General features: G+C 30.8%; 2 protein-coding genes and 1 long non-coding RNA gene across 3 annotated transcripts; 2 read left to right on the forward strand and 1 right to left on the reverse strand.

Annotated features, from left to right (window-relative positions):
• Nucleotides 1-17,936: 17,936 nt before the first annotated feature.
• Nucleotides 17,937-21,433, reverse strand: LOC132754955 (uncharacterized). The gene is made up of 3 exons (XR_009629150.1): nucleotides 21,367-21,433; nucleotides 20,530-20,608; nucleotides 17,937-18,646 (listed from the first exon to the last, which is right to left on the reverse strand). It is a non-coding gene; the product is annotated as an uncharacterized LOC132754955 (long non-coding RNA).
• A 3,674-nt stretch (nucleotides 21,434-25,107) lies between these two features.
• On the forward strand, nucleotides 25,108-37,214 carry LOC132754953 (bone morphogenetic protein 10-like). Its single transcript, XM_060745709.1, has 3 exons — nucleotides 25,108-26,019; nucleotides 29,491-30,197; nucleotides 35,060-37,214. The coding sequence occupies exons 1-3, from the start codon at nucleotides 25,638-25,640 to the stop codon at nucleotides 35,291-35,293; spliced, it is 1,323 nt and encodes a 440-aa protein (XP_060601692.1). The 5' UTR covers nucleotides 25,108-25,637; the 3' UTR covers nucleotides 35,294-37,214.
• Nucleotides 37,215-44,197: 6,983 nt separating this feature from the next.
• Nucleotides 44,198-46,529, forward strand: LOC132754956 (zinc finger MYM-type protein 1-like). The gene is made up of 3 exons (XM_060745712.1): nucleotides 44,198-44,288; nucleotides 44,573-44,768; nucleotides 45,272-46,529. The coding sequence occupies exons 1-3, from the start codon at nucleotides 44,198-44,200 to the stop codon at nucleotides 46,527-46,529; spliced, it is 1,545 nt and encodes a 514-aa protein (XP_060601695.1).
• Nucleotides 46,530-72,089: the final 25,560 nt, after the last annotated feature.

Consider the following 72,089-nt stretch of genomic DNA (forward strand, 5'->3'; position numbering starts at 1 on the left):
AGATCTAATTATCAGAGTAGAGGACTACACTAAGAATTACACCGTAGATATTTGTTTACACAAGAACACATGTCAATGTTTGTTGTTAAACCTATTGTTATCTAAATGTATGTTATCTAAATAAGTCAGAGTAAGGATCCATCAATTACGTATATCAATATTCAATAAGTACACTCGTTATATTATACAAAATGAAATTTCGTAGACTCTCAAGTTAAAATACTACTTTTTGTAACCCATATCCTTGTCTGACACATGAAACAAAATAGGACACACGATAAGTTCTCAATCTCAAAGGCGGGAATACTATTTATATCAACAACTTAGAAATGTCAGAAGAGGGCAAAAAATTATGATTACGAACAAATGCAAAAAGTTTAATTTCTTTCCCGAAAATTGTCTTTTTTTTTCAGCACGTTTATACACTTCTTCACAATAGGAAAATTTATGAATGACTTGATAACAATGGCCTTGATTCCGGCAGAAAAAGAACTTCAAGGTTGTAACGTATTTTAGGATGATGTTTTTGGATTTCTTAAAGCAATGTTAGTCCTCAAATGCTACAGATAGGAAAAAAAAACAATAATCAATATATTACAGTTTAATACTTTGGGCATTTACAATGTCTAAGATATCTTGTGATGATTTTTGTTTACTTTTGCGATTTCTTACTTTTGAATCTAATGAAAATGAAATCGTAAGTTCAGATAATTATGTGAAATATACAAATATGTATAGCTGGACATTAGAAAATTGAATAGTTCTATGTTTTACAATAATTTTTGAAATATTAACTTAATCATCATTCAAGTACAACAACATGAAATTTATTCTGACACCTTATTTGTCAAAAGCAATAATAAAAAAGATAAACCCCTAGCTTACATAAACAACTTTACAAGTATCAATACATTTTTTAAACTTGTTGTTTTAAGTCATTCTCTTTTCCAGTGTCAAAGAAATTGATTTCTTTCATTGAAGATTTTTTGCAAATACAACACGTTTTCATTTTGATAACTTTTTTGACATTTTTTTTTGATGTTCCATACGATATTTATACCTGTGTCATAACACACTTTTAAAAATACATGGTTAGTTTCTTGTTTTCTGATAAATATTAAGTTTGACATATCTCGTACAATTATGTAAAGTGTATCTGTATCACTGTAGTTCATCATATGTATCAGGTTTAGTTAACAGATAGGAGAAAACAAACATGTTGATAATTCATTCGATTAAGATTACACCTATCTCTATCCTGCCAACATCTTCATTCAAATCCATAAGTTTTTCAGAGGAGTTTTTTTTAACGTTTACAAAATATACAACTTACAGAATATAAAAAGGCCATTTCAAAAGTGTAGGTTTTAATTGTACAGCACTAAATAAAGATACGATGTAAATTTTCGAATGCAAATACAACACTTGCATCTATATTATATAAATCATCATGTTTCATTCTATGACATTTTCCTCCAAACGGATCCCTTGCAGAATTAAAATAATATTTTTACTCTAATATGTGTTAATGTTACATGATTGTTGGAATTGATAAATTAAGGCGATTGCTTAATTGGTATACAATAGGTTTTGCTATCGATAGCAACAAAGGTGAATTAAGAAAATTATCATGTACTTCTAGAATAAATGAAATTACTGAGCATGTTATGTATTCTAGAGTGTTAGAGTGATGATTTTTTTTGTTTTCATGAGAAATGATCCCAGCAAGGAAACATTTTGATGTTACTATTTTTATAACACGATGTTTTTGTGTTGTTTCATTCGTTATAAAAATAGACTTGATATTAAGACAAAACTAGGAGCAGTAATTTGAGTGCTACTTCAGTGTCAGGATTGATTAATTTTACAAAAGTAGTTACATTAAATTTAGAGACACCCAGGCACTCAGATATCTTTGAAACAAAATGTAAATGTTTAAAAATTTGATTTCATCATGCGAGGCACATAACTCATATAAAATCCACTTATTTATAATTTATTGTTTTACGTCGTCGTTTGCCCTCTGTGACTTTCGGGTTTTTTTGTTTGATATCACTTATTAAATTATCTCAAATAACTTATCATTGTTCATAAAAAAAGACTGGTTGCTTGACAAACTGCACGTATTTCAATTTCTTAACAGCTAACAGTTATTGGCAATATGTTTGAGCAGGAAATATGGAAACGTATAATAAAAGATTTTACTAGAAAAACATGCAGGCTTTCATGAAAAACAGTTTACAAAACTACTAAATTCTGTAATTATGAATAGTCGGTCATGATTGTAAATAAACAGATAGCCAATGTGTGTAGTTTCTAAGTGAGCTATGGAAAGATATTGAACATTTGTGAACTTCTATTATCAGTATTTATTTTTTAATGAACAGAGAGAAACAATTTTTTGATGTCGTGAAAAATTTTCTTTCGCTTAAAAAGAAGAATGAAATAAAACAATAAGAGCTTAACATGGAAAAAAATGTTACAATGCTTCATAACTCGTAACTTAACATGACATATTTTTGATATAACGAAGTCATCTTATTATATCATTCCAAAAACTCAGCTACTTTATGACAAGGTCGCTGCTAGAAATAAATAAGTCATTTCATATGTTTGTAAGTTCATTAAACATGCATGTTTAAGCAAAGTTTAGTTTAAACATATTTTATTCCTTTCAATTTTTTACAAGATGTAAAATGCAAAAATATAGAGAAAAAATATAAAAATACATTGTTTATGCAAAAAATAGTGTTTAAAGACCTTACTAGTCCTTTGCTGTAATTGTAATAAAGTATATCACACACGATAAATGCCTGATTTTTAAAAACAATATTTTATTCAATACCTAAAAAATAGAGAATGTAATGTTTGTTAAACGAAATTTGAGCGGAAGTTACATTACTTCTTAGTGTTTCCTTAAATTTTCATCATACAATTTGGCACGAATCGTTTATTACGTCACAACCTAAGACTTATGTTACTACTTTATCATGTTAAGGAGTTGCATTGTAATCTAAAATAGTTTTATGCACGAGTTTCAGGTGCGTCATAACAAGAAAAATATAAAGATTCTATCAAAATTACTATAACCATCAAACCAACTGACGATAATTCACTTTGCATTATAGATACGAAGACAATAAAACCGTATATTGTTTCATATTTTGTTCCGATAAGAATGATTCGAAACGTGCTGTATATTGTTTGTAACATACTATTATTTCAGGTGAGTTTAGTTCAATTACACTATTTAGTGAAATAAAGTTACAACAACATTTGTCAGACAGAAAAACTTAAAATAACAGGTATCAGAGCTTTACTTTGATTACATATACCTTTTTTCTGAAGTATAATTATTAAAGTATATCATAACATGTTGTTGTTGTTGCTTGATTGTACCAAGTTAAGGTAGTCTTACTGTATTGATCTCCCGCCAAAAACAAATTTTAACATCGGTCAATATCGTAATAAATCGGTCATTTCCGGAACGTTATTTTTCACAATCTTCGGTATCCGTTTATAACCAGAATTTAGTACATATATAGCGGTAAAGGATGAGTTTAATAATCCGGAAATAACCGATTTGCTACGATATTGAACGATGGCAGATTTTTTGAGCGAAAGCATTAAAGTAAGACTACCTTAATATTCCAAAATTAACGATACATTGATGGAAATCTATTATCTGTTCTGTATCTGATTGTTTTCTTTAACCGTATAGTTAATCATTATTTGATGTTATATTGTGTTAGTTTAATAATTATTTCATGCAGAGTACAAAAATCAATTTTAGTTTATGAAATATTATATCCGTGTTTGCTTTCTCAACGCATCGAACTTTAAATCATGGCACGTTAGTTTGACACGTGTATGGATGAAGTCTTTCTCCGCCTATTTAGGCACAAAATGCAGCTTTTGCGGTCAAGAACGGAACCCGGAAATGTCTGCGCTTAAAAGTAATGTTGAAGGACAAAGTGGTGATGATTTAATTCCGTGCAATTTCCACGGAGTATTAGCTAAATATATAAATTTTGAGCCAAAAATAGGTCATTGTACAGCAGTCAATGAGAACCTAAATGCACGGGGCTGCAACACGGCACAATTTTTGTTTTATTTGATAGAAAGATACTGCCAAATCATAAATTTCAACAAATCGTGTATTCAGACACAAAACTTGACTATAATGAAACAGGAACCAACATCTAAGAAGTGCAAGTAGTTTTTATTGTAAACAACGTGACACATGCCAATTATAAACATTTGAAAAAACAAGCATAAAATGCAATGTCACTGCATGGATCTAAGAAGCCATTATTGACTAAATATTTGTTTACATCAAATATTTTATTTATCTCAATATGTTGAAATGATGCAGTCAAATTATAAAATTAGATATAATACTTACTTTACAAAGAAGACAAGACTTTGCACATAAATCCTTTATATGAGCCGCGCCATGACAAAACCAACATAATGGGTTTGCGACCAGCATGGATCCAGAACAGCCTGCGCATCCGCGCAGTCTGATCAGGATCCATGCTGTTCGCTGTCAGTTTCTCTACTTGTTATAGGGTTTGTAAGCGAACAGCATTGATCCTGATCAGACTGCGCGGATACGTAGGCTGGTCTGGATTCATGCTGGTCGCGAACCCATTATGTTGGTTTTGTCATGGCGCGGTTCATATTTTCTTTTAACAGTAAAAAGGTGGACTTCGCGCGATGATATTTATTCATTTCATGCTGTCTTCCTCCATTCATATACGTACATATTTTGCGTTATTTGGAGAATGTTTTAAATGCTCAAATGCGGCCCGATGCATATTAAATGGTGCTCCTTAATAAAGTGGCTGACATAATACCATATCGGCAAGTTTAAATATATACTAGTACTTAACCAAATCCAGTGAATAACAATAAGTTATTGTAAAACTACTTTAATCGTTTTGTTCAACTCTTATAAAATTTTTCAAGAACGAATCTCACACGGCACTGTTTCAGATTTTAGATGTTTTGTTTAATTCATCTTAAAGGTTGCGAATAAAGTAAGTGATATTTGTTGACTAAAATGTTTCTTGCTTCTTGTAAATTGCACTTAGATAGTAATTAACTGATATTTATCAAAAAGAAACTAGAAATATAATTAGAATATGCAATAGTATCATATAAAAAAGACAACAAAACAACATAACCTATAATGTATCAGTCAAATAACTTGTAGGCGGTTTGTCTTTATTTTAAATGTTCTAATGTTTATGAGAGTGACCAAAATTAATGGCGGTACAAGATATATTTTAAGAGCATAATGCATAATGCAGAAAATTGCATTTTAATTCAAAATCGCTGTCAGAAAGTTTTAAAGAAATGAAATTGAGTGAAAATCTATAAAACGAAAATAAAATGTCCACGGGAATGAAAGCATTCTTGACATAGGAATAATAAAATAAAAACATTTCGCCCTAGTGTTAATATCTTGTAGTAAAAGCACAACTCGGGGACCTTAAGCACTGAAACAATAACTTATTTGTATGTACATACAATCTTACACTTTTCTCACGCTGAAATATTTATTTTAATACCTTGGAATGTCGTTAAATATGCTGTAATTTAAAATAGAACATATATATGTTACAAAAGTGAGGAACTTATAAATCGTTTTTTCCCAATTTTTCAAAATGAACTCTGACATTCTTAGACAAATGAAGAATGTCACTACAATTTACAACTACAATTTTATGACTTTAACTTTGCTTTGCACTATTTATTCATACAAATATATTCATATTAAAACAAGGACGTGGTAAACTAGTACAGTTTAAAGTCAAGAACATTCGTAATATCAAAATTGATTATCTTAAATGTATAAATTCATGTTGAATATTACTGTAAATATAAACTCTTTAAAAGAGCATTTAATATAATAAAATGATAAACTGTAATGCTGAAAGCATATATTCAATAGCTGGGAAAATAATTTAGACATTAGATTAAACAAAAACTTGTTTTACGTTGCCGGTATACGTAACAGTGTATTTTGAATGGCGTTTTTCCTTGTTGATCTTTGTTCTTACATTTCTTATGCCAATAGGTTAAATCAATATGACGTATTAGCTTACAATTGCTAAAAGATAACAAATACCTCTGGCTTCTTATTGCGTCATAATCTTTTGAAATGTTATAATAGTATAATTATTTCCTTATCATATAGACTCATTTTTTATGATATCTAACATTCACACTGATCTTTTATAATGAAAACTGTTTGATATAAATCAACAGAAAAAGAATACAATAAATACTTAAATATGTTATGCCTATCGAACAAAAAGTCTTAAACAAACTTGTGAACTAAAGATGTTATCAAAACCCTTTAGAAACAGTAGACAATAAAGATAATCTAAATAATAAAAACTCTATTGTTCTTACCTTAGTCACCTATTTTTTCTACTAAGCTACCAAGATCAGGCTATCGGTATAATTGTCATAAAACAAGTTTAATGTTATGTTTTTGAAACTTCTATCCAAGAGAAAAAGATGAGGATGTGTGGTGAAAATGTGAAAGAGTGTATTGTTCCTTTATTCTCTTGTTCAAGCGCATATTCATTTTAAGAAGTAAGACGTTGAAACTTGAAATGTCATGATTCTAGCCAGAGGTTTAACGCTTCCTGCAAATCCTTATTGTAACATTAGATACTATCTTGTATAATAACATTCATATATATTGACATCATATAACACATATAAAATTGGGATGGTACAACATATTATACAATTATTGGCTAGTGTGCCATTAAATATGATGTGGTATTCACCTACAGATGTCATATTGACCGAGGCGATATCATATTCAATGGCTCAGATGTTAATAATTGTTTTATTATATGAGTACGCGAATTTTTAGGATGTGAAGCCATCATATGACAGATAAGCTGTTTAAAGACAAAGGTTTTGTAAGTTGCATCTCTGCAATGCCCACAACGAGGCACACTCATTGCTTACATTAACTCGTTAAAGTGTTCTTCTGTAATAGTTTGCTTGTTTGTTTGTTTCATTTTAAGCATTTTCCCAACAGTATTTCAGTCATATAGGCGGGTAGTTTCCTAACCATCGTTCCTGGAGAGTTACACCAGTACTAGACTACCTTCCTCCGCGCTAAACTACCAAAGCATCTCCCGGGGATCGAACCCACGCAAGAGAAGTAACTGGATTAGAAGTCGACTCTAACAACTCGACCACGAAGGCGGTCTCTCTTCTGTAATAGAAATGTATTATGTAAAGGCAGAATTAGTCACACACTGCATACATTTTAAAACTACTGTATACTACTCTGTCGCGCTCCGAGAGTGAAAGCAGCGTTCAAAACAATGACAAGAAAAAAGATCTGGTATATAACGATATGAGGAGGCTTCTGGAAATGAGCTTAATTTCCTTTTTCTAAGAAATCATGAAAGATTAAACACTTAAATGCTTTTAATTTAGAGTTTTATATTCCACCATTTTGTTATCACAATAATTTAGGCAAACAAACGACAGTTTATTTTTGTATATTAAATGAGTCATTAATAGTGACGCACGTACTTGAAATTCATTCAATTTCCCTAGATTTCATCAAATTTATAAAGGAATTATTTTCATTGCACTTGTGACCTATCATGACTGCTTCTGTTTTACAGTTTGATGATATCTTGGATTTGGCTATAAACAAAAATTAAATACATTTGCATCTAAATTTATAACAGGTTTAAGCACGATCATGAAATGATATCGGCTAAATCAAACTTTCCCGAAGCTTGAAGAAATGAAATCTGCTTGCACACGACATTGCGTGCAAATTAGTTATCATAAATGTAATGAGGTGTCATATTGTTGCAATGCAGATGAATAAGCGTAATCCGAATTATTCGAATTGTTAACGAACTATTAATATACTATTTGTAGTTGACCACGTTTAATAAAAAGTCAGAGTAAGGATCCATCAATTATGTATATCTATATTCAATAAGTACACTCGTTATATTATACGTAGACTCTCAAGTTGAAACACTATTTTTTGTAACCCATATCCTTGCCTGACACAAGAAACAAAATAGGACACACGATAAGTACTCAGTCTCAACCAAAGGCGGGAATACTATTTATATCAACAACTTAGAATCTGACAATGTCAAATGTCAGAAGTGAAGACAAGAGGGCAAAAAGTTATGATTACGAACAAATGCAAAAAGCTGAATTTCTTTCCCGAAATGTGTCTTTTTTCACGCACGTTTTGTACACTTCTTCACATTAGGAAAATGTATGAATGGATAACATTGGCAGAAAAAGAACTTCAAGGTTGTAAGGTATTTTAGGATAATGTTTTTGGATTTCTTAAAGCAGCGTTAGTCCTCAAATGCTACATATAGAAAAAAAAACAATAATTAATATATTACAGTTTGATACTTTGGGCATTTACAATGTCGAAGATATCTTGTGATATTTGTTGTTTACTTTTGCGATTTCTTACTTTTGAATCTAATGAAAATGGAATCGTAATTTCAGATATGTGAAATATACAAACATGTATAGTTGGACATAAAAAAAATTGAATAGTTCTATTTTTTGAAATATTAACTTAATCATCATTCAAGTACAACAACATGAAATTTATTCTGACACCTTATTTGTCAAAAACAATACATTTTATAAACTTGTTGTGTTTAAGTCATTCTCTTTTCCAGTGTTAAAGAAATTGATTTCTTTCATTGAAGATATTTTTCCATATACAACACGTTGTCATTTTGATAACGTTTTTGACATTTTTTTGTTGTTGCATACGATATTTATACGTGTGTCATAACACACTTTTAAAAATACATGGTTAGTTTCTTGTTTTCAGATAAATATTAAGCTTGACATATCTCGTACATTTATGTAAAGTGTATCTGTATCACTGTAGTTCATCATATGTATCAGGTTTAGTCAACAAATAGGAGAAAACAAACATGTTGATATTTCTTTCGATTAAGATTACACCAATCTCTATCCTGCCAACATCGTAATTCAAATCCATAGGTATTTCAGAGGATTTTTTAAGTTTACAATATCAAAAGGCCTTTTCAAAATTACGGAATGTTTTTATTGTACAATACTAAATAAAGATACCATGTACATTTTCGAATGCAAATACAACACTTGCATCTATATTATATAAATCATCATGCTTCCTTCCAAGATATTTTCCTCCAAACGGATCCCTTGCAGAATTAAAACAATATACTTACTGTACTATTTGTTAATATTACATGATTGTTGGAATTGATAAATTAAGTAGATTGCTTAATTGGTAGACAATAGGTTTGGCTATTGATAGCAACGAAGATGAATCAAGAAAATTATCATGTACTTCTGGAATAAATGAAATAACTGCGCCTGTTATGTATTCTTGTCTTACAGGGGTGACTTTTTGTTTTCATGAGAAATGATCCCAGCAAGGATACTATGTTTATAGCACGATGTTTTTTTGTTGTTTCATTCGTTATAAAAATAGACTTGATATTAAGACAAAACTAGGAGCAGTAATTTGTGTGCCACTTCAGTGTCAGGATTGATTAATTCTACAAAAGTAGTTACATTAAATTTAGAGACACCCAGGCACTCAGATATCTTTGAAACATAATGTAAATGTTTAAAAATTTGATTTCATCATGCGAGGCACATAACTCATATAAAATCCACTTATTTATAATTTATTGTTTTACGTCGTCGTTTGCCCTCTGTGACTTTTGGGTGTTTTTGTTTGATATCACTTATTAAATTATCTCAAATAACTTATCATTGTTCATAAAAAAGACTGGTTGCTTGACAAACTGCACGTATTTTAATTTCTTAACAGCTAGTCATTGGCAATATGTTTGAGCAGGAAATATGGAAACGTATAATAATAGATTTTACTAGAAAAACATGCAGGCTTTCATGAAAAACAGTTTACAAAACTACTAAATTCTATATTATGAATAGTCGGTCATGATTGTAAATAAACAGATAGTCAATGTGTGTAGTTTCTAAGTGAGCTATGGAAAGATATTGAACATTTGTGAACTTCTATTATCAGTATTTATTTGTTAATGAACAGAGAGAAACATTTTTTTGATGTCGTGAACAATTTTCTTTCGCTTAAAAAGTACGATGAAATAAAACAATAAGAGCTTAACATGGAAAAAATGTTACAATGCTTCATAACTCGTAACTGAACATGACACATTTTTAATATAACGAAGTCATCTTATTATATCATTCCAAAAACTCAGCTACTCTATGACAAGGTCGCTGCTAGAAATAAATAAGTCATTTCATATGTTTGTAAGTTCATTAAACATGCATGTTTAAGCAAAGTTTAGTTTAAACATATTTTATTCCTTTCAATTTTTTACAAGATGTAAAATGCAAAAATATAGAGAAAAAATATAAAAATACATTGTTTATGCAAAAAATAGTGTTTAAAGACCTTACTAGTCCTTTGCTGTAATTGTAATAAAGTATATCACACACGATAAATGCCTGATTTTTAAAACAATATTTTATTCAATACCTTAAAAAATAGAGAATGTAATGTTTGTTAAACGAAATTTGAGCGGAAGTTACATTACTTCTTAGTGTTTCCTTAAATTTTCATCATACAATTTGGCACGAATCGTTTATTACGTCACAACCTAAGACTTATGTTACTACTTTATCATGTTAAGGAGTTGCATTGTAATCTAAAATAGTTTTATGCACGAGTTTCAGGTGCGTCATAACAAGAAAAATATAAAGATTCTATCAAAATTACTATAACCATCAAACCAACTGACGATAATTCACTTTGCATTATAGATACGAACAATAAAACCGTATATTGTTTCATATTTTATGCCGATAAGAATGATTCGAAACGTGCTGTATATTGTTTGTAACATACTCTTATTTCAGGTGAGTTTAGTTCAATTACCCTATTTAGTGAAATAAAGTTACAACAACATTTGTGAAACAGGAAAGCGTAAAAAACAGGTATCAGAGGTTTACTTTGATTACATATACTTTTTTTCTGAAGTATTATTAAAGTATATAATAACATGTTGTTGTTGTTGCTTGATTGTACCAAGTTAAGGTAGTCTTACTGTATTGATCTTCCGCCAAAAACAAATTTTAACATCGGTCAATATCGTAATAAATCGGTCATTTCCGGAACGTTATTTTTCACAATCTTCGGTATCCGTTTATAACCAGAATTAAGTACATATATAGCGATAAAGGATAAGTTTAATAATCCGGAAATAACCGATTTGCTACGATATTGACCGATGGCAGATTTTTTTGCGCAAAAGTATTAAAGTAAGACTACCTTAATATTCCAAAATTAACGATACATTGATGGAAATCTATTATCTGTTCTGTCTTTAACCGTATAGTTAATCATTATTTGATGTAATATTGTGTTGTTTTAATAATTATTTCATGCAAAGTACAAAGATCAGTTTTAGTTTATGAAATATTATATCCGTGTTTGCTTTCTCAACGCATCGATCTTTAAATCATGGCACATTTATTTGACACTTGTATGCCGCCTATTTAGGCACAAATGAAGCTTTTTCTCTCAAGTACGGAACCCGGATATGTCTTCGCTTAAAAGTAACGTTGAAAAAACAAAGTGGTGATGATTTAATTTCATGCAATTTCCAAGGAGTATTAGCTAAATATATAAATTTTGAGCCAAAAATAGGTCATTGTACAGCAGTCAATGAGAACCTAAATGCACGGGACAACTTTTTACAGCTGCCACACGGCACAATTTTTGTTTTATTTGATAGAAAGATACTGCCAAATCATAAATTTCATCAAGTTCGTGTATTCAGATGCGAATAGCTGACAAAAAAACTTTACTATAATGAAACAAGAACCAATATCTGAGAAGTGCAAGTAGTTTTTATTGTAAACAACGTGACACATGCCAATTATAAACAATTGAAAAAACAAGCATAAAATGTAATCTCACTGCATGGATCTAAGAAGCCATTATTGACTAAATATTTGTTTACATCAAATATTTATCTCATTCTTGATCAATATGTTGAAATGCTGCAGTCAAATTATAAAAAAAATGTAATATTTAATTGAAAAAAAAAAACAACAACAAAACTTTGCATATAAATCCTCTAGATTATCTTTTAACCGCCATGATATTTATTCAATTCAAGCTTTCTTCCTCCATCCATATCTGTACATATTTTGTTATATTTGATGAATGTAGCGACCTGATAAATTTTAAATGGTGCTCCTTATTTAGGTGATTGACATAATGTCATTTCGGCACGTTTGAAAATATACTAAGTAAAATACAAGAATGTAAATTATAAAAAGTGAATGTTATAAAATACATTGATCTATATGTTTGCCTCTTACGGAGTTTACTTAAACGGTTCTCACACGACGACGCTTGAACAGATTATATATGCCTTGTTAAATATATCTTCAAAGTTGCGATTTGTTGACTAAAATAATGTATCTGTGTGTCTAGCTACATGTAGATTGCAGTTTGATAGATACAAACTAAGATTTATCAAAAAGAAGATATACGCAAGGGTATCAGATAAAAAAACCGAACTTATTATGTAGCAGTCACAGAGGGTAGAATTTTAAGGATTTTTGTCTTTATTTTAAATGTTGTAATGTTTATGACAATGAGCAAAATTAATGGCGGTACAAGATATCAAGATATATTTCAATAGCAAAATGCAGAAAATTGAATTTTTACCATCAAAATCCCTGTCAGAATTTGTAAAGAAATGAGATTAAGTGAAAATCTATAAAACGAAAATAAAATGTCCACGGGAATGAAAGCATTCTTGACATTTGAATAATAAAATAAAAAACAATTCGCCCCAGTGTTAATATTTGCTAGTAAAAGCACAACTGGGGGACTTTAAGCACTCGAACAATAACTTATTTGTATGTACATACAGTCTTACACTTTTCTCACGCTGAAATATTTATTTTAACACCCTGGATGTCGTTGAATATTTTGTAATTTTTAAAAAGTAACATATCTATGGTACAAAAGTGAAGAACTTATAAATCGTTTTTTCCCAATTTTTCAAAATGAACACTGACATTCGTAGACAAATGAAAAATGTCACCACAATTTACAACTACACTGTGAGGGCTTTGACTTTGCTTTGCAATATTTATTCATACAAATATATTCATATTAAAACAAGGATGTGGTTAACTAGTAGAGTATAAAGTCAAGAACATCCGTAATATCAAAATATCAAAATTGAGTATCATAAATGTATAAATTCATGTTGAATATTACCGTAAATATAAACTCATTAACAGAGCATTTAATAAAATAAAATGATAAAATGTAATGCTGAAAGCATATATTCAATAGCTGGGGAAATAATTTAGACATTAGATTAAACAAAAACTTGTTGTACGTTGCCGGTATACGTAACAGTGTATTTTGAATGCCGTTTTTCCTTGTTGATCTTTGTTCTTATATTTCTTATGCCAATAGGTTAAATCAATATGACGTATAAGCTTACAATTGCTGAAAGATAACAAATACCTCTGGCTTCTTATTGCGTCATAATCTTTTGAAATGTTATAATAGTATAATTATTTCCTTATCATTTACACTCATTTTGTATGATATCTAACATTCACACTGATCTTTTATAATGAAAACTGTTTGATAAGAATCAACAGAAAAAGAATACAATAAATACTTAAATATGTTATGCCTATCGAACAAAACGTCTTAAACAAGCTTGTGAACTAAAGATGTTATAAAAACCCTTTAGAAACAGTAGACAATAAAGATAATGTAAATAATAAAAAATCTATTGTTCATACCTAGCTTATTCACCTATTTTTTCTGCTAAGCTACCAAGATCAGGCTATCGGTATAATTGTTATAAAACAAGTTTAATGTTATGTTTTTGAAACTTCTATCTAAGAGAAAAAGATCAGGATGTGTGGTGAAAATGTGAGAGAGTGTATTGTTCCTTTATTCTCTTGTTCAAGCGCATACTCAAGACGCTGAAACTTGAAATGTCATGATTCGAGCAAGAGGTTTAACGCTTCCTGCAAATCCTTATTGTTACATTAGATACTATCTTTTTAATAAACATTCATCACTTATTTAACCGCCGCCATGCCACCTTCATTAATATATTTTGACATCATATAACACATAAAGAATTGGTATTATACAATTATTGGCCAGTGTGCCATTAAATATGATGTGATATTCACCTGCAGATGACATATTGACCGAGGCGATATCATATTCAATGGCTCAGTAGTCAATAATTGTTTTATTATATGAGTACGCGAATTTATAGGATGCGAAGCCTTCATATGACAGATAAGCTGTTTAAAGACAAAGGTTTTGTAAGTTGCATCTCTGCAATGCCCATCACGAGGCACACCAACTCGTTAAAGTGTTCTTCTGTAATAGAAATGTATTCTGTAAAGGCAGAATAAGTCACACACTGCATACATTTTAAAACTATACTACTCTGTCGAGCTCCGAGAGTGAACGCAACGTTCAAAACAATGACAAGGAAAAAGGTCTGGTATATAACGATATAAGGGTGTTTCTGGAAATAAGCTTAATTTTCTTTTTCTAAGAAATCATGACACATTAAACACTTAAATGCTTGTAATTTAGAGTTTTATATTCCACCATTTTGTTATCACAATAATTTAGGCAAACAAACGACAGTTTATTTTTGTATATTAAATGAGTCATTATAAATAGTGACGCACGTACTTGAAATTCATTCAATTTCCCTAGATTTCATCAAATTTATAAAAGAATTATTTTCAGTGCACTTGTGACCTATCATGACTGCGTCTGTTTTACTGTTTGATGATATCTTGGATTTGGCTATAAACAAAAATTAAATACATTTGCATCTAAATTTATAACAGGTTTAAGCACGATCATGAAATGATATCGGCTAAATCAAACTTTTCCCGAAGCTTGAAGAAATGAAATCTGCTTGCACATGACTTTGCGTGCAAATTAATTATCATAAATGTAATGGGGTATCATATTGTTGCATTGAGTAAGCGTTATCCTAATAATTCGAATTCGTAACGAACTGATATACTATTTGTAGTTGACCACGTTTAATAAAACCGTATTTGTGTGTTAATATAAAATACAGTATGCTTACGAAAGTATCAGGGACATGTCAAAGAACAAAAAATAAAAAAATACAGCAAGAAAATACCAGCAGATTTTGTTTTGCAATACAGCTTGCCGGATATCAAACATCAATAATTAGAAAAATGCGAAAAAATATCAATTCGACGAAAAACCTAAAACAATTTAATATAATGTATGAACATTGGGAATTCTAAGAACATCGTCATTCATTTTTACAACTTTTTAAATTTTGCGGGATAATTTAACATCAAATTCGTTTCTTTTAAATCAAACAGGTCCTTCGGGGCCGTTTATTCAAATTATTTTAACGCTAAGGGTTAAATACATATTAAGACGGTGCGGGAGGAGGGAGTTGCACTTTTTAATCATCTCTAATGAATAGACTCAGTCAGAACCTGGCAACCTGCAAATGTTTCATTGCTTTGGAAAGGATCCCAATTTTCTAGAATGTTTAATTCTTGCTATAAATGCTGCTTTAGAATTTCTTACAAATGACAAGCCTCTTTTATATTTAGTTATAAAATAATTACAGTGAATTCATTTCTGTGGCATTTAATATGAGTTTGATAAATTAAATGATGCAATACAAATGTAATTAAAAAAGAAAACCGTTAAGATATTAACGATATGTAAATTTTGACTTTTTTCTACAAGCATATTTAAAGAATATTTTAATATACATATTCCGCACTAACAGAATGTCTTATAAAATAGAGAAAAACGGAATCCCTAAAGAACGCTCTTAACGACAAAATTGAAAATGTTACTTAAATTTCAAAAAATGTGTGAAAGTAATTTATGAATTAAACTGATGTATCCGTTTTACTGTTGCGCATAGACCATTATTATTCTACTGCAATTAAAAGAAACAAGGCGCAACATAAAAATATTTTCAATATTTTTTCTATTCCTGCTTGTATTCGCTGACCTTGTCTGGCTGGACTTTATTGGGGACTGTGTTCCTTGAACGGCGTACTCACTTGTTGATTTTTTCTCATATTTTCTGATGTCCATGCGACAAAAACTGAGCAGGTTTATAAAAACTTTAGACATGGTCGGTGAATAATTGCTAGATTTCCGGTTATGGTTACAAAACTACAGGGTAGGACAACAAACGATGGCCATGAGCAATGCTGCATGTGACCTGTAGCGATAAAACTAGGAAAAAAAACTTTTAACAAATTTTCTGTAAATTTATACTTAACTCTATTTGATTTTCAAAAAAAACCAACAAAAAACTGATTGTTGAAATACATCAGTAAACTCAATGTTTCGCCGTTTTTATTTAAAATTTTTTAAAATCCTTTTTAAATTTGGAGCAGGCGAAATTTTTTATCGTAGAGAATTTCATCCCTTGATTATAGTTATATCTAGTACCTTAGAGCTTTTAGTTTTTGATGGTTTGTAGTTATATAATGTTATTTCTAGAAAAAATATATAAAGCTAACTTAGTCACAATAGATAACAACTGTCATGAAAGTAATGCTATAAACTGATTCTACTAAAATAGAGAAAAACAGAATCCCTAAAGAAAGCCCAACACGGCAAAATTGAAAATGTTGCAGACTCCGTTTGATTGAGCCTGCTCATGCACGGTACTGGAAAGTGCAAGTTATCGTCCCGGCTTAAGCAGAATTCAACATTTAAACACGAAAATGGTGAAATTTTGAATTTAAAAACATCCGCAGATGTATTCATACGGCGGTAATAGACATTATGTTGCAACCTGCTTTAATAACCACAAGTATTCTACAAGAATCGTTTGAAAACGTAACATTCAAGCTAGCAAAAATCAGTGCACAGGCTTTTAAAAAGGATTGCTTATTTAACTTATCTGACACAATTTGGCTTTAGCAAGATATTACATAATAAGACATCATTAATGTAAAGTTTATCAATTACAGGGGTGCTTAGGATATTTTATATTTGCGTAATTCAAAATTACTGTTTTCCTATCATATCACCTAAATGATTATTTTCTTTGCTATATAGGTATGAAAACAATAAACCATATATTGTTCACGTTTTTGACAAGAAAGAATTTCTACATTTAACATAGACATTTTATTCCTACATGTGATTCACATTATTTACCTGAAATGTTTTATTTTGCCATAACTATGATTGACTTAAAAACAACAGTTACTGAGAGAGTATCAGTCAATATACAATTACTCAGATTTTTAAAATTATTTAATTTAATTATGATTTGCATATAGTTTCAATACTTACAAACTGATTTGTAGAACTGCGACTTTCTATTTGTTTTGTATTCAAATATGTTTCTACGACATAAACAAATTCTTTATCAAACATTTTTGAAGACGTGTCACTCTTTTAGACACAGAAGTTTACAACATTTCCCATACTGTTATATTTTCAATTTTCTCTCTAGTTTAATAATTTATATTACATGTTTATGGGATGATTGACATTTTCTTCCAGTTATGCTCTCTTTTTCGAAGAAACACCGCAGACTCGATTTGAAGGCAACAGAACGACAAGTACATTATGTCGGATCTCATAAAACACACGATATTTTACCAATTTGTTTAACATTCTGTAATTAAAAGTACTATTCGAAAATGTCATTTACATAGATTTACATTTTTAACCACGGGGATTAAGGGATTTTTGATTTTTTTCATGTTAATAGTCATAAATTTTGTATGTCTTTATGATATATGAAATTCATATTAGTCAGTTAATCTAATTCGTGTTTTCGTCTTCACGGGGGGGGGGGAATCACGTGACTTTGTATAGTAATACCCACGAGAAAATGGCGACTGCTGAGCCCCGGTAAGTACCTTATTATGTTAAATTAAGGTGACAAACGTTTCTTAAATCAAAACAAAACCTAGCGTATCATATGCGCGTTAATTTTCTTCAAATGATAATACAAAGTGCATTATCCTACGTTTTGTGGTTTTTGAGAACATTGTTTGAATTGTGTGAAAATTGCACATTCAGCGATAGTAATTCGCACGAAGCGATATAATTTGGTACCAAAATAAATGAAAATAAACTTACTTTCTGCACTTAAGACACAAAATCAATCATTTTATTGACATCTGTTATCGTAGAAGTTCATATAAAATATATTTTCGAAGGTCTGTAGCCTACAAATGTTCTTTGCAAATGTATAGTAAGTAAAACGAACAATTTCTGGATAGTAAGTTACACGAAAACAAAATAGTAAGTTTCACGCACAGTTTCCATTAGCATACATATACATTAAAAGAAAGTTAAAGTTCATATGTTAAGAGATAGAAATACTTATTTCAATTATTCAAGATCAAATATTTCACTTTTTTATCTATAAGACGAATGCTTAATTGGTTGTTATTATAATATATCAAATGAACTTTTGTTACACGGCTCAGTGTTATTTTTCTGTGGCGATAGTAGTTCTTTGACCTCTGCAGTTTCAGGTGTGTCTTGGCCCTCATTTTACTGTAATGAACAAATATAATTGCTTGTTAATTGGTATGGTGATGTTTATTAACTGAATGCTGATCGATGTTTTTATATGGCGGTATTTGTTACATTTAGTCACTATGTTACTTAATTTATGAAAATATATTGAAGAATTCGCAAGAACAAAATAACTTCTTACAAAAAAAAAACAACAACAAAAACAACAACAACAAACAACAATGATACAGTGATACAAGTTATGATTAAAGGCACATTGTTCCTCAGAAATCCATATTGTTTTAACTCTTTAGAAATGTCAAACATGTGTTTGATAATGTTTAAATAATGGATAAAACGTATGATAGTATTTTATTACAACTAAAAAAGGTAGCACTGAACATTATATTAAGTGATGTGTCGCTAAGGTAGCAAAATGTAAACAAAGTAGTATTTTGACTTCCATACGAAATACTTATTCACTAAAGGTATACCATTTTCCAACAGAACCAAAGATGTAAAAGATAGTTTGAGTATCTAGCAAATGAGTATGTTTTCGGAAACTGTAACAAGATACCAAAAATAAACAGTTTTTTTAAAAATAAAAATGATAGCATTTAGAGGCATAATGGACCTTCAAAGAAAAAACGAATATTTGATCAAACAGGCAAGTGGAGTAAAAAAAATATTTACATAAAACAATCTTAGATGCTGGGTTTCAAATCACACCGTCAATGTCGGGACACCTGAGTTAAAGCACCGACGTTTTGTTAGCTAGTTTGATGAAAGAATTCAAGGACTCTGGTCGGACTAGAACCCATAGCGGTGAGAAGCATGTGTATAAAAATCAGGACTTTAAACACTCGCCATGGACGCACTGAATATCTTATTTACTCTATCACAAAACAAAAAGTAAGAGTTTACGACGCAACACATTTGCACATGGTAAGAAAATAAACGTATAGTAATACATTTTGTACATAACATTTTAACAAAACTTCTTGGGTTTATTTATAAAATCTGCCAGTGTATAAAAGAATAAATTTAAAAAAAAAACAACAACAAAAACAACAACAACAAACAACAATGATACAGTGATACAAGTTATGATTAAAGGCACATTGTTCCTCAGAAAATCCATATTGTTTTTATGAAATTATAAATTCTTTAGAAATGTCAAACATGTGTTTGATAATGTTTAAATAATGGATAAAACGTATGATAGTATTTTATTACAACTAAAAAAGGTAGCACTGAACATTATATTAAGTGATGTGTCGCTAAGGTAGCAAAATGTAAACAAAGTAGTATTTTGACTTCCATACGAAATACTTATTCACTAAAGGTATACCATTTTCCAACAGAACCAAAGATGTAAAAGATAGTTTGAGTATCTAGCAAATGAGTATGTTTTCGGAAACTGTAACAAGATACCAAAAATAAACAGTTTTTTTAAAATAAAAATGATAGCATTTAAGAGGCATAATGGACCTTCAAAGAAAAACGAATATTTGATCAAACAGGCAAGTGGAGTAAAAAAAATATTTACATAAAACAATCTTAGATGCTGGGTTTCAAATCACACCGTCAATGTCGGGACACCTGAGTTAAAGCACCGACGTTTTGTTAGCTAGTTTGATGAAAGAATTCAAGGACTCTGGTCGGACTAGAACCCATAGCGGTGAGAAGCATGTGTATAAAAATCAAGGACTTTAAACACTCGGCCATGGACGCACTGAATATCTTATTTACTCTATCACAAACAAAAAGTAAGAGTTTACGACGCAACACATTTGCACATGGTAAGAAAATAAACGTATAGTAATACATTTTGTACATAACATTTTAACAAAACTTCTTGGGTTTATTTATAAAATCTGCCAGTGTATAAAAGAATAAATTTAATAAAAAACTTTGTATACCAGTTCTATGATGGCATTAAATATCAATGTGAAATGGCGAATGTCTTCTCCTTTGCGTTTTTGGTCCTAATTGCAAATACTGAAAAATAAATGATGGTATTGTAATATTTCCTTCTGCACAGTTATTTCTTTATAAATCTAGTTCTAAAGATAACGGATGTGGGTCCAGTCTAACGTGAAAAAGGGCCAAGTGTAACGTACATTGTTGAGTATCAATGTCAATGTCTAATTTAGTTATTTTAAGTTAAGTAATCTTTTATGAAATTATATGAATATGAATACATGTATTATGAAATAATATGAATTATTATTAAAATACTCTCTCGATATTTGTTTCTCTGTCACCGTAGACGGAACACACTTGCAAATTTAAAACCAAAAGAATTATAAAATAGTTTCGTCACATTTAAGTAAGCTATTGGAAACTGTGCGTGAAACTTACTATTTTGTTTTCGTGTAACTTACTATCCAGAAATTGTTCGTTTTACTTACTAAACACTTGCAAAGAGCATTTGTAGGCTACAGACCTTCGAACAAAATTTTATATGGAATTCTACAAGAACAGATGTCAATAAAATGATTGATTTGGTGTCTTAAGTGCAAAAAGAAGGCTTATTTTCATTTATTTTGGTACCAAGTTATATCGCTTCGTGCAAATTACTATCGCTGAATGTGCAATTTTCACACAATTCAAACAATGTTTTCAAAAACCACAAAACGTAGGATAATGCACTTTGTATTGTCATTTGAAGAAAATTTACGCGCATATGATACGCCAGGTTTTGTTTTGATTTAAGAAACGTTTGTCACCTTAATTTAACATAATAAGGTACTTACCGGGGCTCAGCAGTCGCCATTTTCTCGTGGGTATTACTATACAAAGTCACGTGATTCCCCCCCCGTGGTCTTAGCAAGTGAAAAAAGTATGTTAGCATGTTTGTTAGATAGTACATCTAATAAATGGGCCATATAGAAATCTTAGTGATAAATGATTAAGTCAATATATAAATTTGCTCAATCATTTTATATTAAAAATATTATCCAAACCTTTTGTTTTCAGTCACATTTAAAGACCTCGTAAAAGCAAGGCTAATCATGCTATGAAATCAGTTTGTAAATGACAAGGTCTACTTAATAGACTGCATGTTTCGTTTATGCCATGCAATTGATGAAATTATATCTATAGTTCACGTTTGTTGTGCGCCAAACTAGAAATGTTTATTTTCTACCGCCCTAAGTCATACGTCAGTGGAATATTAAAATATTGTTTGATAATGTTCTTTTTGAAACATAGTCTATAATGTCTAAATAAAATAATCAATAAATCGTTAAACTGATAGCATTTTCCTTTCAAAATTCTGAAGTTACATATTTCACTTATCAAAAATCTACCACACCTCTTGAAGTATGGAATTTTAATTGAATTAAATTCACGTATAATACCCTTGAATATTTTCAATTCAAGTATTTTAATGAATGAGTTGCCGAAAAATACGAGTAATTTCAAAAGAATGCGAGTTGAATTTCAAAATATGTATATAGATTTTCATACTGTTTACACCTGTCGATGATGTGTCCAAAGTTGTACATGCCAATGATGTGTCCAAAAATGTAGAGATTAAGTTTGGCGGCATAAAAAAGTAAATAGTTTTATATTATAATAAATACACGTGATAAACTTACAAACCTTCATTTACCAAGGAATCTTGCTTAAATTATTATACTTATTTCTGTTCAAAATAATTGTCGAGCTAACGAAATATATTTTATATGAAACTGTAAATGAATGAAAGTGTCTATCTGGAAAAAAAAAAAAAAAGAATGAATGAATATCAACAAGGTAAAGTCTGAAGTTCTGTATAGTAAGTAATGAATAAGAAATGCCCGAATCTAAAATTTGCAAACAATAAGTTTCACACATATAAGAAAAAAAATAATGCAGTTAAGAGTTATCATTTAATCACAAATTGCAAAGCATTGCACTTCAAGCCATGTATTTTAAAGTCATTCAAATTGTGTGAAAGCCTATAAAACGAAAATAAAATGTCCGCGGGAATGAAAGCATTCTTGTTCTTGATTTTAGTAGATTAGAGTAAAAACATTTCGAGACAGTGATAATATTTTGTAGTAAAAGTCCCGCTGGAATATTGAGCGCTGAAACAATATCATATTTGAATGAATGAATTATTCAGCGTGAGAAATATCTTAACTTGGAAGCTTAAATACTCCTCAGTAAAAAAATCTGGAAACAAAGTGAACCCTTGGAAACATTAATCACAACAAAATTACAAGAAAATTGCAGACTCGGTTTGATTGAGTCTGTACATGAGCAAGATTTACGTTACATGTATATTTGTCCGAAACGTTAGTCTTTATTGAAAATATATTGATGCAATAGGAATAACATTTATGAAAGATATTAGATTAATGAAATAATCAAAGTTTGATGGTAATATTCGGTGACCTATTATTTAGTTATATGCGTTTTGTAAAAAAGTAACAGAGGAATTAGTTAATAAGAAATTACTTTTGTTAAGCTGAATGAATGAAGCAAAACGTAATGGAACAGACTCTTTTGATTTGTAAAAAGTAGATGTAATAGATATAACATTTTTTTTCAAGAATATAAATATGTCAACGCATTTAATGATTAAAGTGATAACATCTTAAATACTCATTACATATGATCATCGTGATTTAATCATTTCACATGACCAAATTAAGGGAGAAAAAAAGATCTGAAATGTTTCATAGTTACACTTTTTATATATCAAAACACGATTGATTTTATTATATATAATGACAATAAATGATATAAGTTGGTACAAGCGCTATATTGAAATTATGAGTTTTCTTTATGATTTTTCTATTTACATAAAGAAAGTGAGAGTGGGAACAAAATTGCAATCATAAAGGTACTGCAGATGTTTGCCGTTGCAATGCCCTTGTCCGTATATAACAATGAATTTGTTAATAAGTGTTTTTGTACAATTTTTAAAAGTCTGATATAAAGTGGTTCTTTGAAAGCGCTGAAAACAAAATGAAAACAATGAAATGTGCGGCAACTCTTCTGCCTATCCTAGAACATGCTAACGCCGTGTTCAGTCTTCGACTTCTTGAAAAAAAAATGTATCATCAGAGTTTAATGAATGAAACAAGTCTTCTGAAATTATAAATCTGGCAGACGTAATTTTTTCCTTCACAAAAAATTGTCTGCGCTCAAAATTATGTGTAAGCACTTCTTTTATGATTCAGAATACATTTCATTATCAACCGGATAAGATCTTTGCATCGTGGTTGAACCTCGCATAAATTTAGAAGCAAATTTATTTAATATTTGTTTATAGCCACATACTCGATTTTATCTTATTTTGTAAAGCTAATCTAGTCATGAAAGGTTACTGAGCTCCTTTAGTTGAGGATAATTAAAATGATTTCAAGGTCACTGTTAATGATTCAATAAATGTACCAAAATAGATTGTCGTTTGCTTGGAGCAATTGAACGCATTTCTTCTTTCTCAGGGAAACATGTGAAGAATGTGCTTTTATTTAGAAGTTATGAGATTGAAATTATTCTTAGTGAATTTGATGGCATAAGAATGCTGATTAACGTAATAAATTTGCTTGAAACTAGATCTGTATACTAGATTTTGCTGTTTTGATATCCAAATTTTATGATACTTTATAATTATGTAGAATTTATAAAATCATCACTATCATTTATAAAATCCTTTTACCTGTTCTTAATCAATTGGTCACGACATTAAATCATGCTTTTATATAAATCTCTTCCTAATGAACCAGGATAGACGTTGACAATAAATCTCAATCCAAAAAAGATGATTACTCACAAAACCGTTGGAAAATCGGCACAAAAATGACACATTGAATCTTATATGGTCATCGCATATGAATACATTTTAGGATATAACTATAGTCAACTTTTTCATATTTGAATGTTTAATACTGTTAAAACCAACGCAAGAAGTCTTGCAGTTACCAATGCCGTCCATTAACAGAAGCAGTTAAATAGACCCTGTGGCAGTAATAGTTTGACCTTCTGGATCGATCCTTAAAGTTTCCTTTCTACACTGATTAAATATTTCACACTGCTATTGTTTATAATAAAGCCATCGAAAAGTCATTGTTTTATATCTAGAAATTACTTAAAACTGATCAATGAATAAGTTGCATAAAATTAATTACAAAGCAACATAAAACAGATTAGATTACTTTATTGACCTCCTTACAATATTGCATCAGTAAATATATACTATAAACGAATTAAAAGCAAGTGTTAAATCGTATCAAATTGAAAATATCGGAGGTTCCTTTATAGTAAACAACTTTGACCAAAAACAAAATAATTAAAAAACGATTTATTAAACGTTTTCTATGGATTGCATAAAAAAGAATAATTCATCTTTTGTAATAAGTAAGAAGGAGAATTATGATAACATTACGTGCAGAAACAAGCGAATTACCACTGGCAAACATGGGCTGCTTTTACGAATTTGAAACAGTGCGTGCAAGTTGATAATTTAATCAAACATATCTCGTTTTATCTTTTGTTTTTATTCCTCAGGACACCATCTGGCGATCAATACCTTGTTAAACTATTTAGTCATTCTCTTAAACATCCTTGTTTATTGCATACAAGAATGCCGCTTGGTTTAAAAACACTTCATAAAGGATATTTTACCTAAGCTGCAGCATTTTCACGCGAAGCGATTAAATTGATGAAGATATATTTTTTGCTGTTATGTTATATCATTCTTTTTTATTTTGGTTAACAAGACAAAAATTAGATATTTCACATGCAAGCAAACAGGTGGTTCGAATTCAAAGATAGTTTTGTGGTGTTAGATGTATTCCAACATCTTATTATCTATATTTTAGGGTGGAAATGATATGTTTCAGAGGCAACAACATATTTGTCAAACTAGTCTGCTAGTGCAACTTGTTCAGTATCACGTAATGTGCTTTAGCCTGGAATAAAGGTGTTCATGCCATATATATACAGGGGCTTTGGATTTTCTTTGACAATATCATGATTCATTTAACACAGCTGGGATGTTTTATATTGCTTTTTGTAACCAAACTTGGCTATGCATCACCTTTTACTTATTTTTGGATTACGTTTCTTAATTCTCAGTAAAGTGCTTTGGGCTCGACCAGTAATGTTGAACCTGAATAGCGGATCGGGATTTAATCTTGAACTTGAAAGTGCCGAAGATTTTAGTGAGACTACAGACATAGATAGTTGGATGAATGACAATGTAAGAATATCAAAATTTATTGGAAATAGACTTTACGAAGAAAATATTTCAGGTTTCCGTCCTACGTTGGCAGGTACGGGAAATCGAGCAATGATAAATATGTCTTTAACACCGGAATATATGTTGGAATTATATGATAAATTATCCAAAGGATCACCGGCCGCACATTCGTCCAACATTGTACGAAGCTTTAAAAACATACCTCAACATGGTAAGAAGTTTTTGCGATTATATAATTTGATATCCAGATATTTTTATTCACTGCTATCAGTTTCTTGTTTAAGTTTTAAAATATTTTAAGATTAAATATTATCAGGAATTTTTACTTTTCGAATTTTACTTTTATTGCTCTTAAAGCACCTACTTATAACGCAAAACTAAAATATGATGAAATTTGACAAACATATCTGGAAAAAGAGATCAATCGGAAGCATTGAAATCAGCAAAATTGCGTAAAAATGGATGAATAGGTTTGATTTGGTCTGTACATGAGGGATAATAAAAAACATCCCAAAGACAGTCGAAGCAAAATGTTTGCTCAATATCTTACGAATTAAAGAAATAGTAAAACGATACAAAAGTTAAGTAAATACAGGTAATATTTAGCTATGAGACACTCATATATTTCAAGTAACTTTATCTTAGGATGACGTTGTGTGATTTTATCGCAAAATTTATTACAACACAATATCGAACGCTTCAGATTCGGCAGTTACTTATCTTTTTTAAGATTATTTCTAGGTGATGCATATTCAGAAACAATCACGATTGCTGTTGCAGATTTCTAAACTGCATAGTAATAAAGATTATTAATGAAGTATTCTTGGATACCTTTACATGATTCAATATAATTTGAAAGTGGTGTGAAGTTGATTGCGTGATATTAGGTCGCATAGCATGAATAATATACATGCAATGCACTTTCCTTCGACCTAATATTTAATGCCTTGCTTTCCTAAAAGGGTTTTATCTTTATATTTATAATTTCAGAAGTTAATGGACAATTTTAAAGAGCATATCTGAAACACAATTAACCACATGATTATATGTTAATCGCTTAAACTTTTTAAGGGATTTCTTAACTCTAACATAGGTTACATATTGATCTGTTTCTATAGTGAAATTAGCCGCGTCACGACAAAACCAACATAATGGGTTTGCGACCAGCATGGATCCAGACCAGCCTGCGCATCCGCACAGTCTGATCAGGATCCATGCTGTTCGCTTACAAACTCTATAACAAATAGAGAAACCGATAGCGAACAGCATGGATCCTGATCAGACTGCGCGGATGCGCAGGCTGGTCTGGATTCATGCTGGTCGCAAACCCATTATGTTGGTTTTGTCGTGACGCGGCTCAAATATCATATTTCATTCAATGGTATGTCTGAAGGTATGGGATATCTTTAGAATAAAGATAATATAATGCAATATAAAATTAATCACGGGTAAAATAGCCATTTATTATGCACCATGGAATCTATATAAGAATTCTAAATCAAATAACTCAGATATGATGACGCCATTAGAATACTGTTTTCGAACGGAAACTGCGAAGAAGTTCATGATTAATATTCAAAAATACCAAATTTAAATGATTTACATTGGTATAAATAAGATAATTTTATACGTTTGCACAACGTCAAAATGTTATTGCAAAGAATACTTTGGATTTTTTACGTGTACAGCATAATTCCCATAGGGTTTTGCCAACAAATCAAAAACTAATTTTTGCTTATTAATGACTTCAGGGAACAATATAATAAAACTTTTAAAAAAATTGAATTATAAATGACAAGTTTTAAAGGGTTTAAATGTAGAGCATTCGTTTCTAGAATGATGTAATGAACAAACTACCCAACCAGTATTGGCCTGCTGAACTTGTGTAATGGTATTGCCATGCCCTTTGAATTATGAACTCTAGATTAAAAGTTTGATTGATTGTAATATCAAATACTAAATTTGAGCTACCAAGAGTAAAAGATTGCACGGATATGCAGAATGGCCTAGTTTTATGTTTTTGGCAAAGGCTGATCAATGCTAAGAGTTAATTTATAATAAATACATAAAAGAGTGTCGCAAGAAAGTACAAAACAAACAAAAAACTAATCAGTAATTGTCTAAAAAATATACCTCTATTTACTTATAACTGCTAAAAATGTGACTTATAAATGCTATAAATGTAAATATTATGCTCATATTTTGGCGTAAGCTGGTTACTACTATTTGCCTTATTATTGATTTACCTAGAGAAATTAGAAAAATATCAATTTCTTTTTAATAAAACTAAATTATCAGGTATTATTAGGTATCACTTGATATCTAACCATTTTTGAAGAAGTGTTGCATTGATTAAGTTGCACGATAATAGATATTAAGATATAAAGCAGCTATAACAGGAAAGAGTATACAACATAAATTTAACCTCAGTCCGATAAAAATAGAACATGCAACGCTCTTGACGCATCTCCTTCTGGCGTTGTACTTTGATAATATAGCCGATACTCAAACTGCTTTATTAGTAAAGAAAGTTTCGAAACTGAATAACTTATCTTTGAAATTACATAGTGTTTAAAATTACAACGTGGGAATTTGAACAGACTCTTTGATATTTTGATATATTTAACAATCTCCGTATCATATTTAGACTTATCTTCTCGTAAACTTCAATTTGCTCTTTGCATCAATTGACAATTAAGATAATCTCTCCTTTAAATCTGATATATTTAAATTTTATTACTTTAATCTCTGAGATATAGTTACAAGCATCATGATTTAACTCATTTCGTTCAATTTATTGAAACGCAAAACCTTTTTCTCTGAGCAAAACAATTATTTTAATGGGAGAGCGTAGGTGTAATAGACTTTTACTTAATTATTCCAAAGTATTTGATTCTGATTAAACTGTAAAGACTATAACTGTGGCGCATTGGGAAAATTATATCGCTTCAATATAACTGATATTGTATTGATATTGAATGAAAAAAACTTTAGATTAAAACACCATCAACCTCCCAGTATAATTATTATATCAAGCGTTTATATTCGTGGTTATGGACTGTTTGAATGTTCATTACTAATAATGAAATAAAATATTCTAAATCAACAGAAAAAACACAATACTTTTTATACGTATGTTAAGTAACACCGTGGTTACAAAAATCAGAAGCAATAATGAGTATTTTGTTATGGCTAATAACAAATGCTTCACTTAATATAACAGTCATGAAATAATTAAAAACCTCTTCAATGATTAATTACTAATATTCTTCCCCTTAAAAGTTCATTAATTGTTCTATTTATTATAAAGAAATTGTTATATTAAATTCAAAGTAGAAAACACGTAATTGCCAATAATATGGCATTTGTGAGCAAATACACATCATATTATCTGACAAAATCATATCATAACTTTACTTTCTTTATTTGCACGATAAGGACATAAACATGAGAAATGAGATGATAATTGTGATACAATATCTGATGTAAATAAAATATTTTAACTCATAATTCATCTAATTATATTCATCTCACTCACACTTAGCAATCATTTAACTATCTTGGAGAACATAAATATTTTATTAATCAAAATCAAAGATATGGCATATTTGTCGTTTCCAACAACATTCATTATCAGTATGCAGCAAAACATTCATGAGTTTTCTTTTCAATATATTTTCAGAACAAAAATCTTCGGGAACTCCAGTGAATTTCCGTAACTATAGAGTACATTCCCTGGTGTTTGATATATCGGCACTTGACCGCTCAGAAAGTATCAACTCAGCTGAATTAAGACTGTATACTTTGATAACACGTGACCAACAATCTTATATGGGGGTCAATAGAGTCGTTTCAATTTATGAAATCGTAGATATAGGACAACCGGTTGACGCTGACCAAATAAAATACAGATTCATTACCTCAAAATATATTTATGGTGTTGAAAATTCATGGGAAAGTTTCGATGTAACAGAAGTTTTGAAAAGTTCTTTGCAGCTGGGACTTAAAATAGAACGTTTAGAAGTACGTATTCAAACAGTGTTTATGGATTCAGGAAGAGACAATATGGATATCAATGCGAATCCTAATGACATAAAACAACCTCTTCTTGTTGTTTATTCAAACGATAAGTCCATTGAACATGAACATGACGTTGAAACACACGAACTTCTCTTGCATGGCCTTGACTCAAATGTTAACAATAAAGGCACAACTCATGCTGGGAGAGAAATTGAAAGTAGGTACGTTTACAATGGACAACAAGTCTCACACTCAAGATCAAAGAGAAGCAGAGGTTCAAAATCGTCTTTTTGCAAACGACGTCCACTGTTTGTTAATTTTGAGGACATAGGGTGGCACACTTGGATAATCGCACCAAGAGGTTTTCAAGTAAGAATATCTTTTTTTCTCTGATTCTTTTCTTGCTTATGCAAGTGAAAATGTTTATAAGACAATAACATGTATCTAAAATACTTTTGTTTTGTTCCTTAATAATTGTCATGGCTGTCTTTTGTACAAAATAAAACTTCAACTAAAAATCATACAAGAGCGATCAGTGATCACATTTGTCGCCTAATAATAGCCAATTAAGTAATTATAGTGAAGGATGTTTAGACAGTTTTTTCCATATATGCCAGATCTTCTATTACGAATGTTGAAGCTTTTATGTAGCAGGCGACTCAAAATCGTTAACAGGCCAATTTTCTTTTCTCATTCAAAGACATAGCTCAGCCAAAATTCATTCAAACTAAAAACTCAAAACGTTAAATACATGCACAAGTACTTGAGATACTGATCAAGTCTATAATATTTCATTCAAAGTACATTTGTAGTATAATAGAACTAGTCCGGATAAAAAAACTTGTTAAAGGGACATAACTCTGACAAAACTCATTAAACTGGAAAATGCTGACGATATGCACAACTGCACTTAGTACTTATCATTCCCGTTAAGTTTGGATTGCACCACTAGTTTTTTTCAGGAACAGTCGGGACAAATCTTATGACGGACGGACACGTCGTAAAAGTGAAGTGATCCTTATATGTCGTCGCTACTCTGTAGCCGGCGACACAACATTCTATGTATTTAGTATGAAATAATAATACAATATATAAAAAAATAAATAATACACGAAGAACGTCTAAAACGGCAAATTTGTAAATGTTGCATTCTCGATTTTAAAGAGTAAAATACAGTCCCCTAACAACGTCTTAAGCAGAATTCATCATTTAACATAAATGGTAAAATTCTGAATTTAGAAACATCTGTAAAGCCACAGAAAGGTCCAAAGCTAAAGCTTACGGCAAGATGAGACTATTGTTTGACATGGTATTTTTCAACTTTTTCATTTTAATATAATGCATAATGATAAAAGCAAAATAGATAGGTAAGGCATTTAAACAATGTTAACGATATTATTTCAAGTGTTATAATAAAAAACTAAGATGCAATTTTGAAAATATTATAATCTGTTTTAATAGGATGATATCTTTTTGTGTACATATTACTAATGTCTCGAGAAACAGCTTAGTTGAAGAATAGAATGAATGTGCAAATAAACTTATCTCTGAAATTTATCTTCTGGCTTTCTCTTCTAAATAGATAAATGAGATAAAAGAACCATAAAATAAATGTGGTCAAAGACAAACTGCCCATAAAATTGCACGTTATGAATTTTTGACTGGCAATAAAATTAGAAATGAGTTATTTAATATGAGGTGTGTGGTTCGCCTTATTATTTCTTCTACAGGTGTCCATGAGATTTGTGATAATTTATGAGGCGAAACTTGCCTAAACTTGCCTAAAATCTTAAAATATTTTAAATCAAGTGCTTTGCACTTTGTAATGGTAGTATTTCCTTACCAAAAATGACTAATATTAGAGATCGAAATGTGTTCTTATCAGAAGTGCACTTCAGTAATTATCAGAAGTGCACATCGGTAATTATCAGAAGTGCACTAATTTTAATTTAGTCGTGATTTTATGCCAAATAACACATCTTACATATGTTTATTATATAGATATATATCCTGGTAACGTCATGTCGTTGTAAGTTAACTCTGAGGTGACTTGGTCACAAAAATGGTGTTTTCTAAATGTACATAATTATTTATTGCTAATTGAGCTATATACACAACGTTGATTATATACCTTAAGAACATAAAATGTAATCTAGATTCTTTTTAACTATGTCGTTATGATATCAATTTTTTCACACTTCTAACGATGTTTCTATTACGTGCTAGAAAACAAACAATTTCTTGCTGGGATATAAATTTAAAAGGTAATTTTGCATTTTTACGAAATAAAAACACCAATGATAATCATAAAAGCATTGTCTATTGTTAAACCAAAATGTTTGAATACATAGTTTTATAAACTTATCTGAGAAGACATTAATAACTGTGGCATTTTGACCTACCTATCTATAAAAGAACGTTTGATACTTAGATAAGAATGTTGTACATGACAAAAGTTTTTCAACTATTTAAGATATCATAGACACGGTGATGTATCATGAATACTTAATCATTTTATCAAAAGTTTTTATCAAAAGTATTCCGATTTTTAGAAGATAATACAAGAAGGTGTTGAAGGAATCCAGAAGCTATGTGCACTGTATCACACTGTGCTATCTAAATTTGTTTAGTTAAAGTTAAAAAGAAAGCAGAGTTATTGTCCCAATATTGATAACAAACCAGGCATGAATTTTCGCACGAAGTAGAACATCCTAGCTGTAACTGGTCTTAACATGTTAATTAATGTCGAAATCTTTAATTCATTAGGTACATAGAAAACTTTAGTTTAACTCTGAGTAAGTGCAGTATTTTATTTTGTTGAACTGAGTTAAAAGGAAGGGTCGGATTGTTTATTTTTTACTATTTAAAAAAAGAATTATTTCATGATATATGACATTAATATTTTCGCAAGATAAAATGAAAAAATATGAACGATAAGAATGTTAAACTTCAACAAAGAATTTATGGAGAAATCGTATAAGAAATATGTAGGTAAATGAAATTACAATTCTTTGTATCATATTTTGATAAAAAATTTCATCTACTTGTACAAGACTACGAAACACAAATTGAAAAATTAGTACCACCCTTCCTTTCAACGTGTTCTGCAATTATTTCTTGAACGAAGTTCTCTTGATTATCATCAGTGTTATCATCTCTGAAAATGCTCCAGTGACCCTCAGCAGGCGTGTTTCAGAACTTAGCACCTGCTGATTTGCCAACCCCTTTAAATATTCAGGCATGAAGAGTGTTATCAAAGGTATAATCTTAACGGTAATTCATTTGAATGGATAAAAAAATGGGAAACAAATGAGGTTTACGTGCTCTCTTTCTTTTAACTCTTTTATCATAGAATATAGAGCTTGCTCTCATACAACAACGCATTTTTATACAAGAAAGATTATGCTTTCTTTTTGTAGCAATTAGTTTACATTCTTGAACTCTATTTTTTCCACAAAATGATGCAATCTGCAGTTCTAAGCGCGTGCGTAAAACTTATTTGTAAGTTATGGAATTTCTGTCCTTATCATTTGTAAAAAAATATATTTTTCCCTGTGTATCGTAACCAGCATTTAAAACTGTTTATTTTTTATTTTTTATCATTTATCCATAAAATTAAAATAACAAAAATGTCCCTATATGTATAGACACGGAAAAAATGTGCATTTTATTGAAAAAAAAGAATGACCATATATACATGTTTATATATATATTGAAACTAGAGGATGCTTTTGTAAAAAAGCGCATGTCTCCCCCACTGCTGAGAATAACTGTGAATGGAAACAGGAATGGAAATGGAGATAAAAGAACAGAGTATATAAAACCAGACAACTGATATATCACTGATATATCAATAATAGTTAAATGTCCTCACTGATAAGAACTCTAGTTATCATCCGGAAATGAGAAAATGACCAATGGTCACTGTGACCTTAACCTTTGACCTACTGACCCCATAAACAAGAGGGATCATCTGCTCAATAAGACCAATCATCCTATGAAGTTTGAGGGTTGTAGGTCTAAAGGAACTCTAGTTATCATCCGGAAAGGAGAAATTAACCAACGGTCGCTGTGACCTTGACCTTTGACCTACTGACCATTAAAACAATAGGGATCATTTGATTAATAAGACCAATCATCCTATGAAGTTTGAGGGTTGTAGGTCAAAAGGAACTCTAGTTATCATCCGGAAACGAGAAATTGACCAACGGTCACTGTGACCTTGACCTTTGACCTACTGACCCCAAAAACAATAGGGATCATCTGCTCAATAAGACCAATCATCCTATGAAGTTTGAGGGCTGTAGGTCAAAAGGAACTCTAGTTATCATCCGGAAACGAGAAATTGACCAACGGTCACTGTGACCTTGACCTTTGAACTACTGACCCCAAAAACAATAGGGATCATCTGCTCAATAAGACCAATCATCCTATGAAGTTTGAGGTCTGTAGGTCTAAAGGAACTCTAGTTATCATCCGGAAACGAGAAATTGACCAACGGTCAGTGTGACCTTGACCTTTGACCTACTGACCCCAAAAACAATAGGGATCATCAGCTCTATAAGACCAATCATCCTATGAAGTTTGAGGGCTGTAGGTCAAAAGGAACTCTAGTTATCATCCGGAAACGAGAAATTGACCAACGGTCACTGTGACCTTGACCTTTGAACTACTGACCCCAAAAACAATAGGGATCATCTGCTCAATAAGACCATTCATCCTATGAAGTTTGAGAGCTGTAGGTCAAAAGGAACTCTAGTTATCGTCCGGAAACGAAGAATGGACGGACGGACGGACTGACGGACGGACGGACTGACGGACGGACGGACTGACGGACGGACAGGGCAAAAACAATATGTCTCCCCCCGAGGTGGGGGAGACATAATTAAATTTGTAGATTATTCTTAGAAATGTGAAAAGTAAAGAAACAAAATAAATAGTATAGCCTACAACCATTCACGACCTGTTAAAATTATTATGACTCGGCAAAACAAACATACAATATATCTTGTAACTAAAACAGAATTATTTCAGTGTTAAATGCCCATTTCAAGGATACCGTTTTTCCCATGAATATACATTATCATAAAGTTATTTAACTATCATATATAAGTTAGTATAATTATTAATTTGAAATTTTGGCATATAAATGCGTGTTTTGTGTGAATGGGACGGAATATTTTATGTCAACCTCTTACTTTTTATTACCCATTGCTTTGTTTTCATTTCAGGCATACCAATGCGCGGGAAAATGTACATTTCCACTCAGTGAACACTGGTCGCCTTCCAAACACGCAGTAATACAAACACTTATGCACAGCTACCATCCAAAACGTGCGGCAAGATCGTGTTGTGTCCCGACCAAACTTGACCCAATTTCAATCCTCTACATCGATGAACAAGGTGTTGTTACCTATAAATATAGGTATGATGGTATGGTCGTTGCCTCGTGTGGATGTCAGTGATACGACTTCGGGACTATTTATTCGAGCGGATTTGTGCAATAGATTTTTTCTTTATTTTCTCCATTTCTTGACAAAATTCAGATGCAGCTGTTATAAATAAAACAAATATATAAGAGAAGGGGTGTATTTTACCGTATCACAGTGTTTGTGTGTAATTTTACACATTTACGATACAAATGTTTATAAATATCAAAAACTGTTTGTTCTATAACTATAACTTGCATTATTGTTTGTAATTACATCACGATCTTCGGATTAGACAGAACTCTAAATGATTAAATGCAATTTGCATTTTGTTCAGTTAAGAGTATACTGTAAATTATATAATGTTTTCAAAGAAAATAAAGATTTCAAGTTTTGTAAAAATAGTTATCCTGAAAAAAAGGGTTCAAAACACACCATCAAGAGAGAATTTTAAATACAATGTTCCAAGAATGAATAAGTATTTAACGTTGATCTTTTACATTTCTAATATTCATTTTGCCTGTCAGAGTTCATACCTGAGTGCACGCAGTGCCGAATAATAGCCAGACATTACCAAGTCTCATTGTTTTATAATACGAAGTTATTTATAACGATTTATAAAAACGAAAATTACATTTCATTCAAATTTTTGCGTATACACTGAACAATAAGATTACATTTTGTCAAATTGGCTAACATAAGGGATATACATATGTACGTGTTTCTCTAGATAAAACTCAATTTAAAGCTCTTAGCCATTAAAACACCGTAATCAGCTCCAACTGTTCCACTGAAGTCCAAAATCCTAAGGCCATTACACTTGAAAACTTTACAAAGATAAACTGTGGCACTGAAAAAGGACTATTTTTTTTTTGTTTAACGGACTATAATGTATTGCATTGATTGAGTTATTATTTAATACTGTTTCTTTTCTAAAAAATTAATTACATGTTTTGATACAAGATGAAAGATTGCTTTTATCTTAAAAGTAGAATGTACATAAACGAGAGTTATTTGAAATATTTGTCAACAGCTCTTCCTTGATATTACCACCTTTAACACGGTAAGCTTATGTAAATTAATTTTAATGGTTCTATTTTAGCCTCATCAATATTTTTATTTATAATAATCTATTTTAAATAACAAATTTACTTTGTCTAAACCATTGGCAAAAGCCAAAATTTCACGCACTGAATAAACATTATAATTATATGTGTTGCCTTTGTTGATGTTTGATATACTCGTTTGCTATTTAAAAGTAAAGTAGTTCTTAAGATATGTTTGATATCCTCAGTTCTTGTTTAAAACAACTGTGTATAATTACTCATTGAAAATGAAAAAAGTTTAGTCTGTGATTATGACATTTTAAGTGCAAAGTGCATGTTTATAAAATTAACGTCAATCAGAGTCAACAGGATTGTATTTTTTGTCGGCTAATGTTTAAGATGTTTTTAGCTTTTTCGTAATACAGTTGGTTATTTCATGGTTTATTTATAAATGTTGAAAGCGAATTATGTTGTCGTATAAAATATCATTATAAACAGGCCACAAAACGTTTGAAGAAATAGATAAAACTTGTTAAACCTCCAACGATTATCGTGCATGATATATATCACGTACCTCAAAATAGAAATGACTTCTAGTACATACGAAGCCAATGGAACAATGATTTATTATTTTATGAAAATCCATCTCATCAACAAAACGAGTAAATCTAATGTTTAATACATATGTCATGATTGAATTGTTATTTAATAACATTAAAATTTAATTTCTTTGATATTCATCACATGTGGCTCTAGAGAAAAAATATTTAAAAAAAACCCAAACATTATCCTTACTTTTTCAAATCAGACGTTGCTTAAATCATAGCAATAAATGTTCCAAAAGATGTAAATACTAAACAGTTTTGTACTTTTTAGTGAATAGAAGAAATAAATGGTAACACGATCTCTATTATAGTATTTATATGAAATGGTATACAGATATATGATAAAGAGGATGTATAAAACTGAACGACACCGCCTATTTATTAGCATAATATACACTTTTCGATGTCATTTAAACAATTCTATCTACTAACAGAATACAACAGAAAGAAAAATCTTTAGACACATATTACAAAACATTCAATTTTTAATAACAAAATAATACATATTAGATACAATGTTACATGTAATAACAGGTACAAGGTTGTCATTGATATTTTTTTTTAAAATCGATTCACTTATCTAGATCTTAGAAGGCAGAATAGTATGGTTCTTATAAAATAATGAAAAGGTGTCACTCTAGACTACTTGACATTCGATAAATATCAATGGACATAAGATGTACTCTTTGACGATTTGATAAGTTGTTTTTAATCCATTAACCTTTAAAATTAACTAACACTGACAACACAAATCAATTGACCATTTCTTTTGGTTTAAGAAATAATTATAGCTACTTATCATTAACCTTTTAAAAGCATAATTCGCAGGCTCATTCAATTCGACTCTCACGTTTGATATGTAGGCTATTCAGCTGAATAAACTTTTAAAATAATAAATGTCATATATATGAGAACAATACCAAACACTTATAATTTTCGTTTTATAATGTAAAATATATAGGTTTTCAAACACAGCAAATTTGAAAAGTTTGTATTTTTCTGGTTCCCATTAACATTACTTCCAATGTTTTAAGGATTGGAATAAATAATATGACTTTGGTTGAGGCATGATCGAACGTTGCAAGGTTTTTTTCTTTAACAAAGAGTTTCAAACAAATGTTTTTATTTTCCCTTCTATTCAAATGTTTATATTTGAAATCGATGGTCAGTTGAAAGACACACTCACAAAGGAGCCGCGTCACGACAAAACCAACATAATTGGGTTTGCGACCAGCATGGATCCAGACCAGCCTGCGCATCCGCGCAGTCTGATCAGGATCCATACTGTTCGCTTACAAAAGTCTATAACAAGTAGAGAAACTGTTAGCGAACAGCATGGATCCTGATCAGACTGCGCGGATACGCAGGCTGGTCTGGATCCATGCTGGTCGCATATCCATTGTTGGTTTTGTCGTGACGCGGTTAACTTCACGGTCATGCCGTTCGGGTTGAAGATCGTATAATACTATGACTGATAAAAAGGGAGTGAGAGATGTTGCACTTTTCATACAAAACCTCAACAAAAACTTGCAACTTGCAATATTCATGTAATTTTGTTGTGATTAATGCTTCCGAGCGATCAATTTGTTTTCAGAATTTTCATTTAATTATTTTGGTTTTCATTGTTATCGATCAATAGAATCTTTATTCTACATAATTGATTAAGCTTGTTCTTGTACGACAGAAATATTTCACCATGCAGGTCTTTCAACTTCAGGCTCAGCAGAATTAAGCACACTTATAAATAACAAACTAAAATTATTTTAGTTCACAATGTATCAATAAAATAGAATGAAATCTAAAATATTTGCTGTAATGCCTGCAGTTTAAATTGCACGTGTAAATTATCTTTCTTAAGATAAAAAGCACACGTGTAACATATGATATTATTAAAACATTACACTTCTCTTGATAAAATTGATTAAAAAAATCCTTATCCAATATACATGTATCCTCTTAAGGTAATGTAATTAAGTAAAAATTAAAAAGAACAACCAATAAACAATCGTAGGGAATTATGCTTGCCAACCTTTTGCATCATTAACCAAAGTCGGGTAAGGGAAAAGGTACAAACAAACACACGCACAAAAATCTGCTGCCTAATTAAAACGACAATTTCAGAGCGGGCGTATTCTGCTATGACTTCGTAATGTTTTTTTCTGGGTATGTGAAAAACTGCAAAAATGAAAAGAACACTGATTAGATTGACACTGAATCTATAATAAACATTTTGTAAATGTAAGATACGAGTCTTACCACAATGCATAGATTTGTTATCTAAACACAGTTTAAATTTTTAATTATTTCTATTCACTGCAACTAACTTCTGAAATTGAATTTTAAAACATTTTACAAAATTATAAACATTAAATATTTAAGGAGGCAATTTTGTATATTTTTTGTTTATTTTTCGGTTTTAGGACATGACACATAAAACTATGTTAGTAAGCCTGCTAGCGGCAACTGAATTTATCCGTGCCGTGTGAATATGATCGGCACTTTTTGTTATTCAGTTAGTACATATTTTGTAAATTTTGTAAGGATGATTGATGGTTTTAACCGCACTAAAGGATGGCCAAATCTGTGTAAGATATTAAGAAAGGTAAGGGTAAAAGTTCAATAAATTTAATATATATTTCATATATATTTTTTTTGCTATTGCGCCTCTGTGGGTTCGAGTCCCGTCGAGTTGATTGCTCGGAGACACAGAGTAGATTGAATGTCACATATACAGTGAAATAATAACGTTATACAAAACTTGTTATGTCATGAATAAATTAGACAAATTAATCATTTCATTGTAAATTTTAACTAAATTGTATCCTTTTGTACATGTTTCAATGGTATAATTAGAGATTGAATTTGTCCACTCATGAAAAAATCACAAAATAGCTGTTATACCTACAGCTATGTTTTGTATCATGTAGCAGATTTTCGTAATTCGTCTGAGGAAAGGACATAAAATGAAAAACAAAACAATACAAGAAAAGCATTGATGCAAAGCATCAAAGGGCGTCCATCAAGAAATGCAGAAAGTGAAGATGAACTAGTAGACATATGATGACAAGATATTCTTATAAACTTTTCAATGATTAATTGGATTTTACCAGAATGAACGGACGAAAGACATTGTTCATTATGAACTTTGAATGGCATGCTAGAGATTAGAATAATACTTGTTATTATTTTTTATGATCGTGATTATTAATAGCAACGGATAAACATGTATACAATCATTTATAATCCATATGTGTAACGCATGGTCAACACCACACTTGTGGAATTGTCTCTTATGTTATCGCTATTAGCGAAGACCTCCTCTTAAGGTATCTGTTCACACTTAGTAAAAATATGACACTGGTTTTATTATCATGTTGATCATGTTGAGCATAATTGTTTATTATACAATAATTGTAATATCTATTTTAATATAAAAAATACAGATTTTATGAATATTGTTTTCCTCTCTTTTTTCGTGTTTATGTGCTATTTTAATACTGAGTTTGCACGTTTACTACTCTTTTTTTTATTAAAATTGTAAAATAAATTTTAAGAATTCAATTGTCATATTGACCGACGATTATAGGTCAAAACTTAACTGGAAAAAGTCAGTAAATTATGCTTAATCTTTCAATATTTAATATTGCTTATTCTTAAACCATGTACATGTACATTTGTATTTTTCTTTATCATTTTTTTAAATTATCAATCAATTGAATAATTCATAAAATCTAATTTGTAACTTTGAATAATTGCTGGGCATCTTTACAAAGCACGAATGACAAAATAAATCAAATGTTTCAAAGTTGATAGTGTCATATTTATACCATAAAAATGTACCTTTTTCTCAATTATTGTACATATTTATTGTTTTTATCTCATATAGATAAAATGAAACATGCTATTGTTGTTGTTGTTGTTTTTTTTTTCGAATTGTATGTATATGTATAATAATAATCAATAAATTTGAGAGTTGATCTATGTTTATTTATAAATTATTGTAACCAAACTAAGTGACAAACATTCATTTTGGAAAAAAAGCTTATTTCTCTGTAAAATATCTGTTCTGTTCTGTAACGATATCAAACATCTACTCCAAAACCGGGAGAGACCGGACAATAAACGTGTGACGGTCACTAGTAAATCCCGGTCAAAATAGACCGGGAGATACCGGGAATTACCGATAGCAGTACATCCCTCTATAAATAGATTTTCGGAATGTTAAGGTCATCAACTCATCATTCTATTTTAACATACCATAATAACCCACTGTGTACTACAAAATGATAAATAAAAAAACCCCGAAGAGACGGAAAAGGTTATTTCATGCATTGCGAAATTCTGCAGTTCGCTATTCATTGTACATATCGAGACATTTTTTTTAATCAAGCACCCTCATACCGATCGGAATGATCGGCTTTTATTATGACCGACTATAAGGCTCGAGAAGTTGCTGTCGCCCTTTCACAAAATCTGATTTCATTCCATAAGGGCGCCGCGCTTCGGCGCGGACGCCAAAAATGTGTGAACAACAACAACAACGAACGCACAAACAACAACATGTAAACAAAAAGAAAAGGCAGTAAAAACAAAATTTTGAAGGGTTAATATCTACAGCCAAACGTACAGAAAATAACCATCCACCCCAAAAAATCACAATGATAATATACAGAGCACAATTCTTCATCAAAGCCACAAGATATACAAAATATACAATATTAAGTTGAACTAATGCCTTAGTTATTTAACATTAAACAGACTACGATTTTTGAATAGTTTAATATATCAATCTAACAGCAAAATCAAACAAGCTAGTATTGTAATTAAGGTATATTTAGCGTTTGATAATAGAGGTATGCATAGTATCGAAATTCTTGAGAGCTGTGAAAATATCTGATTTTATTTAAGTACTAGACTAAAACTATCGTCCAGTCAATCAAGCAGAAAGTAGATATTAAACAAATTTATAATTGCTAATGATTTTGGAGGGAAGATTAACGGTGAGTTACTGTAGAATAATGCTGCTTGATAAATTGACTGGTTAATTTTTCGAATTATTTTGACATGCAAATCAGTTCTGTTTGAATTGATAACTAAAATGATTCATATAATTTAAAAACATAACTAATATTATACATATATAATATTTCAATAAAGATGGCGCCAGACACAACACAAACAATTTTAGATGTTCGGTTAAATTAGATCACCAAACTGGCCGATACTGTGTCTTATGATCAGTAAATGTTCCATAACCACCACCGTATGAACATATCTACGATGTTTCTAAATTTCAAATTTCAATATTGTAATGAATAAATGTAAATGTTAATGTTAATGTTAATTAATGCTTAAGTCGGTACTAGGGGGTGAAAACGATAGCCTGCAATTACCATTACAGTCCACGAACAAGCTCAATTGAACCATTACTGCAATGTTTTAATTTTTGGGACTCTTTTTTCTTTTTTGTATGTTTACTTTGTATAAAGGTAATTATGCACAAAGGAGGCGTGAAGTATTTTCCATAATCACCCATGAACAGATTCGATCAAAACCAGTCTGCAATTTTTAAGCAATTGTCGTTGTTGATGGTTCAGAGGGATCACCCTTTTACCATATTTTTTGTTTAAATTACATACTCAACAGAACATTTTCAAACAGTTACCAAATATGAAAAACAAGATCAACAAGGAAGGATGGAATTCAATGAACGCATCCTTCTACACGACCCAGCAACACGGGACTACTTAGTAGTTATAATGGACAAATCAATTAAATAAAATACAAATAAACAAAAGCGTGCAATCAATTGTAATCAATTATTATTGTTAAGAATTGTTGAAATCATAATTCTGTTTATTTTCCTACTTATATATATTAAGCTTATTGGCAAAAAAAAAACTTGTAAGAAGATTTAAAAGTTTAAAAAAAAAAACAAATTATCTAGAAATGTATGAAGATTTTTGTAAAATTATCAAACACTAGATATATAAATATAATAAGAATATAAAGCTTTTAAAGCAATATCAAAACAGAGAAAATTTCAAGTTATTTGCAAAAAAATAATATATATATATACTTGTGTTAAATAACAAAAGCCAGTTTGCCAGGTGGTGCTTTAGGGAAATAGGGTGAACAAAAAAATATGACAAGTTCAATAACTAATCATTTTCATATTTATTTTTTAAGTAAATGTCAGATTAGTTTACTAGGATGTTTGCTTTACTGCTTTCAATATGCTGTGCACGTGCAAGTTATCTTCTGAAACGTTAAACACACGTGCTTAACACGATACAAGTAGATAGAAAAATATGTGAATTTACATGTAGTTATCAGATTTGCTTTATGTCTTACGTTACTGCATTTTTATTTTTAAGCGTTTTATTCCTTACATTTGTTAAGTCTTTAGGTGCCTCCCCCCAGAGTAAACAACTATAATTGGTGTTGATTTTGTCTCATTTAATGTGTGATAGATTCATGACGCTTAAAGTTGGGATTAACTACATATTGTTTGTATATATATATTACTTATTTGTTTACATTCTCAATGGTGCAAACTCTAAACTGTCACCATTCTTTTTTTAACTGTCAGGCGCGTAGCTGCCTATACGCGAGTACGCAGCTGAATCCACATTATTTTGACAAAAAAAATTTTTTTTTAGTAAAAAAAATGTGGTTTGAAATTCAGCCGCGTTCGCCAGATCTGATAATTACCACACTGAATACTTTATAAATCATATAGCCTAAATCGTACACCATACCGTAGTATTTTTTTGAAAAGTTGTCGGCCTTTGCAGCTCTTCAAAGTCGGAAGTTTGCACGCGCCGTATTTTCGAAATGTAAACAAATGTTTACATCGAGTTCTTAAAGAAGTCATCAGCAGAATCAGCGATAGAAAAGAGGTAATTATAACTAAAATGTTACTATGTATGCCTAGTGTTTATTTGTTTCGGTCTGTTTGTTGAGTAATGACATGTTTGACCATGTCTGTGAACCGATTCTAGCGAGACTGACAACATTTTGAACTAACCAACCTGAATCAGTGAATTCATGATGCAAATGTGAAAAATTCTGGTGCATTTGTCGTATTACTCTGCATTTTTGAAATAGTTCCTTCTTGGTAGATTAGTTATATTGATACATGGAATTTTTATGAAAAAAACATTTCTGGTAAACACAACGCTCGTCATTTTTTCATATACGGAAGCGCATAAAGGTCAAAAGTATTCCGATTTCATACATGTACGGAGCCACAATTTATTCTTCCAGGTTCTAATTACGCAAGAAATATGACACAGAAGAGAATTGACAGCTTCTTCAGCGTAGGTCCAAAAACTGGGCTGTCTGAAAAAGGCACCGATGCAACCGAGCCTAGTACATGTATGTTTACTTTAACATGCTTTTAACATAAAAAGCTACAAACAATAGTCAGTACATGTTAAGTTATACATGTATAGTTAATGATGACAACAATTGTAACTTTTAATTTTGTTTAAACTTTTCAAGATTCAAGGACAGTATGATTTCAAACTTTTACATTACATTCATTGCAATCCATGCTTTAAATATTCGAAATCAAATTGATTCTATAGTCAATTTTATGCACCAAAAATTCTAACACTTGTCCAAGTATCGTCATATGTATTCCATATGTATATTTATAGCGCCCGGTACGTCTGGTGTGAAGGAAGGTCCTGAACCTATGACTTTAGATAAAGATGAGCTCGTGGGGATTGCGTACAGTCCCGATGACTTGTATCCTGATCCAGCAAGTTTAACAAAGGCTTCAGATGACTCGATAAAAGTGAAAGTGCTGCAAAACAACAAAGAATGGGCCAAAACTTTTAAGTTTCCGTCAAGGTAAACTGATTCTGATTCATTTGATTTAAAGATGTGAAGTTATAACGGTTGCAGATCAAAAGAAAATTGTAGTTTTGTCAGAAAAATACCGTTAAAATCTCTAAACACAGTCCCGAGGTCTCAAAATCGATGGTTTATGTTGAGGTCTTTTTGTGAGTGGTACATGTGGGAAAATAGACGCAAGCCCGTCTCTTACCACTCGATTGTAAACCCATATTAATATACTGCTTCTTCCACTTGTTCGATGTTTGGTTCCATTATAATTATATTAACGCGCTTTGACATGTTTACTATATAATTAAGACGAATAAAGTATAGTGAATATACTCATATATCTGATAACGTTATTGAAGTACCAGTATCATAAGTATACTAGTAAGATACTAGATATATACTATTAAAATGGAATCATTTGCTTCCCTGCTTTCCGGATTTCTACGTATTTGGTTGCAAAATTGTTCTATTTCAAGTTCGTACACTATTTCTTTATTTTATTATTTCAGTATTGAGTATGGAATGAAGCGTCAGTTCTCCGTAGATTGGCTAGAGAAGTATGACTGGCTTCGATATTCAGTTTCCGAGAATTCAGTGTATTGTGCTCCCTGTATTTTGTTTGGTGCTTCATCTCCAAAGGAGAAAACATTCATCAATACCCCAGTATCAAAATGGTCTAACCTTGGAAAGTACATCAAGAGACATACCGAGCCTGGTTCGAGTCATCATAGCTGCTGCGCTAGTGCTAGTAGTTTTATGAAAATCATCGAAGGGAAACAAGCAAGCATTACAGCACAACTGTCGAGAAACAAAGTCGAAACTGTTGCTAAAAATAGACAGGTGCTTAGATCTGTTATAGAGGTCATCATTCTGTGCGGTCGACAAAATATTCCACTTAGAGGTCATGATGACAACAATAGTAACTTTACTGTCCTGTTGAAAGACAAGGCCAACAGGGATGAAATCCTGAAAACACACCTGTCCTCTAAATCTAAGGTTACTTACACTTCGCCTATGATCCAAAATGAATTAATCACTTTGTTGGGAAATAACATAAAAGGCAAGATAGTTCAGCAGTGCAACGATGCTATTTGTTATTCATTTCTTGCAGATGAAGCTACTGACGCGAGCACTATGGAACAAATTGCTATGTGTGTAAGATATTATTCTGAAACTGAACAGGACGTGCGTGAAGACTTTGTGGGCTTTGTGCAAGCAGAATCTACAACAGGAGAGGCTCTTTTTAACAAGTTTATTGAGGGGCAGCGGGACGCAGGATTAGACATCTCCAAGATGAGGGGACAAGGGTATGATGGGGCCAGTATTATGTCTGGTTGTCATCGAGGTGTGCAAGCTCGGGTCCAGCAAGTAGTTCTCCAAGCAATGTATGTGCACTGCAAAGCCCATAGCCTTAATTTGTCAATTGTGCATGCCTGTAAAGAGGCACTCGTCAGAAACTTGTTGGACACAGTACAACAAATCGGATTTGCTTTCCAGTACTCTGCCAAACGTCTTTTAGCTTTCAAAGAGGAGCTTGGCAACGATCCCGTGGCACAGGAAGAGATGCAGAAGAGAACACGTCTTCAAAGTCTGTGTGAGACGCGATGGGCTAGTCGGGCTGACGCACTTTACACTTTCAAAGCTGCATACACATCTATTGTAAGTGCACTGGAGGTGCTAGAACGAGAGGGAGACTCAAAAGCACGGAGCTACAGATGCAGTATCCTTGGGTTCGACTTCCTTCATCATCTCTCTAGTTGTGGTTGAATTCGTCCTCCAGGGTGTTATGCCTCTAAACAAGCTGCTACAGAAGCAGAATATCGACTTGATCGAAGCAGCCAAGGAGAGTCGAGTTCTTATAGCTACATTTCGTGCAGAGAGAGCCGATGATGCTGTGTGGGATGGGCTTTACGACAAAGCAGTTGCCATGGCAGAAGACCAAGGAGTAGAGCCTTCAAAGCCTAGAACAGCTCGACGCCAACAGCACCGTGGCAACGTGCCTGCCGACTCTGTTTCGGAATACTGGAAAAGAGCATTGTTCTATCCATTTCTTGATCATCTAGTTGTGGAACTAGAAGACCGTCTTGTATCCAGCAATGAGAGGTTTAAGGCTCAATATCTCATCCCAAGCCTTCTTCCTGAGCTCAGCCGAGATCACGAGGATTCCATCTTCCAGGAGTATGAGAGTGACCTCAGTGGGGATCGGGAAGCCTTCCGAAATGAGGTTTCTCGATGGAAAGTAAGATGGGAGCTGGAGGGGACAAAACCCTCAAATCTTACTGACACATTGAAGGCTACGAACAAGACTCTGTATCCAGACATCTTCACCTGTCTAGTTGTACTAATTACGATGCCAGTGTTTACCGCTACCGCCGAGAGGCAGTTTAGTATCATGAGACGCCTGAAAAACTACATGAGATCAACGATGCTCACAGAACGGATGTCTGGACTAGCCCTGTTGCACGCCTACAGACACATGGAAATAGATATTGATACTATCATTAACGAGTTTGCGGCCAGCAAAGGCCGCAAGTTAGACTTGCTGTGAAATGTAGACTAGTTGAAATAAACGAAAGTAAAGCTATTCATCTCCATTTTTATCCTAAAATAAATGGATTTTCGTTGGTCAAGAAAGCTCTCCGGAGGCCCCAAAACGCACCAAATTGCACCATTTATTTCAAAATTTTCAGGGGGGGCATGCCCCCTGACCCCCTAGATTATTTTGAATCCACATTCTTTATAGGCTAGCTACGCGCCTGACTGTTGGATGAGAAAAATGATAGTTACTTGAAATACAAAAGAAAGTGTGAGCAACGTCTTAGAACATGTTATACATACACAACGTTTTACTTTTTACCTTTGAAAGTTCTAAGAATTTTTCTGTTTTAAAATGTTATTTTACGTCAAAAATTTTAAAACTACAGTCGGTACAGATAGGTAGATTGCATGAGATTTGAGTTTCTATCAATTGCATTATCGGTTCTGTGGATGTTCCTCAAGTGGAAGCCAATTTCTTTCTGGAATCAGCCAGGGTTAATAGGCGTGAACAGAAGCATCCATTTCCATTGCTGTTCCTGAACTTTTTAAATAGAAAGTTTTTTGAGATTGATATATTTTAAATAGGTCATGATGTTTGGCCATTGTTGAAGATAATGACGTTATTTATATCAATCCAGAATTTATCGCCAGGTGGATGTGACTGGGTAATTTCAGGTTATATAGGTAGAAATTTCACGAGGCTGACACAATCAAAACGATAGTTAAAGACTTCAGATAAATATTCATAGGTACTTAAGTTAATCAGTTGGTTATAATTAATCGTATGTTTTTTGCTTAAAACCCCGCATTTTGGGAACAAAAAGAAAATTTAAAAAAATTTATTTTTTCAAAAACCCTTTAAACTATGCTTGCTGGAAACATATAATTAGTTATCGGACAGAAAAACAGGCATGATTATTGAGCATATTTTGAGAACAGGGCATGATTATTGAGCAGTTTCTGTGAACAGGGCATGATAATTGAGCATATTCTGTGAAAAGGGCATGATTATTGAGCATATTCTGTAAATAATGCATGATTATTTAGCATATTCTGTGAAAAGGGCATGATTATTTAGCATATTCTGTGAAAAGGGCATGATTATTGAGCATATTCTGTGAAAAGGGCATGATTATTGAGAATATTCTGTGAAAAGGGCATGAGTATTGAGCATATTCTGTGAAAAGGGGGCATGATTATTGAGCATATTCTGTGAAAAGGGCATGATTATTGAGAATATTCTGTGAAAAGGGCATGAGTATTGAGCATATTCTGTGAAAAGGGGACATGATTATTGAGCATATTCTGTGAAAAGGGCATGATTATTTAGCATATTCTGTGAAAAGAGCATGATTATTTAGCATATTTTGTAAACAAGGCATGATTATTTAGCATATTTTGTGAACAATGCATGATTATTAAGCATATTCTGTGAACAAGGCATGATTATTGAGCATATTCTGTGAACAAGGCATGATTATTGAGTATATTTTATGAAAATGGCATGATTATTGAGCATATTCTGTAAAAAGGGGCATGATTATTGAGCATATTCTGTGAAAGGGCATGATTATTTAGCATATTCTGTGAAAAGAGCATGATTATTTAGCATATTTTGTAAACAAGGCATGATTATTTAGCATATTCTGTGAACAAGGCATGATTATTAAGCATATTCTGTGAACAAGGCATGATTATTGAGCATATTCTGTGAACAAGGCATGATTATTGAGCATATTCTGTGAAAAGGGCATAATTATTGAGCATATTCTGTAAAAAGAGCATGATTATTGAGCATAGTCTGTGATAAGGGCATAATTATTGAGCATATTCTTTGAAAAGGGCATGATTATTGAGCATATTTTGTGAATAATAAGTTAAAATGAATAGTAGCATCGCATATGTCAGAGATAGCTAAAATAAATTTTAAAATTTACATTAATCACATGTTGTGTAGAATGTGCTGATTCAAATAAATGAATGTAAAGCCATCAGTATAAATTTATGAAGTACAAACAGTAATGACGCTGAGATAATGAAAAAAATAAGACCTTTAATCCGTATATAATATCAGTTAAATATTTATGAGAGTTTGTCTGCTTGAACTTTGTTGTTTATTTCTCACACTATCTAATACACATAACTAACATTACACACATACAGGTTTTCAATAAATTATTCTAAATCAGTGATTTTAAAAATCTGGAAACAGAGTGATCCCTTGGAAGCATAAATCACAAAAAGAATACATGAAAATTGCAGACTCGGTTTGATTGAGTCTGTACATGAGGGATAATGAAGAAGTGCAACATCTCTCACGCCCCCCTAGCACCGGCTTAAGCGGTACTCAATTCTCAACACTTAATAGTGCTGGCATCAATGATCCCGAAGGAACTGAAAAATATAACAACACTGATGTGAAGTACGGGGGAATATTTTACAGCTGCCACACATCACTTGACACCTGCTAAGCCACTATTTATTAAGTCTTACCATTTTTATTTGCACTTCAATGCACTTTAAATTTCGAAATATTTGTTTTCTTGCATGATGATTTCTGAATAAATAAATATTATAGTTTTTTACAAACAGTTTTGATATACAGATGTTATCAATATAGAAATTATTCAACCACAAAGTATGCCATAACCACACAATGACTTAATTGAAATTAATATATTTATTATAAGCGATGAATCAAAATCTTTAAAATAGCGGTATAAACCAGAATCCTGTTTCTGACAAAGAAAATGAAAATAAAAATAAAATCACACTTGACTAACTATCGTTTCGATATGTGAGTTTTAGCACAGGTAGTGTATTTCACAGCTAAAGAGAGAATGCAAAACCTAAACATATAATCAACATGAATAAAAATTGATCTGCTTGCTAAATAAATCTGTCCATTAGCAAATAAAGTTGATTCTAATATGATAAATATTAAGCAAGAAAGACAGAATATGTTCGATCGTGATTTGAATCATAAACACATTGTCTAACAGAGGACTGCCTCAAACCTAATAAGAAATATTTATACATATTAATAATATTTGTTTCACTTTCCTCTTGGCTTACTGAGATTGCATCTGTTCAGTAGTAAGACAGATGGAATATATCATTTGTCTAAGCACGCTGTTGCAAGCTTCCCTAGAGAAGCTAAACAGATTAATATCATTATAAAAATGATACTGTAACCAACATTAAATGAACATAATAGAAAACCAAACAATCTGATTTTTGTCTTAAGATCTCGACTATTAATACCATGTTTTGGTGAGTGTAATTGAGAATCGCACTTATTAATCAGTAAGTAAGTCATTTATATATACGTTTATCGTATTTATAATTTCTTGGGAGTACAAGTGCATGCACCGGTGCATATTTGACAAATCTGTGTTGTGAATGAGAATCATGTGATGTAAAATGTTTAGCATTAGTTCAAATTTAATAAGATTTCAATTCTAGTAACATTTATGCTTTAATGACCTGAAATATTTGTTTTTAAACTTCTTTTCCATGTAAATATAAACGTGCCATTTGTTTCCATACCATTAGATAAAATAGTAACACAACCGTTACGGTACTAAAATTCAAATATAATTGTCACTGTGTGAAAAAAGTGTTAAATTTCACTGAATAACTTATTCATTAAATCATTAATTGATTAACTATCTCGTGCACAAATGTGCAATAATATTGTTCTTGAACAATATTTAGCTACTTATATGTGAAATCACGTTTTAAAAATTTTGATTGACGTTGGAATATAAAACAGAACGAGAGTATCTTTCTTTATTGTTAGTGAAGCGTTTTATAGTAATTTCTACCTTACTATTGTAACTTTGTGAAGATCTGCCAATGAAATTGAATTAATAAATTGAATCCATATTGCAATAAATATAACCGATTAATAAATTAATGATAACAAAAAGTTAACTGGACAGGTGTAACATGTTTTCTAGAAAGGATTTTCAAATTTTGTTGTGTATTTCAAAAACTACAATTTTGTGATTTTTGTTTTCTATAAAACACGATAATATTTTTTTCGTGCAATAATACTTTATTTATAAGTTTAATCTCTAACTATTCCATGATTCATAAAATAATGTAATAAAGGCTTATAAAATGCCTATATAGAGGTAGAAATACAAAAGTACTTTATTTAGAGAAACTAAAAAACGTCCATAACCTAAAATATATTGATACAAATAAAACACTCTAAACAGGTCGTTTGAAGTTCATTTTTTTCAACAAATGCTTGTTTTTTCTCTATACAAATATTTACAAAATGGAATTTTAAAATATTTATTAATGCTATTGTCTTGATTTTTGATTTACATATGATGTTTAAAAAACAGAAAACCCGAGGAGTCCCTGAAATAGAGAAATACAGAATCCCTAAAGAAAGCCCAACACGACAAAATTGAAAATGTTGCAGGCTCGGTTTGATTGAGCCTGTTCATGGACGGTACTGGAAAGTGCAAGTTACCGTCCACGCCCCCTAGCACCGGCTTAAGCAGAATTCAACATTTAAACATGAAATAGTAAAAGTTTGAATTTAGAAACATCCGCAGATGTGTTCATACGGCGGTTATCATGGAACCTGAAGACTGCATAGACGACAAAATGTGAAATTGTTGCAGACTCTGTTTGACTGGGCCTGATAATGGAAAGGTAATTGTTAATGCAAGCTCTATTGTGTATATTTTTACGATGGTATTTTGGTACGATGTTAAGCTATTAAACCACTGAAAATACATTACTTGTTAAAAGTAAATTATTATTATTTTTATTATATACCACATTTCTATAGCACTCTTTTCATAAATAATAAATGTTCAAGAGTGCTTTACATAAATCCGATAAAACATAATCATATATATATATATATATATATAAGACATAATGTTACAACATTAATTAAGTAAACCTATTAAACAATAATGATAATCTAAAACCAGTAAAGGATGGTAAGAAATACAGACACATTTAGTTAACACTGATAATATAGCAAAAGTAGTACATGTATGATGATTTATGAACTAACGTCCATAGAACTTTATGAAATAATGTGTTTTGAGAGCTCTCTTAAAACATGGCAAGGTATTACAGTCTCTAATGTCAGGTGGTAACGAGTTCCACAATTTCGCTGCGGCTGTCTGGAAGCACCTGTCACCATATCGTACTGTCCGAGATTTAGGCACAACTAATGTCATTGAGTTATTCTGGGACCTCAGATTTCTGACTGGGATGTACACGTCTATCATGTCTTTTATATAGGCTGGTGATTGATCGATGAGGGATTTATATGTATAAGTCAAAAATTTTATATTCGACCCGATACTCTACCGGAAGCCAGTGAAAGGTCACGTAAGATAGGTGTTATGTGGTCATATTTGAGTGTTTTTGGCCACAATTCTAGCTGCTGTATTTTGAACATGTTTGTAACTTGGTCATTGACTGCTTAGAGACTCCATATAACAGTGCATTACAGTAGTCTAACCTAGAAGTAACAAGTGAATTTACTAGAGATTTTGGTTGCTTTAACAGGAAGATAGGGTCTGATGTGACCGATTTGTCTTAATTGTGCATAACAGTTCCTACAGACATTATTTACATGTTGTTCCATCTTCATGTTCGAGTCAAGGAATGCACCAAGATTGCGCACACTAGATGATTGGCTAATTTTCGAACCGTCGACTGTTACTGTAACATCTGAAACAGGTTGTGCGTTATGTTCAGATGAGAAGATGATCAACTCTGTTTTGTCGCCGTTTAGCTTCAGCATGTTGGCATTCATCCAACTTACAATATCTTCAAGACATCTTTCAATACGGTTTATATTCTCCTGAATTGAAATATTAGTCACTGGTTTGAAGGATAGATAGAGTTGTGAGTCATCTGCGAAGAAATGGTTGTTTAGATCATGTTTACGGCAGATTTCTCCGACAGGTTTCGTATACATCACATAGCTCTTGGGTAAAGATATTTCACTCTAAATAAAATTAGCCGCGTCACGATAAAACCAACATAATTGGTTCCATGCTGTTCGCTTACAAACCCTTTAACAAGTAGAGAAACTGATAGCGAACAGCATGGACCCTGATCAAACTGCGCGGATGCGCAGGCTGGTCTGGATCCATGCTGGTCGCAAACCCATTATGTTGGTTTTGTCGTGACACGGCTCAAATCATGTTAAGGTCCCAAGATTAAAAGACATAACTACGTCAAATTATCACAATGTGTATATTTGACAAATGACTTTAATAAATACCATTGGCAAAATAATTTATTTAGTTTTATTTATAATGATTTTTTTTTGCCAAAAAGTTATCACAGCAATATTTCTGTAAAGCAAAACAAATTTCTTTTTTTTTTCAATATTTATCAGAACAGTGCTATATTTAATGTGCAAATATGTAAACTTACATTATCAGTTAAACTTATTTAAAACAGTAGAAGCATATCATTAAATTTTATAAGCTAACATCGCAAGTTTGTTGTACAATTCAAGGGCAATTTAGATTGTCATGCTGGCTTATTCAATATCATTTGATGTAATTGTTGTTAACACACATGAATTATTATATATTGGTTGAAGAATTATTTAACATTGTTTTGATTTTCAAGTACAAGATGTTGCGTTGTTCCTAACAGATGTATACATGTTACGGTGCAAGCATCTTATCTTAAAATATCTATAAAAGGATGAAAGCCCCTTTCAACTTATCGAGGCTATGAAAAAAGTTAATTTGCTAAAATCTTCTCTTCATTATTTATCAAACACAATTTTCAAATTTTCAGTATGGCTAATTGGGACTTAAGACAATAATTCAAGCAGTATTTAAAACATACCTATAAAAGACTTAAATATATGGGAATATGTTACTATTTGCAAGGATGAAATTTTGCAAGTCGTCGATACATGAATAAATAACAAGTGAACGTTTACTGATTTATCCAATATCTGGATCAACGTAAACGAATCATCAAGTTCTTATAATGAAATATTTATACTTATCTAAAACATATTAAGTGTTTTAATGTATTTTGTTGTTTTGCTTCGTAAAAGTTAATTCAAGATTGATACCATATTATGTTAAATATTTTAAAAGTGAACTGAACTTTTAAACACTCTTTGATTTAGATTTGAGCTCCAAACACTGTTCATGTGCCTTGATGATCTTAAAATAACTTTTTTGATTAAACATAATGATATTTTCATGCACTGAATGAAAAATGATTTAATGTTTTCATTAAACTATGAAGAACACTACTATTTTACGTATTTAAATACTCTATTGCGTATAAATATTTGCGCATGAGTCACTCCTAGAATTTTATAATTTAAATGAAATATTACTAGATGAAATAGTGTTATAACATGTTTTAAAGACGTGTACCTTCTTTAACTGTATGTTGATAACATGACGTTAGCTAAGTTTTTTTTAATTTGTTTTTTTTTGTGAGTATTAACGCAATTAAATTAAAAACAATAATGTTTGCGATGTATTCTATAACTTCATTGCATAATCTTTTTCAGTTTAAAAATCAATTGTGGAAACATCTTAAAAAACTAATTTGTTCGTCTCGGTCTGTTATCCCGCAAATTTATATCATCTATTCATATGTTGATTTAAAGATTGTAACATGGTCACTAGAACTTTTTAAATCATGTTGTAAGACAATTGTCTTCATCTGTTATTACGTAAGTATTTTATTCATCCGACAATGAATAGATTAACGTGAGTACGTTCCATAGATCAATTCATTACTTTTCTATTATTTTCTCTAATGTTTTGACAAATATATGTAAAACCAAACTTGTCTTTTTTGGGTTTAAATTTAAATGTGGGGAAGTTTGCCCAAGATAGTTTTAGGGAACCCCGGGGTTTGCCGAAGGGCCCTGAAAATTTTTCCTCCCCCCAAAAAAAGCTGGAAAGTCGTCATATGACCTTTACTGTGCTGGGGCGACGTAAAACCGAAAAACACACACACACACACACACACACACACACACACACGCACACACACACACACACACACACACACACACACACACACACACAAAAAAAAAACAAAAAAAACCCAAAAACAATGTTTAAGATGTTTTTAGATTTTTCGTAATACAGTTGGTTATTTCATGGTTTATTTATAAATGTTGAAAGCGAATTATGTTGTTGGATAAAATATCATTATAAACAGGCCACAAAACGTTTGAAGAAATAGATAAAACTTGTTAAACCTACAAGAGATTATCGTGCATGATATATATCACGTACCTCAAAATAGAAATGACTTCTAGTGCATACGAAGCCAATGGAACAATGATTTATTATTTTATGAAAATCCGTCTCGTCAACAAAACGAGTAAATCTAATGTTTAATTCATATGTCATGATTGAATTGTTTTGTAATGGTCCTATTTAATGACATTAAAATTTAATTTGATATTCATCACATGTGGCTATAGAAATTTTTTAAAAAAGAAACCAAACATCCTTACTTTTTCAAATCAGACGTTGCTTAAATCATAGCAATAAATGTTCCAAAAGATGTAAATACTAAACAGATTTTGTACTTTTTATTGAATAGAAGAAAATAATGATAACACGATCTCTATTATAGTATTCATATGAAATGGTATACAGTTATATGATAAAGAGGATGTATATAAGTGACTCGTGAAAAAATCGATTCACTTATCTAGATATTAGTGTGGAGAACAGTATGATTCTTGACAAAATAACGAAAAAGGTGTCACTCTATGCGGTATTTCATTGGCTGGTGAAATTACATTTTCAAATGCACCAAAGAAAGATTTTTTAGGGATTTTTTTAGATGTTGCCCTTAAGAATCTTCAACCCATCCTAACATACTTAAAAAAACTACTTGACATTAGATATCAATGGACCCTAAGGTTTGGGCCCCTTTGAAAGATTTGAAAACAGGGTTTTTTTGAAACCCTTTTACCTTTTTAAAAATTTAAACAAACCCATTATGTTTAATTACTTCAATCAAATTGATTCGCTTTCTTTACATTTTTATCTAATTATTATTTGAAAAAGTAAGTAAAGCTTTACGGTTAACTAACACTGACAACAGAAATCAAACGACCATTTCTTTTGTTGTAAGAAATAATTATAGCTACTTATCATTAACCTTTTAAAAGCATAATTCGCAGGCTCATTCAATTCGACTCTCACGTTTGATATGTAGGCTATTCAGCTGAATAAACTTTTAAAATAATAAATGTCATATATATGAGAACAATACCAAACACTTATAATTTTCGTTTTATAATGTAAAGTATGTAAGTTTCCAAATACAGCAAATTTGGAAAGTTTGTATTTTTCTGGTTCCCGGGAACATTACTTCCAATGTTTGAAGGATTGAAATAAATAATATTACTTTGGTTGAGGCATGACCGACGTTGCAAGTTTTTTTCTTTAACAAAGACGAATGTTTTTATTTTCCCTTCTACGCAAATGTTTACATTTGAAATCGATGGTCAGTTGATAGACACACTCACAAATGGGCCACGTCACGACAAAACCAACATAATGGGTTTGCGACCAGCATGGATCCAGACCAGCCTGCGCATCCGCGCAGTCTGATCAGGATCCATGCTGTTCGCTTACAAAGTCTATAACAAGTAGAGAAACTGATAGCGAACACCATGGATCCTGATCAGACTGCGCGGATGCGCAGGCTGGTCTGGATCCATGCTGGTCGCATATCCATTGTTGGTTTTGTCGTGACGCGGTTAACTTCACGGTCATGCCGTTCGGGTTGAAGATCGTATAATACTATGACTGATAAAAAGGGAGTGAGAGATGTTGCACTTTTCATACAAAACCTCAACAAAAACTTGCAACTTGCAATATTCATGTAATTTTGTTGTGATTAATGCTTCCGAGCGATCAATTTGTTTTCAGAATTTTCATTTAATTATTTTGGTTTTCATTGTTATCGATCAATAGAATCTTTATTCTACATAATTGATTAAGCTTGTTCTTGTACGACAGAAGTATTTCACCATGCAGGTCTTTCAACTTCAGGCTCAGCAGAATTAAGCACACTTATAAATAACAAACTAAAATTATTTTAGTTCACAATGTATCAATAAAATAGAATGAAATGTAAAATACTTGCTGTAATGCCTGCAGTTTAAATTGCACGTGTAAATTATCTTTTTAAGATAAAAAGCCACGTGTAACATATGATATTATTAAAACATAACTTCTCTTGATAAAAATTAATTTTATTAAAAAAAAATTACCCTTATCCAATATACATGTATCCTCTAAGGTAATGTAAGTTAAGTAAAAATTAAAAAGAGCACCAATAAAAAGTGTAGGGGTTTATGCTTGCCAACTTTTTTCATTATAAAACAATGTCGGGTAAGGGAAAAGGTACAAACAAACACACGCACAAAAATCTGCTGCCTAATTAAAACGACAATTTAAGAGCGGGCGTATTCTGCTATGACTTCGTAATGTTTTTTTCTGGGTATGTGAAAAACTGCAAAAATGAAAAGACCACTCATAGGTTTGACACTGAATCTACAATAAACATTTTGTAAATGTAAGATACGAGCCTTACCACAATGCATAGATTTGTTATCTAAACACAGTTTTAAATTTTTAACTATTTCTATTCAATGAAACTAACTTCTGAAATTGAATTTTAAAACATTTTACAAAATTATAAACATTAAATATTTAAGAAGGCATTTTTGTATATTTTTGTTTATTTTTCGGTTTTAGGACATGACACATAAAACTATGTTAGTAAGCCTGCTAGCGGCAACTGAATTTATCCGTGCCGTGTGAATATGATCGGCACTTTTTGTTATTCAGTTAGTACATATTTTGTAAATTTTGTAAGGATGATTGATGGTTTTAACCGCACTAAAGGATGGCCAAATCTGTGTAAGATATTAAGAAAGGTAAGGGTAAAAGTTCAATAAATTTAATATATATTTCATATATATTTTTTTTGCTATTGCGTCTCTGTGGGTTCGAGTCCCGTCGAGTTGATTGCTCGGAGACACAGAGTAGATTGAATGGGACATACACAGTGAAATAACAACGTTATAAAAACTTCGTTATGTCACGAATAAATTAGACAAATTAATCATTTCATTGTAAATTTTGTAAAAATTGTATCCTTTTGTACATGTTTCAATGGTATAGTTAGAGATTGTATTTGTCCACTCATGAAAAAATCACAAAATAGCTGTTATACCTACAGCTATGTTTTGTATCATGTAGCAGATTTTCGTAATTCGTCTGAGGAAAGGACATAAAATGAAAAACAAATCAATAAAATATGTGAACAACAACAACAACGAACTCACAAACAACAACAACATGTAAACAAAAAAGTAAAGGCCGTAAAAAGAAAATTTATGGAGGGTAGATATTTACAGCCAAACGTACAGAAAATAATCATACACTCCAAAAAATCACAATAATAATATACAGAGCACAATTCATCATCAAACACACAACACACGATATACAAAATATACAATATTAAGTTGAACTAATGCCTTTGTTATTTAACATTGTACAGACTACGATTTTTGAATAGTTTAATATATCAATATAACAGCAAAATCAAACAAGCTAGTATTGTGATTAATGTATATTTAGCGTTAGATAATGAAGGTATGCATAGTTTCGAAATTCTTGAGAGCTGTGAAAATATCTGATTTTTTTAAGTACTAGACTAAAAATATCGTCCAGTCAATCAAGCAGAAAGGAGATATTAAACAAATTTATGATTGCTTATGATTTTGGATGGAAGATTTATGGTGATTTAATGTAGAATGATGCAGCTTGATAAATTGACTGGTTAATTTTTTTCGAATTATTTTAACATGCAAATCAGTTCTGTTTGAATTGATAACTAAAATGATTCATATAATTTAAAAACAGAACTAATATTATACATATATAATATTTCAATAAAGATGGCGCCAGACACAACACAAACAATTTTAGATGTTCGGTTAAATTAGATCACCAAACTGGCCGATACTGTGTCTTATGATCAGTAAATGTTCCATAACCACCACCGTATGAACATATCTACGATGCTTCTAAATTTCAAATTTCAATATTGTAATGAATAAATGTAAATGTTAATTAATGCTTAAGTCGGTACTAGGGGGTGAAAACAATAGCCTGCATTTACCACTACTACATGTATCCAAGAACAAGCTCAATAAAACCAATACTGCAATGCTATAATTTTAGGGGCTCTTTTCTCTTTTTTTGTATGTTTACTTTTCATAAAAGTAATCATGCACAAAGGAGGCGTGAAGTATTTTCCATAATCACCCATGAACAGATTCGATCAAAACGAGTCTGTAATTTTTATGCAATTGTTGTTGTTGATGATTCAGAGGGGTCACCCTTTTTACCATAATTTTTGTTTAAATTACATATTCAACAGAACGATATCAAACAGTTACCAAAATATGAAAAACAAGATCAACAAGGAAGGATGGAATTCAATGAACGCATCCTTCTACACGACCCAGCAACACGGGACTACTGACTAGTTATAATGGACAAATCAATTAAATAAAATACAAATAAACAAAAGCGTGCAATCAATTGTAATCAGTTATTATTGTTAAGAATTGTTGAAATCATAATTCTGTCTATTTTCCTACTTATATATAGTAAGCTTAATGGCAAAAAAATTGTAAGAATATTAAAAGTTTAAAAAACATATTATCTAGAAATGTATGAAGATTTTTGTAAATTATCAAAGACTAGATATAACAATATAATCAGAATATAAAGCTGTACAGTTCATTAACGAGCAATATCAAAACAGAGAAAATTTCAAGTTATTTGCAAATAAACATATTTGCGTTAAATAACAAAAGCCAGTTTGCCAGGTGGTGTTTTAGGGGGAATAGGATGAACAAAAACATATGACAAGGTTAATAACTAATCATTTTCATATTTATTTTTTAAGTAAATGTCAGATTAGTTTACTAGGATGTTTGCTTTACTGCTTTCAATATGCTGTGCACGTGCAAGTTATCTTCTGAAACGTTAAACACACGTGCTTAACACGATACAAGTAGATAGAAAAATATGTGAATTTTGAAAGTACATGTAGTTATCAGATTTGCTTTATGTCTTACGTTACTGCATTTTTATTTTTTAGCGTTTGATTCCTTACATTTGTTACGTCTTTACGTGCCTCCCCCTAGAGTAAACAACTATTATTGGTGTTGATTTTGTCTCATTTAATCATTTAATGTGTGTAAGATTTATGTCTTGTCTTAGATTCATGACACTTTAAGTTGGGATTAACTACATATTTTGTATATATTTTACTAACTTGTTTACATTCTCAATGGTGCAAATTCTAAACTGTCACCATTCTTTTTTTAACTGTTGAATGACAAAAATGATAGTTACTTGAAATGCAAAAGAAAGTGTGAGCCACGTCTTAGAACATGTTATACATACACAAGGTTTACTTTTTACTTTTGAAAGTTCTAAGAATTTTAGTATGACCCTTTTCTGTTTTAAAATGTTATTTTACGTCAAAAATCGTTAAAACTACAGTCGGTAAAAGTGCCCAATCAGATAGGCAGATTGCATGAGATTTGAGTTTCTATCAATTGCATTATCGGTTCTGTGGATGTTCCTCAAGTGAAAACCAATTTCCTTCTGGAATCAGCCAGGGTTAATAGGCGTGAACAGAAGCATCCATTTCCATTGCTGTCCCTTACCTTTTAAATAGAAAGGTTTTTTGAGATTGATCGATTTTAAAAAGGTCATGATGTTTGGCCATTGTTGAAGATAATGACGTTATTTATATCAATCCAGAATTTAGCGCCAGGTGGATGTGACTAGGTAATTTCAGGTTATAGAGGTAGATATTTCACGAGGCTGACACACAATCAAAACGATAGTTAAAGAAGACTTCAGATAAATATTCTTAGGTACGTAACTTAATCATTTGGTTATTATATAATCGTATGTTATTGTCTGTAAAAATCATCCCTTTTGGTAGCAAATGAAATTCAAAATATGATTTATCATACTCCTTCAAGCTATGCATGCTGGAAACATATAATAAGTTATCGGTACAGAAAAACAGGCATGATTATTGATTATATTTTGTGAAAAGGGCATGATTATTGAGCAGTTTCTGTGAACAGGGCATAATTAGTACGGGACAACTTTTTACAGCTGCCACACAGCACTTAACACCTGCTAAGCCACTATTTATCAAGTCTTACCATTTTTATTTTTTGTACTTCAATGCACTTCAAATTTCGAAACATTTGTTTTCTTGCATGATGATTTCTGAATAAATAAATATTATAGTTTTTACAAACCGTTATGATAAAGATGTTATCAATATAGAAATATTCAACCACAAAATATGCCATAACCACACAATGATTTAATTGAAATTGAGATATTATAAGCGTTGAATCAAAATCTTAAAAATAGCGGTAAAAACCAGAATCCTGTTTCTGACAAAGAAAATGAAAATAAAGTCACACTTGACTAAACTATCGTTTCGATATGTGAACTTAGCGGATATCACGAAGTGTACTTCACAGAATACACAATAACCTGAGAAGAGAATGCAAGGCCTCAACATAAATAATAACGATCTGCTTGCTTAATAATCCGGCCATTCCCAAATTAACTTGATTCTGATATGATACAAATTAAGCATGAAAGACAAAAATATGAATATGTTCAATTGTGATTTGAAACATAAACAAACAAATTGTTTAACACTGAACTGCCTCAAACCTAAAAAGAAATATGTATACATATGAACAATGTTTGTTTCATTTTCCTCTTGGCTTACTGAAATTGCATCTGTTCAGTAGTAAGACAAATGGAATATATCATTTGTCTAAGCACGCTGTTGCAAGCTTCCCTAGAGAAGCTAAACATATAAATATCATTATAAAAAATGATACTGTAACCAACGTTAAATGAACATAATAGAAAACCAAACAATATGATTTTTGTCTTAAGATCTCGACTAGTTATACTATTTTTTTATGAGTGTAAGTGAGAATCGCACTAATTAATCAGTAAGTAAGTCATTTATGTATACGTTTATCGTATTTATAATTTCTTGTGAGTACAAGTGCATGCACCGGTGCAAATTTGACAAATCTGTGTTGTAAATGAGAATCATTTGATGTAAAATGTTTAGCATTAGTTTAAATTTAATTACATTTCTATTCTAACATTTATGCTTTAATGATCTAAAATATTTTCTTGAACTTCTTTTTCATGTAAATACAAACGTGTCATTTGTTATACCATTAAATAAAATAGTAACACAACCGTTACGGTACTTAAATTCAAATGTAATTGTCACTGTGTGAAAAAAGTGTCAAATTTCACTGAATTACTTATTTATTAAATCATTAATTGATTAAAATATCTCGTGCACAAATGTGCAATAATATTGTTCTTGAACAATATTTAGCTACTTATATGTGAAATCACGTTTTAAAAATTTTGATTGACGTTGAAATATAAACAGAACGAGAATATCTTTCTTTATTGTTATTGAAGCGTTTTATAGTAATTTCTACCTTACTATGACTTTTAACTTTATGAAGATCTGCAAATGAAATTGAATTAATAAATTAAATCCATATTTCAATAAATAAATTAATGATAACAAAAAGTTAACTGGACAGGTGTGAAAGGATTTTCAAATTTTCTTGTGTATTTCAAAAACTATTATTTTGAGGTTTTTGTTTTCTATCAAACACTATAACCTTTTTTCATGCAATATACGAGTAACTATATTTAAAAGTTTAATCTCTGACTATTCCATGATTCATCAAAGAAAAAAAGGTAATGAAGGCTTATAAAACGCCTATATAGAGGTGGGAAATACAAAAGTACTTTATTTAGAGAAACTAAAAAAACGTCCATAATCTAAAATATATTGATACAAATAAAACACTCTAAACAGGTCGTTTTAAAGTTCATTTTTTCCACAAATGCTTGTTTCTTCTCTATACAAATATTTACAAAATGGAAATTTAGAATATTTATTTACCCTTTATTGTCTTGATTTTTGATTTACATATGATGATTTTAAAAACAGAAAACCGGAGTCCCTGAAGACTGCATAGACGGCAAAAGGTGAAATTGTTGCAGACTCTGTTTGACTGGGCCTGCTAATGGAAAGGTAATTGTTAATGCAAGCTCTATTGTGTATATTGTATATTTTTACGATGGTATTTTGGTACGATTGAACCACTGAAAATACATTACTTGTTAAAAGTAAATACACTTAGTTAAGATACTTCAATCTAAATAAAATCATGTTAAGGTACATAACTACGTCAAATTATCACAATGTGTATTTAGTGTTATTTCTAATGACTAGTTTGTCCAAAAAATTATCACAGCAATATTTCTGTAAAGTAAAACAATTTTTTTTCAATATCCATCAGAACAGTGCTATATTTAATGTGCAAATATGTAAACTTACATTATCAGTTAAACTCATTTAAAACAGTAGAAGCTTATCATTAATATTTTATAAGCTAACATCGCAAGTTTGTTGTACAATTTAAGGGCAATTTAGATTGTCCTGCTCGCTTGTTCAATATCATTTGATGTAATTGTTGTTAACACACATGAATTATTACATACTGATTGAAGAATTATTTAACATTGTTTTGATTTTGAAGTACAATATGTTGCGTTGTTCCTAACAGATGTATACATGTTACGCTGCAAGCATCTTATCTTAAAATATCTATAAAAGGATGGAATCCCCTATCAACTTATCGAGGCTATGAAAAAAGTTAATTTGCTTAAACATTCTCTTCACTATTTATCAAACACAATTTTCAAATTTTCAGTATGGATGTTTGGGACTTAAAACATTAATTCAAGCAATATTTAAAATATACCTATAAAAGACTTAAATATATGGGAATATGTTACTATTTGCAAGGTAGAATTTTTGCAAGTCGTCGATACATGAATAAATAACAAGTGAACGTTTATTGTCCGCTATATCTATTTTATATAATCCAAAATCTGGATCAACGTAAACGAAACATCAAGTTCTTATAATGAAATATTTAAACTTATCTAAAACATATTAAGTGTTTTAATGTATTTTGTTGTTTTGCGTCGTAAAAGTTAATTCAAGATTGATATCATATTATGTTAAATATTTTAAAAGTGAACTGAACTTTTAAACACCCTTTGATTTAGATTTGAGCTCCAAACACTTTTCACGTGCCTTGATGATCTTAAAATAACTTTTTTTGATTAAAACATAATGATATTTTCATGCACTGAATGAAAAATGATTAATGTTTTTATTAAACTATCAAGAACAATACTATTTGCCGTATTTAAATACTCTATTGCGTATGAATATTTGAGTATGAGTCAGTCCTAGAATTTTACAATTTAAATGAAATATTACAGGATGAAAAAGTGTTATAACATGTTTTAAAGACGTGTACCTTCTTTAACTGTATGTTGATAACATGACGTTAGCTTAGTTTTTTTGTGAGTTTTAAGGCAATTAAATTGAAAACAATAATGTTTGCGGTGTATTCGATAATTTCATTGCATAATTTATTTCAGTTTTAAAATCAATCAACCAGAATTGTGGAAACATTTAAAAAAAATAATTTGTACGTCTCGGTCTGTTATCCCGCAAATTTATATCATCTGTTCATATGTTGATTTAAAGGTTGTAACATGATCACTAGAACTTTTTAAATCATGTTGTAAGAAAATTGTGTTCGTCTGTTATTATGTAAGTATTTTATTCATCCGACAATGAACAGAATAACTTGACTACATTCCATAGATCAATTTATTACTTTTCTAGTATTTCTCATAATAGTTTGACGACCATATGTCAAACCACTTGCAATTTGGATTTTTTCATGTGAGGAAGTTGTCAAGATAGCTTACGGAACGCCGGTGTTTCTGCTAAAAATAATGCACGGAAGGGCACCTGAGATCTTTCTCCACCAATAAAGCTGGAAAGTCGCCATATGACCTTTACTGTGTTGGGGCGACGTAAAAACCAAACAAACAAACAAACAAACAAACAAAGAAGACAACCATATTATTATATGAATAACTGCAACAAAACTGATAGAATGCCTATTTATTATAACAGTTTTTCTTGAACGTTGTGATAATAATTTTTTCATTTTTAGTAACATATTTTGTAACGGTTTACAGAACAAGTGCTCACTAGCATGTGTCGTTGATCTTACAATCTATATGTTTACAACCTTTTTTCGCCTACTAATAGTTGAAATACTTATGTTTCGTCTCGGCATTTCATATTATGAAATGTGTATGCATGATCTGGTAGATAGCAATAAATCATGGATTATTTGCAACTGATTGATGCAATACTTTCAACTGTTAACATAGAACAGACCTCATTTTTGAAATAGTTTGATATATTTGAATTGCTCTACAGAATTATCAGACAAAATACCATTGTTTCTAAATTGAACGTATAAAATGTATAGTCTATACTTTTTATTGGTGTTGAAATATCTTGAAGATTCTATGATCGTCCGATTTTACTGATTTTGAAATATGCAATATTGACAAATTTGCACGAACACATAAAATATTATATCTTTTGCTAGCATCATATCAAGTACTTTATTTAACACTATTTCTTAAACACAAAGTAAAGCTGGCACACTTTTTGCAAACACATGTGAAACATTATGTATGTAGTTTTTTCAATCAAACTTAATTGGTACATCGTAATTAAAACTCAATGAGAAGAAAGTGTCAAAATGAATGCTATTGACAATGGTAGCACCGACTTAGCCTTGTTTTATTATTTAAGTAAACATTAGCTTAAACCACATTGGAACTTGTTTGTAAAACTGATTCATGTTCATTTGTTTAGTTCCTTTTTTACCTGAAATTTATATTTGTAATAGCGTTTAAGTAAAAGAATGTAAGAAAACTTAATCACGTTGAGTATGATTCTACTTCAATATGTTTGAGAGTCTATTCTTTTAGACTTGGTAGCTCACATATTTAAAAATATTGTCGACAGATATTTAGCATGTTTTTTGTATTATTTATATTTCGGGACAATTGTTCTCTATTTTGGACGATGATTTCAAAATAAATAAGAAGACAAAAATTCCCATTTCCTCACTGGAGAAATCACATCTGTATAATTATAAGACAAACGGAATATTTCATTCATCTACACACTCTGTAACAAGCTTCCCGAGAGAAAGAATGAAAATAAAACTGTTTACCCAAAAAATGCTACAACTTTTAACCCAGTTAAATTTTTTTATGAACTTAGCTTAAACAAAAGCGTCGTTTACTTTAGTTCTCTATATGGGGCACAAAATGGGCGCAATTCATTGGAACACCAAGCGTAACACTAAGTAACATATGTAACGCTTAGAAATTCAGTAATATTTGTAACATGTTTTCTTGAATTTCCTCCCTTGCATATTGAGCTCATTATATAGAGGATATTTGTTTAGTTCAGTGTAAGATCGGAATATATTTCACCGAGTGAGCACCAAAAGGTATATTTCCAAAAGGAAATATGAACTTTTGGTGTTCACAAGGTGAAATATATTTCGATCTTACACTAAACTAAACAAATTTTTTTTTATTATATGCAAATAAACGTTTTAAAAAGACATTAAATCTAATACTGTATGAAAAGCGCGCCAAATAATAATACAACGTGACGTCATTTACGACGTCACGTCATTAAGTTGGTACCCAGTACTGTGCACGCTGGTATTTCACTGAAACAACGTTAGGGGCTTAAATTCAAAACAGTGAAATTATCAAAGTGGTAATTTCACTGTTTCAAACAGTGAAATTTCCAGTTTTATATCACCGATATATTTCTATAAACCACCGAAAAGCATGTAATAAATATTATATCATTTCGATTTCAACTCTCGTAACATTTGTTACAATGCAAAAACAAATATGTAACAACCTTGTAACATCCATGTAACCTTACTAATTCCGATTACTGACATTTTTAAAGGGTTATGCTGTAACATTTGTAACACCCGTACCATTTGTTACAATTATGTGTGACATTTTCATTTCATTCTCAACTCTCGTAACATTTGTAACAATGCTGTAACAACTATGTAACAACCTTGTAACATGTATGTACCTTACTAATGCCGATTTCTGACCCTTTTAAAGGCTTATGCTGTAACATTTGTTATTTGTCGGTAAATGTAATGAAAACTATCACACTGTAAAAACAGCATGTTTGATTAGTGGCATAACATTTAACGAGTTTATCGTATAATATTTCATATAAAGTGAACTTTGGTCATACACAATGTACACAATTATTCATGAAATGGCAAGAAAGAGTCACATTCAAAGTCCGATGGTCCTTATCTCGATTCTAACAAATACTTTATTGAACATAATGTTAGCTTTGTTACGTACAATATACGATATAGATGTAAGTATAAATAATGATATAAAATAGATACAATGGAAACATAAAAGAAAGCAAAACACGACAAAATTGAAAATGGTGCAGCCTCGGTTTTATGGACCATGTTCTAGTTACAGTTTATTCTATATGTGCGTTTTATTTCTCTAATAGTACATTCTTTATTTCCATTTTGCATCTTTATGCACTTCCGTTTACTTTTTTTAAGAAAATGTTTTTATTCATACACGCATGATTATCACTTATCATAAACTGATATGAATAAGACAACTGATTCAACAACTCAGTATTGTTCAATCCCGGAATCGGTTAAATCATGCTGATTTATTATATTGGTTTAGCAGAAGAATAGACATATCAACATTGTGTGACCATGTGCACACATCTTCCCTGCAGAATCACTTAAACACTAAAATAGATCTCTTAAAAATTGTTATTTAAGTAAGTAAATATTACAGCAAGTAGTGATTAAACAACAATTATTCTAAACAAAGCTTATGAGGTTATTTTGCACGCGCGTTTTACAAATGCACAATCCTTGAGACACAAAAATATGGTTAATACTGCATTTATATCATATTATCTGTTTACAAAGAATAGACATATCAACACCGTGTGACCATGTGCTGCAGAATCACTTAAACACTAAAATAGATTCCTTAAAAAATTGTAATTTAAGTTAGTAAATATTACAGCAAGTAGTGATTTAAAACAACAATTATTCTAAACATAATAAGCTTCTTGACTTTACTTTATGAGATTATTTTGCACTTGTGTTTTACAATGCACATATCCATGAGACACAAGATTTATATTTAATATTATCTGATATAGGTGATATAACAAATCTTATTTTTAATTTTTTTCATTAATTACGATATATTAGTTTTAAAGAAATTTGACCGTGCAAAATGCTGTTGAACTTTGTCCTATTCATATTTTCAAATTCAATATGCAAAATTCTGAATAGTTATATCTACAAGAATGAAGGAAACATAAAAAAGATCTACAAGAATAAAGGAAAAAAACAATTTGGACTCGCAAAGACTTTGTCGTTATTTTTTCGCGTTCTTTGGGATCATTGAATCTAGCACATTGTATTGAATATTGAAAACCAATTGAGCCGGTGCTAGAGTGCATAAGGGATCTTTTCCATTTTCCATCATGGACAGATTCAATCACACCATGTCTGCAATTTCTATATAATTTTGTTATTTTAGTGCATCCTAGAGATCATCGTTCTTTCCACATTGTTGAAGAGTAACTGGATATGTCTGGCTTGACAAAAATATTTTGGTAATTAAATCGTTATTTTATAAGGACGTTTTGCTCCACTAGACAAACCCCCTGTTGTGTTTGTCAGATACTACATATAAGCATATTTTGAGTTTTTTTATACACAAGTTAGTTGTAGAATTATTTGCAATTTAGAAACTGTAACAAGTCATTGAGAAATTAATTAATAACTACGTGCTAATGTAATGCTTATCTATTATATATTTATTTTGCTATTACAACAAAAACTTACAATCGTATGTTTTGTCATTTAAATCAGAAGTGTAACCTTACTCTTTAAATGAAGTCCAAAAACGATTCCTTTTGTCTTATAATAAAATAAATGATCTAAAATATCCTATGTTGTAGTGTATTTTTGTGTCGTAAATGTTAACTAATACATAAGAATTTAAGAAACCACTTAAATATACTTGAATTTTGGGACATTTATTGTCTTGCACGATAATCTCTGAATAGACAATAATCACTAATTTTCGAATACATACCACAAAAAGTTGTCTTTCTTTAAGTGCACTTAAATTTAGTATTGTTAGATTAAATGATTGATGCATTTTTTTACAAACTGTTCCTGAGGAGGCTGTTTTAAATAGATAATTAATTTATTCAACCACAAAATATGCCATAACCACACAAGATGAGGATTCGAAATGAGCAATTATAAGTGTTTGAAATAACGATTAAAACCACAATTTAAAAATAACATAAATACTGTACACTTTCGACACATGCTCATTTTAGAGAAAAAATACTGTTACTGAAATCTAGAACATTCTTATTGAATATATTTAATTTGAATAAGAGAAAGAATATTCAACGATTTTCTTAAAAAAGACTGTATAGCAATTATAAGTATTTTTATGTATCAAATTTGAGCATTTTACTATTCAATTACCATACGAATACATAATAATTCCGAAAATGAGAATATTATGTCTGGAACGGAGCGTTTATTTTTATTAGACTGACAAGGCATATGGATTAAAACAGCGTGGCAATATGTGATTTGAAGATTCAAACATCAAAGGTCCATTATACCACATATACCACATAAATGATTTTATTCTTATTTCTCAAACGCTTTTCATTATAGTGTCCTGTTACAGTTTCAAAAATGTTACTTATTGTCCCAGCCAATTACCCGAACCGTTCCTTGCAAGTTTTGGTTTATGGCAATACATAAGTACATTAAGGGCATTTAGTATTTTGTATGGAAGTCAAAATACCACTTTGTTCACATGCTGTTACTTGTTTGACAAATTATATCACCTTCAGAATTTATTTCTTCTGGTGATAAGCATATTATATGCTCTAAAACCATTATTTGAATGTCATATAAACCTCATGTTTGCATTTCTGAAGAAGAAACAATTGATTTGTTTCTGAGGCTAAACGTTCATTTAAATAAACATTTACGACACTTAACAACAAAATACATTAAATCACAAAAGATATTTTAAATCGGTAAACATGTTTTATTATAAGACACCAGAATTGAATTTGTTTTTAAAGTTTATTTATAGACGTAAAGTAACAGTTCTGATTAGCGGACACATCTTCATCAAACGCGTGTGTTGTGAAAGACAAACAACAAAACATAGTTCAGGGTATTACAATACCACTTAGTTATGACTTAATGACGTGTTGCAGTTTCTAAATTGCAAATGATAACAAACTTCAAATAAGAATTCCAAAACTAACGTGTGTACGAAAACCACTAAGTATGTTTATCTATAGTGAAAGACAAAAAGTTATTTCTAATGTATATGATGTAGCAAAACTTCCTTTGAGAGAATATTTAAAATCTCTTGTAAAATTTTTCAAATTATTGTTTTTGTCAAAGAAGACATATTCAGATACTCTTCAAAGCCATTGCGAGTTCAAATTGTTTTGCCTCATTCTCATTTCATACATACAGAATTTTGCAGATTGAGTTTTAACATATGAAACCCGTTGTTTATATAGGGCCTAATTCAAACGCATACAGCACGATCAAATTGTTTTTTAGTCATTTTAACCATAATTAATATACATGTATACATGTATTTGAAACAAATGAGATGTTGTAGTAGTATAACCAGCCTTATGTGCCTCATGCATAAGCGTATTGTAAAACACACGTGCAAAATTAAAAATGAATGTTTTAACTAGTTTTTTTTTAAAAACAGTTCTTACTGTCTACTGTTTTAAAACTTGCATTTATAAAAAGAGAAATGAAATATTTTGTCGGTTATGATGGCAATTACACCAATATAGTAAAATAGGTTAATGCAGGTTTATTTAATTACACCCCATTTCATGAACATCTCCAAGTCTTTTAATTTGTTCAACCTAAAATGTTTTGTCCTGTTTTGTTTTATTGTCACTGCCAATGTCAAATGGCGATTTTCAAGCATATTGGGCGAATAAAGACGTAAAATGCCTCATTTCAGACGAGCGGGTGCCTGAGTAGAATGCCAATCTAGAATCGAAACAGCATAAATGGAAGGCACGAAATGAAATAAAGAAATCTATTTTGAACTAAGGTAATTTTCGGATGAACAATATTAAAAGCGTGCATAGTGCAACATCAACGTCATGAAAACTGCACTTTCTGCAATGATTAAACCGGATTAAAATATTAGTCAGATTTTAAATCATGTTTCTTATCGAGTCTGTTTTAATCATGATATATAAATCATAATTTGTTCCGGGTTTAAATAGTGCAAATTAAAAAAGAAATGTTAGAGATATTTATAACCGACCTAGAAGATAAAAAAGTAATCATTCATGTTTGAATAAAACCATTCTTTAAATGAAAGTAAATGTGCAAAAAGATGCAAATTGTAAAAAGGAAAGTTCTATCCGGGATAGAATAGATTGTACCTAAAAGCCAGAGTATATCAAACCGAGTCTTCAATGTTTTCATTATGCCGTGTTCGGGTTTTTTAAAGTTTCCTTTGTGTCTATTGCATATGATAATTTACATCTACATCATCATATAGGGAG

Source organism: Ruditapes philippinarum, unplaced genomic scaffold (assembly GCF_026571515.1).
Source record: "Ruditapes philippinarum isolate M1 unplaced genomic scaffold, ASM2657151v2 ctg4297_1_1_1_1, whole genome shotgun sequence".
Lineage (NCBI taxonomy): Eukaryota > Metazoa > Mollusca > Bivalvia > Venerida > Veneridae > Ruditapes > Ruditapes philippinarum.

Bases quoted from the DNA above. Each gene is read 5' to 3' on its own strand.
- LOC132754953 (XM_060745709.1), top strand. From the start codon at position 25,638: ATGCATCACCTTTTACTTATTTTTGGATTACGTTTCTTAATTCTCAGT. The intron at 26,020-29,490 runs GTAAGAAGTTTT...ATATATTTTCAG, and splicing joins TAAAAACATACCTCAACATG to AACAAAAATCTTCGGGAACT. The intron at 30,198-35,059 runs GTAAGAATATCT...TTTTCATTTCAG, and splicing joins TCGCACCAAGAGGTTTTCAA to GCATACCAATGCGCGGGAAA.
- LOC132754956 (XM_060745712.1), top strand. From the start codon at position 44,198: ATGACACAGAAGAGAATTGACAGCTTCTTCAGCGTAGGTCCAAAAACT. The intron at 44,289-44,572 runs GTATGTTTACTT...GTATATTTATAG, and splicing joins TGCAACCGAGCCTAGTACAT to CGCCCGGTACGTCTGGTGTG. The intron at 44,769-45,271 runs GTAAACTGATTC...TTATTATTTCAG, and splicing joins ACTTTTAAGTTTCCGTCAAG to TATTGAGTATGGAATGAAGC.